The sequence below is a fragment of the Giraffa tippelskirchi genome, chromosome 1 (genome assembly GCF_054371585.1).
Source record: "Giraffa tippelskirchi isolate mGirTip1 chromosome 1, T2T-mGirTip1v1.2.pri, whole genome shotgun sequence".
In the NCBI taxonomy this organism is placed as follows: domain Eukaryota; kingdom Metazoa; phylum Chordata; class Mammalia; order Artiodactyla; family Giraffidae; genus Giraffa; species Giraffa tippelskirchi.
The window spans coordinates 177,176,358-177,235,633 of NC_137275.1; the positions used below are offsets into that span (position 1 = coordinate 177,176,358).

The 59,276-nt window shown below is 49.1% G+C and overlaps 5 protein-coding genes and 2 long non-coding RNA genes across 41 annotated transcripts; 2 read left to right on the forward strand and 5 right to left on the reverse strand.

The window, feature by feature from the left end:
• Positions 1 to 1,602: 1,602 nt before the first annotated feature.
• Positions 1,603 to 15,797, reverse strand: VCP (valosin containing protein). 6 transcript variants are annotated; one of them, XR_014058672.1, is made up of 17 exons: positions 15,522 to 15,797; positions 11,680 to 11,791; positions 11,322 to 11,494; positions 10,110 to 10,252; positions 9,415 to 9,545; positions 8,603 to 8,734; positions 7,480 to 7,582; positions 6,700 to 6,833; positions 6,486 to 6,621; positions 5,985 to 6,097; positions 5,413 to 5,577; positions 5,199 to 5,321; positions 4,739 to 4,951; positions 4,229 to 4,541; positions 3,802 to 3,957; positions 2,414 to 2,568; positions 1,603 to 2,262 (listed from the first exon to the last, which is right to left on the reverse strand). XR_014058672.1 is itself a non-coding variant. In XM_081506863.1 (17 exons), exons 1-17 carry the CDS (start codon positions 15,536 to 15,538, stop codon positions 2,157 to 2,159), a joined length of 2,421 nt encoding a protein of 806 aa, XP_081362989.1. In that variant the 5' UTR covers positions 15,539 to 15,797; the 3' UTR covers positions 1,603 to 2,156. The 6 variants fall into 6 exon arrangements, 4 of the variants coding, with proteins under 4 accessions (XP_081362989.1, XP_081363011.1, XP_081363022.1 ...); XR_014058671.1 differs by having other exon boundaries at positions 3,802 to 4,012; positions 4,187 to 4,541; XM_081506863.1 differs by having other exon boundaries at positions 4,233 to 4,541.
• A 1,390-nt stretch (positions 15,798 to 17,187) lies between these two features.
• Positions 17,188 to 22,862, reverse strand: FANCG (FA complementation group G). 8 transcript variants are annotated; one of them, XR_014058741.1, is made up of 14 exons: positions 22,290 to 22,862; positions 22,010 to 22,100; positions 21,501 to 21,632; positions 21,067 to 21,269; positions 20,441 to 20,576; positions 20,169 to 20,263; positions 19,889 to 20,035; positions 19,611 to 19,762; positions 19,202 to 19,268; positions 18,648 to 18,937; positions 18,453 to 18,499; positions 18,128 to 18,283; positions 17,547 to 17,638; positions 17,188 to 17,418 (listed from the first exon to the last, which is right to left on the reverse strand). XR_014058741.1 is itself a non-coding variant. In XM_081507097.1 (14 exons), the coding sequence occupies exons 1-14, from the start codon at positions 22,383 to 22,385 to the stop codon at positions 17,322 to 17,324; spliced, it is 1,833 nt and encodes a 610-aa protein (XP_081363223.1). In that variant the 5' UTR covers positions 22,386 to 22,862; the 3' UTR covers positions 17,188 to 17,321. The 8 variants fall into 8 exon arrangements, 3 of the variants coding, with proteins under 3 accessions (XP_081363223.1, XP_081363217.1, XP_081363231.1); XR_014058765.1 differs by having other exon boundaries at positions 17,547 to 17,670; positions 18,128 to 18,291; XR_014058733.1 differs by having other exon boundaries at positions 20,133 to 20,263.
• On the forward strand, positions 18,443 to 21,744 carry LOC145512881 (uncharacterized). The gene is made up of 2 exons (XR_014058893.1): positions 18,443 to 18,553; positions 18,782 to 21,744. It is a non-coding gene; the product is annotated as an uncharacterized LOC145512881 (long non-coding RNA).
• Positions 22,863 to 24,348: 1,486 nt separating the features above from the next.
• PIGO (phosphatidylinositol glycan anchor biosynthesis class O) lies at positions 24,349 to 34,566 on the reverse strand. 11 transcript variants are annotated; one of them, XM_081506857.1, is made up of 12 exons: positions 32,002 to 32,043; positions 30,480 to 30,991; positions 29,765 to 29,908; positions 29,468 to 29,591; positions 28,996 to 29,155; positions 28,473 to 28,652; positions 28,000 to 28,224; positions 26,700 to 26,751; positions 25,952 to 26,155; positions 25,528 to 25,742; positions 24,849 to 24,919; positions 24,349 to 24,695 (listed from the first exon to the last, which is right to left on the reverse strand). In XM_081506857.1, exons 2-12 carry the CDS (start codon positions 30,988 to 30,990, stop codon positions 24,482 to 24,484), a joined length of 2,100 nt encoding a protein of 699 aa, XP_081362983.1. In that variant the 5' UTR covers position 30,991; positions 32,002 to 32,043; the 3' UTR covers positions 24,349 to 24,481. The 11 variants fall into 11 exon arrangements, 10 of the variants coding, with proteins under 10 accessions (XP_081362983.1, XP_081362982.1, XP_081362984.1 ...); XM_081506856.1 differs by having other exon boundaries at positions 30,480 to 31,020; XM_081506858.1 differs by having other exon boundaries at positions 30,480 to 31,020; positions 31,494 to 32,023.
• Positions 34,567 to 35,053: 487 nt separating this feature from the next.
• STOML2 (stomatin like 2) lies at positions 35,054 to 38,255 on the reverse strand. Of its 3 annotated transcripts, XM_081507511.1 has the most exons (10): positions 38,182 to 38,255; positions 37,805 to 37,942; positions 37,237 to 37,336; positions 37,061 to 37,119; positions 36,874 to 36,975; positions 36,597 to 36,731; positions 36,303 to 36,447; positions 36,101 to 36,180; positions 35,744 to 35,872; positions 35,054 to 35,334 (listed from the first exon to the last, which is right to left on the reverse strand). In XM_081507511.1, exons 1-10 carry the CDS (start codon positions 38,224 to 38,226, stop codon positions 35,197 to 35,199), a joined length of 1,071 nt encoding a protein of 356 aa, XP_081363637.1. In that variant the 5' UTR covers positions 38,227 to 38,255; the 3' UTR covers positions 35,054 to 35,196. The 3 variants fall into 3 exon arrangements, with proteins under 3 accessions (XP_081363637.1, XP_081363660.1, XP_081363648.1); XM_081507534.1 differs by lacking the exon at positions 37,805 to 37,942; XM_081507522.1 differs by lacking the exon at positions 36,597 to 36,731.
• Positions 38,256 to 39,240: 985 nt separating this feature from the next.
• Positions 39,241 to 51,485, reverse strand: ATOSB (atos homolog B). Of its 11 annotated transcripts, none has more exons than XR_014058929.1 (10): positions 50,359 to 50,450; positions 43,209 to 43,352; positions 41,993 to 42,962; positions 41,794 to 41,852; positions 41,518 to 41,623; positions 41,236 to 41,394; positions 40,864 to 40,932; positions 40,605 to 40,780; positions 40,025 to 40,465; positions 39,241 to 39,875 (listed from the first exon to the last, which is right to left on the reverse strand). XR_014058929.1 is itself a non-coding variant. In XM_081507636.1 (10 exons), the coding sequence occupies exons 4-10, from the start codon at positions 42,884 to 42,886 to the stop codon at positions 40,312 to 40,314; spliced, it is 1,617 nt and encodes a 538-aa protein (XP_081363762.1). In that variant the 5' UTR covers positions 42,887 to 42,962; positions 43,209 to 43,352; positions 50,318 to 50,384; positions 50,833 to 51,485; the 3' UTR covers positions 39,241 to 40,311. The 11 variants fall into 11 exon arrangements, 6 of the variants coding, with proteins under 6 accessions (XP_081363762.1, XP_081363782.1, XP_081363821.1 ...); XR_014058928.1 differs by having other exon boundaries at positions 50,348 to 50,450; XR_014058927.1 differs by having other exon boundaries at positions 50,326 to 50,450.
• Positions 51,001 to 56,161, forward strand: LOC145512953 (uncharacterized). Its single transcript, XR_014058934.1, has 3 exons — positions 51,001 to 51,158; positions 51,456 to 51,910; positions 52,950 to 56,161. It is a non-coding gene; the product is annotated as an uncharacterized LOC145512953 (long non-coding RNA).
• Positions 56,162 to 59,276: the final 3,115 nt, after the last annotated feature.

A 59,276-nucleotide genomic window follows, 5' to 3' on the forward strand; every position in this document is an offset into this window, starting at 1 on the left:
ATTTATAGTTCCATCTTTGCTTTTGCCTCTGTGGTAAACTGTTGGTTCTCTATGATCTAATTTGATGCCATATTCTTGGTTAGAAACCCATCTTCTAATCATAGAACTTATCCCATGGGAAGATCTGCTGTAATAAGACTACATTCCAATTTCTTCCTGGGAACCTTGTGGGGAAAAAGAGGAACTGGCTTTACAGTTCACCTATTGGTTTAAGTATACACAATTCTGCAAGTGCATGTTGACAATAAACCATCCCTTACACTGCCTTCTACAGTTTACGAAGCACCGTCAATCATTTTATCAGACTAAGCAATCTTGAGGTCCCAGAAGAGCTAAGTGCCTTGTTTGATGCTACACTGCTATGAGCACACATGTCAGAAGCAAAACCAGGCCTCTCACAAGTCTGCTCTTGTTTTTTCCTGAACAGTCTATAGAGTTCCAACCATCTTCCTTATAGGTATACTTTGTGTTATAAGTGAATGCAAAGCAATCATTCTAACATAAATTTCTGTAACGTATTAATTAGTACCCTCTGCGTATTTTGTGGGATCTTGCCTTCTACTCTATTCCCACAGCTTAATGCAGAGGTACCAAATGTCTTTTCTCCAAAAGACCTTGCCTTTGGTCTGAGGTTAGGCTGCCACATGGATGAGATGGTGCAACAATATAAGAGTAAGAAGACTGAAAGCTGAGCCATCAGGATACCTAAATGGTGTGAAAACCAGAGGAGGAGCAAAGACAAGATCTGGTAGAGAAAAGTGTCACGGTTAACAGGGAGAGTCAATGCAAATCTTACAGAAGTGTAAGAATATCTATTTCATAGCACATGAGTTCAAGATGTCTCAATTTAATCAGCCTATGTAACTATCTTGAGTTCTTGCAGATTACCTACCTATAAAGGTCAAACTGGAGGCTGGTGTAAATACTAGAATGACTAGCTTGACTCAGCATATTATTTTCTCTGCATCATACTCCTCTTCAGTAAGGCATCACAATACCTATCCCAGAAACACTAAGTGATTACGCTGGTACATGTTGAACAAAGAGGACACACTATACCTGGACAAAACTATGCAAGCAATCATCTGAAACACTAGGAGCAGGGGAGGATGTTTAGTTTAGAAAAAAACACATCCAAAACTAGAATTTTATATTAGAAAAAAAGCTATGTTTTTATAATACAAATTACATAAAGGTGGACATAACTGTAAGTGATCCTCAACCAGAACATGAATATATGAAAAATTTTAGATGCATCAAGAGAACATCCATCGCCAAACAGACACTATACCCCAACCCAGCCTTGGTCAGGAAAACGGGACTCTACAGGCCTAGTCTCACCATCCCCATCAAATATAGGTAGAGGATGCCATATTCACCACTTCTGAAGTTCCATCAGGCTGTGCCCTGCCCTCCACTGCAGTCCTATCCAGTGAAACCGCAGACACTGGGCAAGGAAGCAGTACACCAATGTTTAATCAGGCAAGGAAGAGGGTGCAATCTTACTTCTAGTATTTCACATTTGGAAGAGTCCCTTGGCAGTGAGGAGCAGCCCAAGGCCCTTCCCAGGAAAGAAGCAGGCACAGGGGCCAGGACTCAGGCTCCATTTTGACCCAACGTTTATTGTCCTTTTACAACATGTCGTTTTTGGTTTAGAAACTGCTTGTGATTAGTTTTCCAACATTAACTCAGAAGCATGTAAAATAAAAATCAACCTACTCTCTATATATAAACACCCAGCAACTGTAGCCCTTCACCCTCCTGCCCAGGTTGGGTAGGGGGAAGGGAGGGCTTGGGCAGCATTGAGTGAAGTGCAGACACTTTGCTGTGGGGACTGGTGATAATGCCTTTGTTCACACCCACAGAAGTTCCCTGCACTGCCCTAAACTACAACAGAAATGGCGTAGGCCCCAGGCCCAATTCCTTGTTGGTAATTCACTCTCCACCTCCCAAATGAAAATCGCTTTTATTTTATCGCTTTTATATATTTTTTTGCAACAGTAACCCCCTGTCCAGAGTCTGAGTGTAGCTGAACTGTTCAGACTGAGGAGTGGAGCAGGCCGTGGGCGCACGCCTGGTCCCTCCTGGGCAAGCGCCCCCACCCTCAGGGAACAAGGTCCAGCCAGGCCAGCTCACTGCTCGCTGGCCACCACCACTTAGCCATACAGGTCATCATCATTATCTTCCGTGTACACACTGCCACCTGTGCCACCGCCACTGCCCTGACTGGGGCCAGCTCCACCCTGGTTTCCTGAAGGGAATCTGTATTAAGAGCAGAGGCAAAAAAGAGGGTTAGGATAGGGCTTGTGTAGGATTTTCACAATTACCCCTTCTACTGTCCTTAGGGCTCCCACTACCTTGGTTGTATAGTTCCCCAAGACAGCTTAAACATAGCCCACTGAAACCTAGTTACCTGAAGCTGCCAAAGCCCCGACTCTGCTGAAGGGTCTGAGCAAACATTTCATACTTCCGGATGTCATTATCACTGACAGAACGGCGGGCAAAGCGCATGGCTTCCTCAAAGTGATCTCGGCGGATCTCAGGCACTGGATCATCCTCTTCTACTTCCTGTAGGATGGGTAAACGCAGACCACCAGGGCTGGCTAAGGCTCTGCCTGGATTCCTTCCCTAGCCTTCCTGACCCCATTATTGCAGCAGCGGATTGGGCCTCTCCTATGCAAATTGAATATGCTGTCAGGCCAATATTCCTAAAACTGAGTCACTGCCTCGCTTAAAAACCTGCCAATGCATTCTGGAAATGGTAAAACTGTAGGGACAGATTTCATTACCAAGAGCTTATGGTGGGAATAAAAAGCTGAATAAAGTGACATGAGAGGGATTTCCCTGGCAGTCCAGGGGTTGACACTCTCGGCATCCAGTGCAGGGGGCATGGGTTTGATCTCTGATCAGGAAACTAAGATTCCGCACGCCACAGCCAAAGAAAGGGGAAAAAGTGGCAAAAGGCAAATTTTTGGGATAACAGAAATATGTCTATCTGTGGTAGTAGTTACAGAACTTAAAACATATTTGTTAAAAAGCAAATAGTATACTAAAAATAGTGAATTTTACAATATGTAAATTATACCTCATAAGCCTATATTTTCAAAAAGAAAATGTCAATGGCTCTCAGTACTTATCACAACTGGATTATACTTTACCCACGGGCCTCACTTCCAGTAACATATGACCTGTTTAATGTATCCAGGTTCTCCCAATTCCCGCAGTTCTATTCCTCAAGCAATTTACTTGGGTGACTTACTTCCTTTACCCAACCTCAATTCTCTTTATAGCCCAGGCTAACACTCTATCTCTTCTACTAAGAAGCCACTCAACTGCTGTGACTTTGGATCACTGTAGTTTGTAAGCTTTTATGATAGGGAGAGAAACATCACTAAAGGTAAAGAAAGCCAATTATTTATTTGCTCATTAAGTCAGTTTCCAACACTGTGCCACGATACAGTGGCAAACAAGTGAAACAACAAGAGTCCCTATCTTTATTGAGCTTATATAATATACACATACATATCAAATTCTGCATTTAATTCAGGGCTTCCATGGAACACCAGGAATAGGTCCATAGATCCTAGCTTCTCAGCCCTGCTCTATTTGTTTCTATGCTCATTTCTTCTCAGCCTTTGTAATTCCTGACTGAAGTGCTTATCTACTCAGCATTTTCTCTTCCATGGCATGCTAAACATCTCAGACAGATGAACTTTCCAAAACCTTACACTCTAGGGCACTGTGGAGATTGTCCCCTGGCTCCCCACGACGGGCACATCTGGGTTAAGGATGCAGACTCACCATGGCTGATGGGTTGGTCTGCCGCTCCCGTTCTCGCCTGATCTCACTCTCGATCGATTCACGAATGGCCAACTTGCAAGCACGTTGGCAAATCTCTGTCAAGTCAGCTCCAGAGAAGCCATTAGTCATCTTAGCCAAGAACTCTAAATCCACATCCTAAAAGAACGAACAGAGCTACCTTAGCTTTTAGCATCTCTTCCCCTGAGATACACTGATCTTTGAGCCACCCAAGCACTCCCAATTCCAGTTTGTTCCATCCTCTGCCACCAGTTTTATTCCTTATTCTAGATCATCTTAATACCCTCAAATCTTCCATCTTCCCTTTTCAACCATAACCCCAGGAATCCCCAATGGAACCTTGTCCAGGAACCAAGGAGCATTCCACACAGCCTGCAGATTCACAACCCTGCGACCCAAGACTGTGCACCTGCCTTGGCAACTGGGGACTTGCGCAGGTTGGCCTTGAGAATGGCAACACGGGACTTCTCATCAGGAAGAGGGATATAGATGAGCTGATCAAGGCGACCAGGTCGCAGGATGGCAGGATCAATGATGTCAGGTCGGTTGGTAGCGCCAATGATAAACACATTTTTCTTTGTGGACATGCCATCCATTTCTGTCAGGATCTGGTTGATGACTCGGTCGGCAGCCCCACCACCATCTCCAATATTGCCACCACGGGCCTTGGCAATCGAATCCAGCTCATCAAAGAACAGTACACAGGGGGCAGCTTGGCGTGCCTGTGAGAGGGACAGATGGACTCAAGCATTAGCACAACTGGGTCTCTCAGACCTGAGAAAAAATGGAAAATAAAGTGACCTTCACTGCCCTAACTGAGCTGCCAGAATGGGATAGTCTTAACTCTCCCAAAGAACAGCCTCTACCCCTAACTTGTTCCCAAGCAAGTGAATTGATAGCCCAGCCACTTGTAGCTCACCTTGTCGAAGATTTCCCTCACGTTGGCCTCAGACTCCCCAAACCACATGGTGAGCAGCTCAGGACCCTTGATGGAGATGAAGTTGGCCTGGCACTCATTAGCAATGGCTTTGGCCAGCAAGGTTTTCCCACAGCCAGGAGGACCATAGAACAGTACTCCCTTGGAGGGTGTCATGCCAAACTTGAGGAATTTGTCTGGGTGCTCCACAGGATACTAGGAGGAAAAAGAAAGAGGATTCATGTATATTTCCTCCAGTTTGAAAGAAACCCAGCCTAACAGAAGCATCCTTCCACACCATCTCATGGTGTAAGGAGACAGGTTTCTTGGTGCTTCCAACCTCAGAACAGCAGGTTCCTAAATCATGCTCATAATTTCTGCAACGAATGTGCCAAAACCCCAATACCACCAGCTAAATGACAATGTGCTGAGGCAGTGACCCACCCTGGACCAAGCACCCTACCTGGACCAGCTCCTGAAGCTCACGTTTGACATCCTCCAAGCCCCCAATGTCCTCCCAGGTCACCTGTGGCACCTCTACCACAGTTTCCCGCAGTGCTGATGGGTTGCTCTGGCTCAGGGCCCACTAAAAAGGGAAGAAAAATTGGGGATGAGACTTGCCAGGAAAGAGATCAAAAGTGCATGTGTGCATACCTGAAAGGGAGAGTGGCCCTTACTCGGAAGTCATCCATAGTAACTGCCAGGGAGTTCATGACCTCAGCATCGATGGTCTCGTCTTCTAGGTCAATGAGGTCCATCTTCTTGCGGATGGCTTGCAGAGCAGCCTCAGAGCACAGGGCAGCTAAGTCAGCTCCCACATGCCCATGAGTCTCATTGGCTACCTGCAGAGAGAAGATCCACTCACTCTCCCGTCTCTGAGACCTAGCTTAGATGTCTCTATTCTGCCTTAGACAACAGAACCCTGCCCTTTTCCACTGACTCCTATCTCTGGGTCCTCCATTTCCCTAAACACATACAAGCAGCCCTTTCATTAGCCGGACTATTCAAGCCTGCACTTGGGGCCTGGAAATAAAGCTGCCCCCAATATTCTAGTTCACCCTAATTCAGTGTAAACCAAGAAAAATGCCAACCCTAGTTTCCTGGATTCAATCTCAGATCAATTCCCTTTCTCTGCCCAGGAATTAAAATCAATCGCCTCACATCTGAAGCTTCTGTCCCTAGTTGGTTCCCTTCAACTGTCTGGAAACAAGACATCTGAACTTCTGGCCAGCCCTCATCAACATGCCACCTGTTCAAGGTCCACATCATCTGCCAGCTTCATGTTCTTGGTGTGGATCTGAAGAATTTCCAAGCGTCCTGTAGCATCAGGGATTCCAATATCCACCTCTCTGTCAAAGCGACCTGTGAGATGATGCACAGATAGGGATCATTTCTGGTGCACAGGGAAGAAGGGCCCAGGCCTAAGGCGTCCAACCATCCCACTGTGACTAGGAAATGTCTGGTGTTAGCACAGAAAGCCCCATATCTTGGGAAATCCCTCAGTCTCAGGCAAACCAGGATGGGTGGTTATCCTGCACATGACATGGAGTAAGAGAAAGAAAGGCTCTTACTCTTGCCTAACTGCAAAGGGCTTCAAGAAATCCTCAAAAAAAATAAATAAATAAAAAGAAATCCTCAGGATTAGGTGACTTGGATGAAAGACAGATATGGGATCAACAGGATTAAGCCCACTGGAGACACAATCTCCTCATGAGCAAAGACAGCAAAAAGAGTTATGTGGGGTCCTTACCAAATCGCCGTAGGGCTGGGTCAATGCTGTTGGGTCTGTTGGTTGCTGCCATAACAATGACATGTGCTCTCTGCTTTAGGCCATCCATGAGGGTCAACAACTGTGATACAATACGCCGCTCCACCTCCCCATGGGTCTGTCAGGACAGAATGTCTGGTCAGAAGTGAAGTCAGGACCTTTTAAAACCCTACTATCCCCTTGGTTAAGTTCCTACTTTCTCTCTTTTGGGAGCAATGGCATCCAACTCATCAATGAAAATGATAGCAGGAGCATTCTTCTCAGCCTCTTCAAAGGCTTTACGAAGGTTGCTCTCAGACTCACCGGCCAACTTGCTCATGATCTCAGGACCTGAAAGCAAATAGAATGCATGCAATGACAAAAATACATCCTTTCTCAATCTCAAAAAGTATTCAGTTATCTTGTCTGTCTAGTTCAGAGACAGGTCCTGGGTGAGAATGTGGTAACGTCTGCCTACTTTCTCACAGCCCCTACCAACAATTATCCCAGGGTAGCCACCAAGCCAGGATAAAAGGAAGTCAAGGGGCTCAATACACTTATCTCAGTTGAGCTGAAAGGTATGAAGATGGTGACAGCAGAAGCTGTGGGACCTCTGGCCAGAGCAGAAGCAGCACCGGTTGGACCCCTACTAGTGAAATATCATTCTCAAAGAGATAGTTGATCTCAGCCAGTCTTCCCCCAAACCCTCTCAAATAAGTAAGCATAGACATTTTGAGTTCTCATTCTAACTTACTCTTCTTTAATGTCTTCAGCCTGTTAATGCTCTCTTTCAAGGTGGGATAGATCAAGGGACACCAGAGTAGCATACCCTCCCCTTGCTGCTTATCTGTCTACAATGGACTTTAGAATACAAACACTGAAGTATACATGAGGTGATGTATACAAATTAGCACATCCATGAGTTCTGCTCTGAGACTGGGTCATGCTTAGCTCAGAGTGGAGTCTAGCCAAACACAAAGTGAACCAAGTCTCCTACCATTGATCAAAAAGAAGAAGGCGCCAGTCTCATTTGCCACAGCTCGAGCAATCAAGGTCTTTCCAGTCCCAGGAGGTCCATAGAGCAGGATTCCCCGAGGAGGCTGAGGACCAGTACAAAGGGTTGATTAGGTTCAGACTCTCATCTTCTCCCAACCACAGGTACCCTAAAATGGCCTGAGAAGCGCTCTATTTAAACAGGATGAGAATTAGAGCTCAACTCTGAATCAGCCCTCAAATAGCAGCTGCTAGGAAGACACTTCAGACCATACTCACTCCTCTTTGCAGCAAAGAAAATGCCAGAAAGCTGACAATACTTATAAATGCATAGGAGACAGAGAGCAGAGAAACCACATTAAGAAGCTCTTAGTGTGAGTGAGTCTGAAGATCCTGGATCTAGGAAAAGTAAGAGGGCATTAGGCCAAGGGAATGACTTTAGACAGGTAAGAGCCAAGGACTAGCTCAGCCATTTAAGAGTGTTGGCCAGAGGCTCACTCACTCTTACAATCACAACCCTCCAGGATTTATTATCATGTTGGAATGCCTTTCCCTACCAACAGCCACAAGTTTTCCTCTTGGAAGTTGTCTTTTCTCTGGCTTCATCCACTGGAAGGATATGGAAAAGTACCCCCCAAAAAGATAAATTTATTTACACAGTGTATACTAGGGAAAGGGGTAGATGGAAACTTCATCTTCAGGGTGTCCTGTGATACAGGAACAATTGGGATGTTGCATTTTAGACCAGCAGTTCTCAAATATCCTGAGTGAGGACTCAGGATCCTTCACACTGCAAATTTCCTTTACTGTGATTGGGCAACACTGTTCTAGACAAGTTGGCAAACTATGGTGAGACTTTAAATAATAGGGTCCATTAGGTAAGAATGGTCTTTACATTTTGAAGGGTTGTAATTAAGAAAAAAAATTCAACAGAGAACTTAACCAACCTACTCTGTTCTAGACTATTAGTAGCTTTAACGAATTTAGAGTGTTTTATAAACCTGAATATAGTACTTCCTCTCTAATCCAAGGCAGTGATGAAACACAGATATGAAAACAGGTCCTAGGATTAGACAGTGAGTAGTTGTTAATCACCACCCTAGGCTAACAGAGCCCAGAATGCTCACCTTCACACCAATGGCCTTAAAGAGGGCAGGATGTCTCAGGGGCAACTCCACCATCTCCTTTATCTGAGCTAACTGTTTCCTGCAGCCACCAATGTCATCATAGCCCACTTCATTCAAGGACTCTTCCTCATCCTGAAGATGGAAGAGAAAAATAAAAGGAGAAGGTAGAATGCTATGATCAGCAAAAGTTGAGTTTCTCTAAACCTGGTGTAGAGAAATCTGCTGTATGAGAAGACTTTCCTCTAAGGGGATTATGCCTCAAAGAACAATTCGAAAAACCCCAGGGCAAGAATTTCTTTATTTATATGGCCATGCTGTGCAGCTTGTGGGATCTTAGTTCCCCAACAGGAACCAAACCTGCACCGTCAGCAGTAAGACTGCAGAGTGCTAACAACTGGACTACCAGGGAATTTCTAATCTTTGCTTTTACTTTATATTCGTTTATTTATTCCATGGCAAAGATTTCTAGCATAGCCTTTCCTTATTACATTGTCCTTAGTCTTATTGCGGTGGGCTCCCCTAAAACCTGAAGCTAGAAACTGTGGGAAACGGGCATGGGTCTAGACGCCATCATTAGCATCGCTTCTTCAAAAATTATTCCAACCACTAGACCCATTAGGCTCAATCTAGATTTTAAAAATTATTGATATCAGATACTTCTAAAAAATACCTAGGTCCAGAAATGAATAGCTATGCTTTCCACCTCTGGGAAGTAGCTTAACCATCAAGCTTGAGGATTCTTTGGAACTACCACACTACTGCCCCGCTCAGCACTCACAAAGTAGGGTACCGGGATCAGGAAGAGAACTCACCTCTCGTTTGATAGGCTCCCCTTCACAGTGGATCACTGTGTCTGGAGCAACAATGCAATAAGGACTGGGATCTGTCTCCACTACTTTGAACTCTACGGCACGCATTCCACCCCGGACAAGGAAAATGTCCCCTGTGAGAGCAATCAGCAGAAGAGCAGTCAGAGGTATCTATCACCAGACCAAGCTAAGGATTGCCCATCAGAACCTGGGATCTACAATGCCAAGTTCACTAGGTATTGTCCTTTCTCCTTCCCATCCACATCTTATTAAGCATCAGGCAAAAAGAGAAAGCTAACTTGTGAAGAGTCTCTCTGCCCCTCAGTGAATAAAACCTGATGTGCCAGGAAGAAGCCCATAAGATTTTTGACTTCTGGGGTATAGATAACCCAAGCTTGCACAACAACCACCAATAGCAGAACTGTGCTAAGTATTAAATACACTGTGGACTGTGATACACCCCAAATGGCCCACCTCTTTCTTCAGAGATACAAGAGAAGATAGCTTACTGTACTGGAACAAGGAGTGGGAATGGGAAAAAGGGGAAGTGCAAGGAAGCAGGGAAGGAGAGAGTACACATGTGCAGAATGTGTATGTATGCATACATGTATGAGAATAGACAAAGATGGCCCAAGGTTTACTTTTGAGTATCCCTACAACAATATCCCTTGAGTTCAGTCCTTACAATTATCTCTCACCTTTCCGAATGGGTCGATAAGCTTCCAGGAAGTACGGCTTAAGGTAAACTTCGAAGAGATTGCCAGTGATGCCTTCCACCGTGTCATCAATGGGTAGTACATGGATGCGTTTGCCGTACTTCACATCAGGGCATGGCTGGATGCTGAGGATGACAAGCAGACTCCACATTACCAACCACACTGCAGCCCCAAGCACTGGATGTCCAAAAGGGCCTGGCACAGAGAGCTGATTGCGAGCGAAAGAGAAAAGGCAGGGATGGCTTTAGGTGAAGAGAGGCAAGAGGGTAGGGTGGGAATGAGGGCAAAGCAACAGCCAAGCAGAACAGGTCACACGCAGGGTAGGGGGATAGGGGGAGCCTCTGGAAGAAGCTGCTGGAACTGCCCACTCACAATCAGTGAGGCAAAAGAAAGACCCACACATCTGGAATCCCCACGAAAACACAGGAGGGAAGGTCTTCAATGAGACATATCCAAGGATGACCCATTCTGGTTACTTCTGGTAACCCAACATTACAAAAGGGGACCTTAGTCTGACAGGGTCAGACAAATACAAGTGAAAAAATCATCTCGGTCAGGTGGTCAGAGCACCTCGAGAAAGTGATTAAGCACTTCCAGGAAGAAGGCTCCATAAAGCCTAGAATCCCCTGAAAAGTATCAGAAGCCTGAGATGTTCCTGGCCAGGTGACAAGATGGTTGGGTAGCAGTGGCCAGTGATGACTTCAAGATGGAGAAACCTCTTGCCTAAGGTCTAAAATCACTCAGACTGGAACTGTCCTAGGCCTGGCTCAAACTATACCTCTCACCTCGATTAGCTTGGATCTTTATACAAACCTGCTAGGAGTCCACCTTCCATGCCCATACTCCCATCTCATTCTAGCCCAGACAAAAGCCATTAATGCAAGGCTATAAGCTTATTTGGCAGATACAACCCTCAAATGGCATCCTAAACCAAGGTCTATGGTGTGACTGACCCCTGGGAGAAAAAAATAAAGGTACCAAGAAAGTCAAGAAATGCCAACCTGTCCCAAGGGTCATGCAGAGGCAGATTCTGAAGTCCCAGAGGCAGACCCAAAACCTAAAGACAACCTAGAAACCTAAGTCTTCCCATGGCCTACAATATCTGCAATTGCCAAGGCCTTTGTGGGGGTACTGCCTGTAAAACAGGCAGTCTCTGGCCTCCCATCCCTGAGGGGCCAAGAACTCCACACACACCTGATAACATCCCCCAGGTGTACGCGAAGGTTATTCCGAACAACTCTATTCATTCGAATCTTCTCATCAGAACATGTGTCATCAGAAAGCACAATGCACACAGCTTCCCGCCTCTTCTTTCCTTTCAGCAACACTGTGTCACCTCGGAACAACTGCAGTTCATCCATCTTGGGCTGAGGAAAGAAGGTTAAGGCCTTTGGGTCACTGGGCCAGGGGATAAGCAGCAGCCCTGAAGGTTGGGATTCCCAGTAAACCCCATTCTATCTGTGGTCACTGCAAGAAAAATGAGAAAAGAAACCTGGGAAAAGCCCTCAGGTTAAGTGCAATAAGCAAAGATTGGACTGTGGACCCAACTTACCTGGGACAAGGATACCACACTGTTGTCCTCATTGATGGCTTCATCAACAATTAACCGATTGGGACGGTTTTTCTGTTTAAGAATGGCTGTTGATAAATCATCACCTTTTGAACTAGAAAGAGAAAAAGAAGTCACTTCCAAAACAAATTCCAGCAACGTCTTCACCAGTCTCTAAAACTCTCACTTAGGAAAGAAATAGTGCATTGACGAAGTTGTCCCCACATAGAGCGCAAATAAAGAGAAAGTCAGCTAAGATCAAGAATGCTTATCAAGTACATATTATAATTACTGTTTCAGCAACTCTTGGTATTCCGAGTACTGGTATTCTAGCTGTAAGGCCCCAGGTGATCTTGCCTAGGATCAGGAAACTAAGAAAACAAAATAAAAGTGGAGGCTGAGCAGTAATTAGAAAAATGGAAATAGTCTTAGACAGTATAGAATAGTGATTAAGAGAAGGAGCTCTGCAGTCAGACCTGTTGGGTCTGAATTCCAACCCTGCCACTTAGCTGTGATCTTAGGAAAGTGATTTAACCTCTCTGGAGGCTGATATAAAATGGGGACTACAGTAGCACTCATCTCAGAGGATTACTATCTTAAGTGAGATGTTGACTGTCTTAAGTGAGATATGAATGTCTGGCATATAGTATCTGACGTTTAGTAGGATTAGCATTGCAGAACATAGCACAAGCTCTTTCTTTGCTGACCTTCTTGCAGTAAGACAACCTCCCATGGGACTTGGAGAGACCCCCAAGCCCCACAGAGTAAGCCTGGAAACTATGAAGAAGAATCATTAGAATTACCCTTCCTATTGGCTAAACCTGCTGAGCACCAGAGCATTCTGTGTACCACAGGAATGCAAAGCATAAAGACCATCATATTTGAAAAGAGCGAACACAAAACACTATCAGATCTGGAATCTTCACCAGAAAGAAGCTCAAACTCAAATGGAGTTTCACAGTTATCTCTGCAAAGACACACAACTCCATGGAGTTGGTTCAAAAGGTTAAAACCAAGAAATGCTGAGATATGGGACAAATCCAAATCCCTCTTGTCTAAATCAAGGTTGCCTGAGTCTGAACTCAGTTTAAACTACCTAAATAAACTACCTAAACCACTTCCCAACACCAATTTCTATGCAGGCTCTCCCTTTGAAGTGGTCTTACCTTCTCTTAGAAAGGCTCAAGAAAACATGGGCATTAACCCAAATAAGGAGGCCAGACAATGGAAGACACCAAGGAATAAATAAAAAGAAACATTTCCCATGGATTATTTCTTCACTCAACAAATTAACAAGGGGTGTGTTTGTGTGTGTGTGAGCTTCCTGGCACTAGCGGTACAGAACCTGCCTGCCAATGCAGGAGACTCGGGTTTGATCTCTAGGTCAGGACGATCCCCTGGAGGAGGACATGGCCACCTACTCTTCAGTATTCTTGCCTGCAGAATTCCATGGACAGAGGAGTTTGGCAGGCTATGGTCCATAAGGTTGCAGCGAGTTGGACACGACTGAAGCAATTTAGCATGCACACATATATATGTTTTTCCTTGGTGGCTCAGATGGTAAAGAACCTGCCTGCAATGTGGGAGACCTGGGTTTGATCCCTGGGTTGGGAAGATCCGCTGGAAAAGGGACTGGCTGCCCACTCCAGTATTCTTGCCTGTAGAATTCCATAAATACACCAGGCACTGTTCTAGGATCTGGCAATTATCAGCCAACAAAAGACAAAACAGTATTCCTACTGGAAATATCTTCACAATTTGCAAGAAAAAAAGATGTGTGTACTCTAGAATAACAGCTAGGAAGTTAACAGGATTTTTTTACATCTTTTGGTCCTGATACATTCAAAAGTAATATTACACAAATCCCACTCATCTAAAAATGTTATAAGTTTTCTGTTGACCCTCTCACATAGCCTGGATCTTTATTCATTCCCTTTAAACTAATTTCCATGAGTGGAGTTTCCTTAGCTTAAATTTGCCTCCCCCAACCCAAAAGTCCCCTGGAGAAGGAAATGGCAACCCACTCCAGTATTCTTGCCTGGAGAATTCTATGGACAGAGGAACTTGGTGGGCTACAGTCCGTGGGGTCACAAAGACTCAGACATGACTGAGTGACTAACTTTTTAACCCAAAAGTGGTGATCACAATGCTGCAGAGGCATACTCTTCCAATGCTTATAAACATTCTGGAAAGCAACCATGGTCAATGTGAGAGGACAATTTAAATCCATCAACTCTCCCTCTCTCCCACGCATCAAAATATCCTTCAAGGGCTGCCCATCTTCCTGTCTAATGTATAGGACTAGGGCTAGAGAAAAATAAAATGTCAGATGCCTCCAGCCATCACTTTGTATTTTAACCCCAAAGCTGCATTCTAGGAAAATCTCCATTCTGTCTACGTTCCGGACTCTGGCACTGGAGAAGAGTGGGATGCTCTTAAAAGACCTTTAATTCCACATCTATCTACTGAGATCAAAGGAAGTAACCTCTACATGACAGAATTAAGTTTGATCCCGGGCCAACAGTCCTGGAGAACTGTTTTGGGGGACATCCTCATGGTCTACGGCATGATTCAGGCCCTTTTCAGAACCCCAACAGGCCACAGGAGACTTGGACAGAGTTCAGGCAAGAGTCATCAAGATGACCTAGAGATCAGAAACTGTCTTATGATGCCAGGTTCCAAGAATTCTGGACTTTTACTTTCAGTCTTGGAAACTAAAGACTAAGAGACTACTTTAATTATTAAGTAGTTCTTTTAAATAGGCACATGAGTAATACTTCATCTCAATTCAGAAACTTGAAAAAAAGGAACACGTCTCAAAAAAAAAAACACCTAAACTCTCAAGTGAGTAAAGTGATTTGCATAGAAGGGTTTCCACAGGATGGCAGTGTCTCCCCCTATACCCCCAGTATCTAAAGCTCTTGACTCCAAAATGGGCAGAAGTGGACAGGTTTTATCTGATGCTTTCGTGAGCAGAGGGCCCATAATTTCTCAACATAGCTGCTTAGGGATGGAATGTGTGAGTTTAAGGGAACTCTAACCTTCACACCACAAAGGCTGAAATCTAGAAAGGCCGACAAAAAAACGAACTGAGATTTGAATTTTAGCAAGAACCTAAAGAACCCCATTTCACAACATCAAGGAAAACCGACGAAAGCCTTCTCGTATGAACAACAGGCCTCAAGTATTAATATGAAGGCGGCCAGAACCGAACGGCTGGGCCCGCTCTCTCCTCAACAGCCTCTCACCACTCAGGTCTTCAACTACTGGACACGCCGATCCAGCTCTAGAAGGGCTTTCGTGCACTTCCCAGAGCTCCCAGGCCTTTCCCAGCTCCGGCCTCCGCCTCGGTCTCTAGGCTAAGGCCTTCACGTGGCTCCAAGTCCACGCCCACCGGGCCCAGTTAGGGCGTTGGGCCCGCCGCGGGGCCTGCGCTCTCCTGGGACCAAAGGCCCAAAGCGGATAGCAGATCAGATCGCAGGTGGGCGCCGCAAGGCCCCCGGGCTCTGCGCCGTCAGTGTGAGCCCGCAGAACTCACTAGGCCGGGACGGCCGTTCCAAAGGAGCCAATCAGGCCGGCCCGGGCCTGCATGACACAGCACGATCTGGCCCAGGCCCCGACCCAGGCCCAACGCAAGCCCCGCCTAGGGGGCGCGCGGGTGCGCAGCTGGGCCCGGTGGGGTACGCGGCTCCTCACTCGCCTCCTTCCTCTTCTTCCCTCTCCCTCGTTCCCTGTCCCCACCTCCAAGACGCGCCCACAGCCAGGCCCGGTCGGGCCTACCCAGCGCGGTGGGTCTCCCGGTGCGCGCACCCACAGGGGGCGGACGGGCGCGCGCACACACTCACTCAGCTCCAGAGGCCATGGCGCGCGCTTCTCCCAGCCGGCGGCTGTGGCGGACCGCGGGTAACGGCTCTGAGGGGTGGCAGGCGACCGATTGGGCCGGGACTCGGCTCTCCCGGAGCGGGGGCGAGTGGCGGCGACAAACCCGCAGGCCTTCCTCTCGTTTCCTCCCAGCGGCACTAGGGCGGTGGACGAGCGGGAGGGCGACGCTGGCGCCTGATCCGCGAGGGGGTAGCGGCAGCGACGACTCAAACGACGGCTGCAGACGCTTCGCTAAGACTGAGCGGAGAAGAGCCGAATCATCGGAAGGCGAGGTGCTCTCACCCCAGCCAATCAGCGCCTGCCCTGGCGACTCCCGCCCGCCTCTCCGTGCCTCTCCCCAGCAACCCGCCGACCGGAGCCAATCAGAAAATTCGTTTGTGGCCTGGCTCCCGCCTCAGGGGCGCAACACGCCTAGTAACGCCACGTCAATTGGCCGCAACGCTACGCTTCCTCGACGGATTGGGATTTCCGGCCAATCAACGAAAAGAATAGGGCCAGATCGACTGGCGAAAAGAGAGCCTTTATCCTGAGGAGGCAGACTCTCCCACTTGGCTCCAGTTCATTGGCTCCTGAGTTTACCCAGCTAGAAAAACCTGGCACAATGGATTGAACCCTTATATTAGTCTAGTCTAGTTGTATTGATAAACTACACACCCATCTTCTACCAAAACCTGAGTATCCACTCTAAGCCGTCTCCTTGCTCCTTCAGGACGCCGGCTCCAGCCACCTTTATTCTGGGCTCCGACTAGCACCCAGCTCTTAATCCACTCTACCCTATCGTCATTACACCCTTTGGTAATCCCATAGGCTTTACAGTTTCTCGGGGCTTGGAGATACATGCTTCCTTTCCACTGGTTATTAATATTCATGGCTAAAGGAGGGAGTGGACTCAAGTCCAGAAAGGAGTCAAAAGGCAGCTACAGAACACACAGCAGATTCAACAGAGCCCAAGGCAGCAAGAAAATTGTACACTGAGACTTGGAAGTCCTTGGGCCCAAAAATGCCAGGTTGTTGCTGTTAACTTGCTAAATCGTGTCCGACTCTGCAACCCCACAGACTGCAGTGCGCCAGTCTTTCCTGTCTTTCACTAGCTCCCCGAGTTTGCTCAAATTCATGTCCAAATCGCCAGGTAGCCCTACCTATATTCAATATGCAGCTTTGGGGGCCCGTTGACTGAATTCACCCTTCACCCACTATTGACACAGACACATTTGACTCAGACAGTGGAAATCCAAATTTGGGATTAGGGTGGGGGTGGGAAATCTGAGACTCAGAGGTCTGCTTGTTTCTCTCCTCTAAGAATTCCTGCTTTCAGGTAACAAGGATTAAAGGCACTGCTTCTTGAGTAAGGATTCCCTTAGCCCTTTCTCGAGGCTCATAAGGTAGATGATGTTCAGAGAGGGTATCATGGCCAACCAGCACTCAACTGAATCAGAAAGCTGTGAGCCTTCCCACTCAAGTATATGTAGTAGGCAGACAACAGATAGATATGAAATTTTACTCAACACATGAAAAGGGAAATAGGATAAAAGGTGCTATGAGCAAGTCAATGCCTTGTTGGTAGAAGCAGGGCTTCTCTGGAATCAGAATAGCAGTAACCAGACCAAATTTTGCAGGACTACCACCAACCTCTCCAATGCCAGATATATACTGGAATGGTCAGCTCTGGCCACATTTCCTAAGGATGGGATAGCAGAAAGCCCTCCCCACAGATGGCCCACTGAGGCCCCAGTTCTGGTTCTTTGAAACATGGCAGCTACAGGTCACAAGTCTCCAGATGTCTGAAATTCCTCACGAAGGGTTTCACGGTCAGGGGGACGGATCCAGCCCAAACAGGTTTCTAAGTACAGGGGGAGGGACCTGAAAGCAAAAAGGGTGATGTCTAAGGGAGGATAGGCAGAAGACTGAATAGCCATTCACTCCCTTAATTCACCACCACCCCCAATAGGCCTAAGGACTCTAGAAGTCAGCTGCCCCCTTAACCTCACCATGCAGTATTCTCCTGTGGCAACTCAGTTTGGGCCTCCAGCCTCCGCCAGAGAGCAGTGGCCTCATCCCTTCGATCCAGCCTCCTCAGAGTCTGAAGTAGGTGATAGGAAGCATCTTGATTACCTGTAGCCCCACCCCAGAGCACAGGGCCTTAAAACTTGACACAGACTTGACATCATTTTATAAAAGGGGAAACTAAGGCCTAAAGCAGAGATGTGTCTTGCCTACATGGAATCAGGGGTACATCACTGCCAACAATGCCTAACCCTGGGCACTCCCTGCCCAGGACAAAGGGCTCAGCTGACCCTGCATCTGCCCAACATACTCTCAGCACAGGAATGGTCTTTGTGTCTGAAGACATTAGGAAGTCTAGAGAACTCCTGGGAGGCCTTCACACATGCTTGTATGTCTTGCATATGTCTGCACAACTGTTATGTATCCCTACATATATACAGGCACAACCCCATTCACCCCTCCTATCAAGGAACATCACTCTTACACTAATCCCCAAGTACCTCCCCCATGGCCCTCTCTGTCCTTACACATCTGTGCATAGCTGATGGCCTGCATATGTACATACCTGGGCACATCTGCACACTGAGAAGGAAGTCCTGTAGGGCTTTGGTATCCTGGCCAAGGGCCACCCATTCCAGTCCACGACTAATCAGGGCAGCTGTCCGAAGCTGTTGTAGTGCCATATCTGACGTACACCCCTGCTCACAGCTGGAAGCAGGCCCTGGGGACCTCTCCAAAAATCAAGACATTTGTTTCCAACCAGACTGTCCCCAAAACCTCAATGCTGTATCTCTTATGTTTGGAGCCCCGTTCTCTTAAATCTCCTGGTAGGCTAGGACACATGGAAAGGAAACCACCACCACCACAGGGGAAAACTAAGTCTAGCTCACCTTGTTCTTTATCCTTAGGTGTGGCCTGGAAGAGCAGCTCAAGGCACCTGAAGTGGGACAGAGAGCAGGGGTAAAGAAGAGTCAACCTCAGAAACTCTGGGGTGAGTAGATTAAGGATAGAGCTCACCAACTCAGGTCCCAATTACAAAATTATCCCTCCACATTTCCCCTAGGGTCCAGGCTTCCTGGACTCACCTGCTATATTCACTAACTGCTTCCTTTCGGGCCCCCAGTTGCACCCAAGCTTGACCCTGAAGCAGATGGGTAGCAGAGACCCAGGGTGAGCAGTGTGGTGACTCTTTGGTTTTTCTTCTGGCATCTTCCCACAGCCGAGGCCTCTTGGGAAGCAGAAATGATGTGCGGCTAAGCAGCTCCTCACATACGGTCAAAGCATCCTGGGCTCGGCCAGCCTGGATCAACGCTGCTGCTGCCTCCAAAAACAACTCAGGCACACAGGGCCCTGGGGGGCAAGGTGGTGGGGAGAACTGGGGTGGGAAGAGAATGCAATGCAGTGTCTTGAGGAGACAGGAACCACTACCTCCAACACCGTCACCAGGTTCTAGTATCATGCAGGGACCATCCACTGCTTGCTGCCCTCGATCTCCCTCGCCCTGGGAACCTTCCTGGTCTGGTCTCCCAGATTGGACAGAAAGAAGAGCAAAGGAAAAGTCAGAAAAAAGCACTCCTGCTCTACTCCAAAGGAAACTCCAACTCTCCCACCCCACTACAGAGAAACATGGCATACCCACCTTTGGCTCTGAGCCATCCAGCAACAGGGCGAGCAGGTCCAGGTAATGTTCTGCAGCATCCACTGCCCTGAAGAGTCATAACCCACAAGCCTCACTTTAGGCCATAGCAGGGCCCTCCAAAAGCTCTTAGCTAAGGGCCCTGAGGTGTGGGACTCCAACATTGGCTCAATATGGATCTACACTATTTACAGACTGGATCTGGGAGAAGACTTTATAGAGTTTTCAAGATACAGGAGGTTAGTGACTGGGTAAAGAGTCCTCAGCTCAGGTCCAGCAGCAAGGCAGGAAGCTGAGAGTCCCACCCCTGACTTATTTATCCTCTCAACTTGCAAGAACAGAAGCAGAGTCACACCACAGGAGAGGCATCAGAAGTGGGAAGGGGAGCTCATGTGCGCAAGATGGACCTCACCTTCCTGTCTGTAGGCATCGGCTTGCTAGCAGGTACTTGGCCTGGCTCTGCGTGCCACAGTGAAGGGGTGAGGCTGGGTCAGGTCGTGGGAGTAATAACTCTACCTCAATGAGAAGCTGACGGGCTTCAGGGATACGAGTGATACTCAAAGCCTAACAAAAAGAAGAAAGTATCTATAATCTCCGGGAACTATACATCCTTCAACTTAAACCTTGACTAGTCACACCAACACAAGCATCTCAGCATTTCCCGCATCTTCGCCTGGCATAGTTCCTTACCTCAACCAGCAGCTCCAGACTCTCAATCTCTGCTGCTATGTTCCCCAGTTGTTGATATAGCCTGGAAGCCTCCAGAAGTGGGGGACCCCAGGTTGATCCCTCTTTTAGGGCTGCAACCAAGTACAGCAGAGCTCTCTGTGGACTGCCCTGGGCGGGGGTGAAAGGACACAAAGGACACAACCTCAGCTACCCTCACAAAGTAGAAAGCTGTGGTTTCCCCAGCTCATCCTAGGACGGTCTTTACCATCTTACGAAGACAGGTCCCCAGGGCTGTGTATACCTGGACCAACAGAGACCGTGGGCACAGACCTGAGGCCGCTTCATGCAGGCTGCTCAGTGCCTTGGGCAAGCTCCCTGTGATCAGCTCCTGGAGGCCTGTGGGCAAGCAGGGTGTGAGTTTAGAGAGGCCAACAGGGCAAGCGGGCCTGATGGGGAAGAAGAGCACAGAGAAGTTCCACCAAGCTGAATGGTACAGGACAGAAAAGACATGAGCCAAAAGACTTCTTAAGATAGGAAGTGGAGAGGAAGGGACAAGTCAGACTGCTAACTGGCCTTGACGATAGGCAAATGCTGTCAGAAGGACATCCCTCAAGCCCCGGGCATCCTGCAGGGTCAGCGGAGCATCTGACTCCTCAGCTGGGGGTCTCCAAGTTTTCAGAAGCAGCAGCACATCCTCAGAGGCCCTGCTCTGGGAAAGAAGGATAATGAGAGGTTCCAGGCTTGTAACCACCCCTTCTCTATCTCAGTCTGCCCTGACTGGACTTTAAACTCAAGGATCCTCTTGATTCTTGTTCCCTTATTTCTAAGAGATTAATAGCTATGGGGAAAGGATACAGGTAGGAAGAAAAATCTGGGGCAGTGATGATCTTAATGAGTCAGGATAAGTCCACGAGGACACAGAGCAGGGACCCTGTTTGGGTTACTGATGCAAAGACTGAAGCAAAGAAGTGACTTCAGCAAGGTCACGAGAGCCCTAATTCTACCCAAGATAATCAAGCTCCCAAGAAAATCCCTCCAATGAGGAACAAATCAGAGCAAGGTCATCTAAGAGTCCTGAGAAAACCAGACTCTTCTGAACACCATCCCAGCAGCCATTCCAGCACCTAGTGATGATACTGCAGCTAGGAAGGGTGGGAGGAGGAAAGAGACCCTTAGTTCCAGATCACTATCTGAATTACCTTGCTAATAGTCAGGGTCTGCAGCAGCAATGTCAGGTCCCCAAGACGGTTCGTGGTCAGCCAGAGGGCAGCCTGAAGGCCAGCAAGGTGGTGAAGGGCAGGGAGCAGCTCCGGCAGGAGGGAGGAAATACGGAGGGCGGAGTCCCACAGCCCCCTGAGCCCACGTTCCAGCCTGGCTTCCAGCTGCCCCTGCGTCTCCAGCACTGTAGAGTATACACACACATAGAGCTGAGGTGCAACCTCATCTCTGGCTTTCCTTCTCTGCAGGAGCCCAAAGGTCACAAAGGTGCTCCTGGTCTGAGGAACACATGGAGGATCAAAGAAAGGCATCTCTGTGGAGGTGACAGATTATGTTGCTCCTCCTATCCCCCCTGCAAGAACTTAAGCCCAAACTGAGGCTGGCAGGGGCACGGAAAGCAATCTCTGGCCCTCACCTCTCTCTAGGCCCTGCTGGATATCCTGTGCCAGGTCCTCAGTGAAACCCTGGGCCAGGTTTGCCCTCAGGGTAATAAAGTTGCAGATGACAGTCAGTTCCAAAGGGAGAACAGAAACAGTCGCAGGGAGCCCTAGAGCAACAAATGCTGATCTCACAGACCACTCTCAGGTGAAAGAGATCACCCCACCCCAACCAAAATTGCCTCAATAAAGAACCCACTCTGGTAGATTAAAGAACGGCCAGAATGTTTTCCAAATAGACCATCTTGGAAACCGCTTCTTCAAACGCTTCTGTGTATATATGTGTGCGCGTGTGTGCGCGTGTGTGTGTGTGTTTGTGTGTAAGGAAGAGAGAGATTCACCTATACAAAGATGATTCCATTCCAGTCCTGTCTGTGTCTTAAACAGGACCCCCTGAGTAATCGCCTCGATTCTAGACATGCAGAAGAGGAACTGGTGTCTGGCTGTGGAGGGCAGGAGTGACCATCTTGGGGAGGGTCCTACTTACCCCGCAGACTACAGAGGAGTCCCCTGAGCCCTTCCAATGCATCCTGAGCCAACTGCTGTCGCCTCAGAGGCAGACTTGAGTCCTGAGCAACCTGTCAAATGTGGGATGGGGTAATAGTTCTTTCCTTGCAGCTGTGGTAAGGGGTGTCATTCTCCAACCATTTCTGGTTCTTTAGGGGAAGTCAAGCTCAGGCCCTCCCCATTGGCCAGAGTAAATCCACTGCATACCCTTTTCCTGGTATCTGGGGGTTGCAAAGCAAGGGTCCCAGCAACCGCGTTACCTTGGCCTGTCGAACTAGCTGGTCATTCTTTTCCCTCCACAGGTCCAGGCAGCTGACGTGTGAGGCTGAAGAGCCCAGAGGAGTCTTGTGAGCCATGATGGCCAAGGCTGGGCCTAGACACCTGAAGGGGGCTGCTGAAGGGTAAGCCTGGCCCCTCTGAAGCCCCCAATGAGCAAGGAAGGAAGGGTTCGTGCACTTCTGCACCCGGCCAAGAATCCTTTGCTGTTCGCGGGGTTCCAGTCAGGACGGCCTACCCTTTCCGGGAGAAACGGACTCTCCCCTGCTTGGCGGGGATTCCACCTCCGCCTTTTCTACCCGCGCTTCTGGTTGGCCCGGTTGGCAAAATGCTAGGCGGCGGTTGGTTGTGTTCAAGGGTTACTTACTCCTCGCGGGAAACTGGAAGAAACAAGAAGGGGCCAGCCCAGAGAGGGAGGCAGAGACGGGCCAGAGGCCGGAGGCGTGTCTGAGCGGGGAGGTCGTAGGGCTCGCCGTTCCCGCTGTTCCATCGAGGTGACCAAAGCCTTGAGAAGTTGACCTCAACACCCGGAACCCGCGGCGAAGCCCTTCCCTCCCGGCCAAAGGCCCACATCGGCCGGGAACTTCCCCCGCCGCGGCGGCTGGCCCGCCCTATGCATGCTGGGAGTTGTAGTACCAGTGGGCGCCTCCAGGAAAAGTCCAGCCCCAGAAGTCTCTTCAAAAAGAACTTCCTGGTGGTCCAGTGGTTGAGATCCCCAATGCAGGGATCATGGTTCGATCCCTGATGGAGAAGGACCCCACATGCCTCGGGGCAACTAAGCCCAGGAGCCACAACTACTGATTCTGCAAGCTGCAACGAGAAGTCACCCAAGGAGAAGCCCGCCCACCACAAGTTAGAGTAGCCCCTGCTCCTGGCAACTAGAGAAATTTTAAGTGCAGCACCAAAGACCTAGCACAGCCATAAGTTAAATAAATAAATAAGAACTAGCTGGAGACGGAGACCCTTGGTAATCAGCTCACCCTATCCCCATGAAGCACCAACATGCTCACCAGTCTGTTCAACCACATGCAGTCTGACTAGCTGGCAGCACAGCCCCATGCTTGTGCACCCTGCACTGCTCAAATGTACCTGCCCAATCCTTTCAACAAATATAAGGAATAGAACTGGAGCTCCATATGCAAAGAAGAAACAAACTGCAACCCTTGCTATCTACAAAGTCAACTCAAAATGGATAAACTGGACTCTATTAAAATTAAAACCTCTTCTGCCACAAAGACACCATCAAAGATGTAAGTCAAACCATTATGCCGTACACCTTAAACAGTGATGTCAATTATATCTCAATAAAACTGGGGGGAAAAATTCAGAGGTGATTTCTCAATAGAAAAGAAATACAAGAAAATTCAAAGAAAAGTCACAAAGTGGGAGAAATTACTTGCAAATCATATACCTCATCTCTTCAAGTGGTCTCACCTCTTCCTATTCTGGGCACCCTCAAACCTCAAACCCCAGTCCTGACCCTTCTCCTCAGAAACCGCTTTCCCATTTTTTTGGTGGACATTTCCATGAGGATTTCATGCCAGCACTTCAACACAACATAGAGGGGCACTGGAGACATCTGAGGATCTTCAGATTCAAACAGTTTTGGCCCCAAGTCAGGAATAATCAATGGGACAAGGTGTGTTAGATGGGCAAGTAGGTTTGATCCAGAGAGGCCTCCACAGGAGAGAAGGGCAAAGAGTGTTCTGAAGTGAGAGTACACACCGAGGAGGAGACACAGCACTACTGGGGCTTTAGACAGTGAGTCTGTGCCCCATGATGCGGCTCTGTTATTGGCCAAAGGAAAAGAATTTAGTAAAATACATCCCATGGCAAAGGGAAATGGCAGGTGGAATAACAGTAGTGATTTGCAAAGAGTTGGGAGAAGTGAATTCAGACAACTCCAACCACTTCTCAAAGGTCTCAGATGCAGCCAGGTCTGAGTAAGACAGCTGATCCCATCTGTGCCTGGATAAGGGAGACAGAACTTCCTCATATCCCCTATAGGACAGTCAGGGCTTCCCCACACCTCAGACACATATATTTACATTATTATTTTATTCCACTTTGGAGACAGCCCCTCAGTCCCTCAGACGTATCCAATGCAGGAGTTAGGAATTAGGCTCCACTATGATCTTGAATTATAAAATAATGAAGTCCCAGATGCCAGTAGGTCCTAGCTGCATGGTGGTAAGAGGTGTGGCTGAGCCTCTCTTGCAGATGATCCAGCACCTACACAGACCAGGCTAGATTGTTCTCCAGCTTTCTGCTGGGTCAGAACTAACTGCCTGAACCAGGAGCTCACAGCACCATCTACTCGCATCACCAAAGCTATGCCTAGACAGAGTCCCACGCTGCTCACAATGAAGCCCATGGCCTCAAAAATGAACCTGCAAAGAAAGGTAGACAATCTCAAAGGACACAAACAGTATATCTAGAGTCTTTTCCCCACTGAGGCAAAAACCTTGTCCATTCTGGATGTTCATTGTTTGCTCCAAGGTTCACCCTCCCCACAGCAACATTTCTCAAGCAAATCCACTCACTTGGGGGCAAACACCTTCCAGACCAAAAGATGCCTGCGGAGGATGGAGGCTGCCAAGACACAGGCCAGAATCTGAGGGAAGAGAGGAGGAGTCAAGTTATTTGGGAAGGGGAGGAGGAAGTGGGTCAAGCAGAGAGCTGCTGTAGACCCCTGTGAAGAATGGAAGGGGAAGGAAAGCAGTACCTGTCCGTGGAAAGGACTCTGGGCTAACAGTTAGGAAACCTAATTTTTTTCTTGGCCCTACTATGACTTGCAGTGTGACCGTGGACAAGCACTGTTCATCTGTGTCTCTTAACACTCAGGCTCGGCCTCTCAGGGTGGAGGGAATGTCAGAGTCACACACTCTCCCTCTGAAGGAAAGGAAGATTAATTATCACAGCTTGGGAAAGAATCCTGACCATCACCTCAGCTTTTCCAGTCTGTCCACCAATGGAGTAATCCCCAAATGCAACCATCAAGTGCACATCTGGCCTGTATAGAGGAAACAATCTAAGACTAGGATGGAGACCCAGGTTCAAGTCTCAGTATTGCCATTTGAGGTCACTGGCCTTTGGGCAATCACTTCACTTATCTAAGCCTCAATCAAGGCTCTCTCCTAGGGTTTTGGCAAAGTGTGAAAGAAGGCGATGTCCACGCATGTGAAAAGATCACTAACTCCATGATCTGTCCCTTGCACCCACCTGAATACCAATGACAAAGAGGTACTTGAGGCCCAGCTGCAGCAGTGCTGCACTGAAGTGGTGAGGTGCATCCCAGAGCCGCATCTCCATCAGTGGCTCCTGCTCCTCCTCAGGCCTGACTCTGGTCTCAGCTTCACTCCCTGGGGACTGTCGCCTCTTCCGGGATCCTTGATTCTCACACAGAAAGGGCCAGAGCAGGAGCAACGGGCAACCTACTGCCTCAGAGAAAGGCAGGGCTAGAATCAACGCAAGACCCATGGACCAGGTCACCCTGCCCCCAAGTACTCTAGCTGGCTCAGCCTCCAATCAGCACAGGCCAAGGGGTGCCAAAGATCTAACAAAATGGTCTTTCCCTACTCAAATACAGGGACTTCCTTTCCTTCCACAAAGCCAGAATGGAAGCAAGGGAGGAATGAGGAGGTACCTGCAAAGAGAATATGGGAGGCAAAGGTGTTGGCTCCCACCAGGAAAGCAGACAGCCAGGTAAAGTCACGACTCTCTGAGACTCCCACGAAGGCTGCATGCCATTGGATAGCTGAAAAGACAGGCTGGTGGCCAGTGGTATAGAAGGTCTGTGTGGCCATGAGGGCCCATGCAGAGACTGCATGCCACGGCACAGTAAAAGGACCTGGGGGAACAGATATGCCTCTTTACAGTCATGTCCCACTCCCTACCCCACAGCCCACTGCCCCGAGATCACACACAACTACTACCTCAGTGCTAAGTCTCTGACACACACACATCCCCAACACCCTAACCTTCTAATAATCAACACTCTGTTATTCTAATTCCCTCCCTGGCACAAAGCCCCACTGCTCTAATCTGTGGTCAACTTCTTTCTCTCATATATACATAGTTCACTATCTCTCATCACTGGAAAATCAGGAAATGCACTAATGAGGATGCAGCATTTCTGTAAAAACTGAGTCTTAGAGTACTATGTGTCTATCTCCTCCATGAATCCTGCTGGCCCTGAAAGTCAATGGGAGGGTTCAGTTAGCTTGGCCATAGCAGATAAGAGAGAGGACATCAGGAAGACCCTCTTGACTGGGGGGTGTGAGACCCTGTGTCAAGGTGAAGATCCTGAGGAGAAACACCTCCCTAAAGATAAGAGGGGCCAAACTCACATCCCTACTGTCCGTGGATGAATCAGGGCTGAGACATGTATTTACCAGGGGTGGTGATGGGTATCCCGGCAGCAAGCAGATGCAGGAGAAGGAAGCTCTGCAGAAACATAAGCAGGAACACAAGGCTAATGCGCTCTGCATGCAATAGCAGAAGTGGGAAGGCCAAGAGGGTGAGGGCTGTGACCACAGCAGCTGAGTAGACGCTCCCCAACTGATAGGCAGCCACTGTCAGTGGACCCTGAGATTTGGTCCTCTCTAGTCGGCCCCGGAACTCCTCTTGTATGTGTCGGTAGATTTGAGGAACCACATAATCCAGGTCAGCCTGGGAAGTGGGGGGACCCGAGAAGGGAGTGAGGACAGTCCTGGTCCTGGGAGCACTGGTCGTGGCCTTCACCAGCACTGTCACAGGCCTCCAGAGCAGCAGCATGAGCCCTGAGGCGGCCAACCCTGCCACAGCCTGAGGCAGCACAACTGACGCCCCGGAGACCAGGGCCCGGAGACGTGGGGGGGCTTCATCTGCCCCTGACGCCAGCGCCCAGTAGGCAGCAGTGCCCAGCCCCATGAGGGGCAGCCCCCAGCGCACAAAGAGCACAGGGGGCTCAGGGCTCTTAAGATTACCATAGCAGCGAAGCCACAGCCGCACAGAGGCTAACAGGGCCACCAGCGCCCCAACACAAGCTCCATACCACAAATTCTTGGCTCGACCACCCACTGTGGATCGCAAGGGACTCAGCAAGGGAGAGGAGCTGCAAGCAGGTGTCTCTTCAGGGCAGCGATAAAAAAGTCCAGCTAGCCTTATACATAAAAGCAACCCAACTCCAAGTCCCACAGCATGCATGGCACTGTATTGTGGGGGGCCTGTTGGAGTCAAAAAGCCAACGCGAGGTATCGACAGTAGCTTAGGTGGCAGCAGCTTGCCCTCCCAGTGAAGTCGGGCAACCAGAAGCAAGATGAGTGAGATCAAAAGGAAGGGGGCAACCCTGGCCTCGGTTATAACATAGCTATCGGAGAAGAAACCAGCAAAGCGAATGAGCAGGAGTAACAGGACGGGCCCGGGCATGGGAAGGAGAGATGCCAGGGGCCTTTTCGATCCCCAGCCCACCCAAGCTTTCCACAGAAAAGGCAGGAGTGAGCCCACTGCAGCCACGGCCCCTAGAACCATGGAATCCAGCTTCAGCCCAGTAGACGCCAGGAGTCCAGCACATACCATGGCCCCACTCAGACCCCCGGCCATGGGTTTTAGGAGAGGGCTGAAATAGAAGGCTGGGGATGCTGCCCACTGGGATACCAGTAGACAAAGAAAGCAGGTAGCAGCCAAAAGAGCAGCACCCCCTGCCATGCGGACCAGAGAAAAACGAGCCCAAGACTCAATGCACATGGCCCGAACTCCCCGCAGGAACTGCTGCAGCTCAGGAATCACAGTCTGGAGCGCTGCCTCAGCCCCCTGGGGGCTCTGCAGAAGTCGCTGGTAGTCAGCGGAAGCCTTGGAGAAGAGCTTCTGCAATCGATGCAGCTCCTGAACTTGAAGGTCCTGAGCAGTGGCTGAGTAGGTGTGAAGAAATCGGGACACCTGGCAAAAAAGATCAGAGGCCAAGGGGAGAAGCTCAGAGACATAAATTGGCACACGGGCAAAGATAGGTATTACCAAAGAGGGTACCTGGAAATCAGGAACCCAAAGTCTCCCTAGGACAGAGGGAGAGGGAGGACATGGCTGTGGAATGTGTGATTAAGACTGAACAAGGGATAATCAAGTGGGTCATTATGCTTCTCCCATGCCCAACCTAACTCTGTCACCTGGAAGCCCAGCCCATTACTTACCTGCTGGGCATTGAGATGCAGAGCTGAGGCTTGGGCCAGAGCAGAGGAGTGAGGCTGGGAGTCTTTGATCTCTGAGAACACCTCAGCTATCACCTCCCCAATGTTTCCAAATGGGATGGGCAGGCCTAGCAGCAGGGCCAGCGTAGGCACAAGGTTGATTTGAGGAATTATCTCTGGCTCCTAGAGAACAAGGACAGGGGTCAACAGGTTCACCAAAGAGGTGAGGTCTGGGGACTTCCTGGTCCAGTGGTTAAGACTCTGTGATTCTACTGCAGGGAGCATAGGTTCGATCCTTGGTCGGTGAACTAAGATCCCTCATGCCATGCAGAGCAGCCAAAAAAAAAGAAAAGAGGTAAGGTCAGTGTTTGGGGTGGAAGACATAGGGACTTAGGCAAGAAACAAGAGTGGAGGATGCCCAGGGTCATGAATTTGGGGGATTAAAATGGAGGAATCCACAAGAATGCTATGATCATGATGTAAGTGGAATAGCAAGAAACCACACAAAGCACATCTCAGGACTTACCTCTGCAGGAGCACTGGGGAAGAGAGCTCTGGGACTATACAGAAAAAGTGCAACTGAGGTTTCCAGCTCACTCTCTCCTCCATGGTTCCCACTGATGGTCATCCCATGGTCTCCAGTCACCACCAGCAGTGTGTCATTCTTCAGACGCTTCACAAGTCCCCTGGGGGGATTAAGAAATGTGTCAGGAGGTAGGGAGAGATAAATATTTTTTCCAGGGGCCCATTCACCCGCAGCCATAACTTCCATTAGTGGGGCCTAGACATCTGGCAAAAAGACACCTCTTCTGTCACAACCCTACTGCCCAAAACCACACACTGAGTTACTCAAAATGGATGAGACCCCTAGTGTCAGAGAAAGGCCTAAAGACAGAATTCAACCAAGAAAGAGGCCCCAAATAAGGATTTTTTTTCTTTTGGGACCACATATCATCTCAGACACAAACCCACTGCCCCAGCCAAAATCCCACACTCACTGTATCATTTTATCCATTTGGGTAAGTTTCTTAGCCATTTCAGGGTGGTAAGGGTCATGCTTGTGGCCACAGTGATCCACACCCAGGAAGTGAGTAATCAGCACATCCCAATTGTCACTGTCCACTGTGAAGGAGAGAACCTGAGCACATGGGATTAAGGCTCACTCTTCAACCTCAGCCAGGCTCTGATGTTCCTATGTCCAGGGACACAGGCCCAGGCCACTGCACCCATGGTAGGTTCAGAGTTTGTAACTGACACAGCCCTCCCCACTGCCCAGACTTGGACCCCGTGCTCACTGGTTGGGTAGAGGTGTTTCATGATGCCATTGTCCACTGTCTCTAGGTCTCTGACATTGAAGGATGGGAAGAATAAAGCTTGGGAGAAAACTCCAGGGAAAAGATCATTCCAGGTTTCATCTCCCATGAAGACCACACGTCTTCCTGCAGGGACACAGAAGTCAGGGGAGGAGGAAGAGGAGAGGCCTTTTAAAGATCTATCAGAATTCCCAACCATGCACTCTGAGGCACAGCAGTTCATTCAACAACTCTTTATCCTTCAAGGGCTACCATTTTCTACCAGGAAGCTTTCCCTGACAACAATACTCCACCCAGAGCTCTTACTACTTGTTCCTATAAAATGCTCTGCTAGTCCTCAGACCCTGTCTCTCTTGGCTGCTTTGTTTTTCCTGCGTGCATCTAGCTTTTTCCCAGTCAATCAGTGGACAGGGCCTGGATCCTCTTTCTCCTCCACACTTTGTGAGGATACCAGACCCACAACTCTTCATCTCTCCCATGCCCTTCGACCAAGGCTCCCCAACAGCAAAATCAATACCCCGTGCAGATTAGAAACTCCAGGACACAGCCTGCACCTGTGTTCTCTGCATGTAGGGCTGTGGTCTCTTTCTCCTTTCTATACTAGCTAGTTAAACATGCAGCTGGGCACCCAAAGCTCTGGTTCTTTGACTTATAAAGAAATTTGCCAAGGTACTCCTGGCCTCCAAAGAGGACTAACCTGCACTGGAAAGCTGCTTAATGAGATTATCTTCCACTATGGCACTGCTGGCAAAATTACTGCCAGCATCAATAAAGGTAGGCAGTGAGCCGGTGGTTAAGGCCTTGAGGCGCTGCATGGTGGTGGTCGGGGGGTCAGCCTTGGCTTGGTAGAGCCTGGCATGGTGGGGCTGACTTTCCAGGAGCCTCTGCAAGAAGGCCATTTTACCCAGGAAAGGCAGGGAGACAGGAGGCTCCCCAGAAACAGGTGAACGCTGGGGCTGGGCAAAGTCAAATCGCAGAGCATCTATCACCACCAACACGAGCCGAGAGAATCGGGAAGCCATCCAGCAGGCCCCGGGTTCCCCTCGGCCCCCCCATGGCAGGGCTCCAGGGCCTGGGGGCTCTTGACAGCTGCTATGGTTGGTGAGCTCCCAACGGGTGAGCAGGAAGCCACTGGTGAAGAGAGCAATGCCGGCGTAGAAGAGGAAGCTCACCCAGGCCAGGAAAAGCAGCACTGAGATCTTCTGCATCCTGGTAGTGGCAGGAGAGGGAATTCATAACTGTGAGGCAAAGAACCAGTAGATATTCTAGTCTCTCAGTACAAAGCCCTGTTAGAATCACTTCCTCTTGGAAGCTCTCCTGAAGATAAACAGTCCCATAGCCAACCCAATGCAGTGTTCCTCTCCATCAGTTATATGAGAGTTTCTGAAAGTGAGGTGTGCAGACTACTGGCATCAATCTGGAGTGGCTGTTTCTAAAATGCTGACTTCCGGACTTCCTTGATGGTCCACTGCTTAAGAATCCACGTGCCAACACAGGGGACACAGGTGGAATCCCTGGTCGGGGGAGATTCCACATGCCCGTGCACCACAACTCCTGAGCCTGAACTCTAGAGCCCAGTGCTCCATACAAGAGAAGCCACAACAATGAGACCAGGCACTGCAAGGAAGAGCAGCCCCCGCTCACTCCAAGGAGAGAAAGCCCACGCACAGCAAGGAAGACCCAGGGCAGCCAAAAGTAAAAAAAACGTCACCCGAGATCCCCGGAATCCGGATCTTTGAGGGTGGAGCATAAGAATTTGTATATGTACTTCAGGAGATCCTAATGATGGAAATCCGGGGGGAAACTTATTCCAAGTGGTAGACTGCTTTCCGACAGCCCGCTTCTCCTCTCTGCTCGCCAATTTCAACACCCCTGGGGTGGCCAAGGCTCGCAGCCACAGGGGAATCCTGGCCAGGCTGACGGCGCCGCCTGGCGGGGACTTAGGAGTTGTACTCCGCTTCCGGACACCCAGGATAACCAGAAGCGCAACCTCCCCGGCTCAGCTGGGCAGAGGCGCGAGGTCTTAAGGCGGTTGATTGGGCCTCGCTGGGACCCAGACGTCCAGATGGCTTTGCCTCCTCCGATGGATGTCCGGCCTCCGGCTGGACACCCTGAACGGGTACTGGGCCCGCCAGACTGCGAGCTCTGTGAGTGGGGTAGGAGGGTCCCTAATTTCTGGGAAAAGCAAGAGTAAGGGGTTTGGGGAGCCCCTGGCTCACCTTGAATGGCGCCCGGAAGTGCAGCGGCGGCGCCTGCAGCCCGGCACCACAGAGGTGCGTGCGACGGATAGAGCGACCCGCAGGGGTCTTCGTCGCCATCTGCTGGCGCCTCCGAGGAAGTTCGGCAAGGAACGCAGGGCTGGCCTGAGGAGTTTAATGGGAGATTATAGTAACTTAGAATCGGGGGCAAGGCATTAAGCTAGAAGAGTTGAGGGAACCACTGTCCATTCTTAGTTAAGACTAAGATCTAGGCCTCTGAAGCCAAACTTAGCTTGAATCCTAGCTCTGCCACTCACTGTCATTATTGGACGTTACCTAGCCTGTAAAATAGGGATAATATTTATTTCCCCTTTTTTGCCAAGCTGACTCCAACTGATAGCTTTTATTATTCATCCTTCCCAAGTTTTTCACTGAATCTTACAACTCGGTAATAAAAAGACAATCAATTCAAAAATGAGCAAAGGATCTGAATAGACATTTCTCCAAAGAAGATACATGAATAACCAATCAACACATTAGAAGATGCTCAATATTATTCGCCATCAGCAAAATGTTGGAGATATCACTTCAAACCCAGGAGGACAGCTATAACAAGTATTGGTATGGGTGTGAAGAAAGTGAACCCTCATAAACTGCTGTTGGAATTGTAAAATGGTACATCAGCTTTTGCAAAGTTTGGCAGTTCTTCAAAAGGTTAAACAGTTACCATATAACCCAGCAATTCCACTCGTAGGTATATACCCAAGGGAAATGAAAAACATGTGGCCACACAAAAACTTGCACGTGAAGTTTCACAGTAGCCTTATCATAATAGTCAAAAAGTGAAAACAACCCAAATGGCCTTCACCGATGAATGGATGAACAAAATATGTTACATCTATACAATAGAATATTGTTGGCCAATTTAAAAAAAAGAGATAAAATACTACAAGTGGCTACATGCTGCTACATGAATGAACCTTAAAAACACGCTAAGTAGAAAAAGCCGATCACAAAATAGCACATGTTATTCCATTTATAAGAATACATAAACCTACTGACACAGAAAGTAAATTAGTGGTTGTCTAGGGCTGAGGGGAGAGAGGAATGACTACTAATAAGTACCAGGGTTTTGTGGCAGGGTGGGAATGGGAGAGCAGTGATGAAAATGTTCTAGATTGTGACAGTTGCACACTGTGTGAATATATTACAAATTATTGAATTTACACTTGAAGCAGGTGAATTGCAGTGTATGTGAATTATCTCAGAAAAACTACCATTTAAAACAAAACAGAAAACCTCTCCAGTGGTTTCTCATCTCAGAGTTGAGCCCAAATTATTTTAGTGGCCCTACCAATCTACATACCATCTCCCCACCTCCTTATCTGATTCATCTAGCTGCCCTTTATTTCCCGAACTCTGTTCCATCCATTGTAGCTCTTTAGCTCTCCCCAGTAAGGCAGCCGTTCTCTGCCTTAGGTGTGTCTGCAATCTCCTGTTAGCTTTACTCCCAGATGGCCAAGCGTGTCTTCCTCTCATCTCCATATCTAAGCTTAAATGCATCATCAGTGAGGCTTCCTGCAACACTCTACTTAATGTTACAGCCCCATCAAGTTCCCCATCTCCCTTCAATTTCCTCTGTAGCACACACAACTCATCAGCATCTTATTAACAATTTGTCCCTCCCAAATAGAATGTAAGTTCATTGAGAGTGGGAAATTTTATTACTGTATCCACTGTTCCTGGCATGTAGTTTGGATTCAATAAGTAGTTATTAAATGGATAAATAAATTCTAATTCAGCAATATGTTGAAATATCCCTCTGCCTTCATCCCCAAAGCCCCTTATCTCTGTTCACCATCTAGGACCACTGAGGCAGCCCTCTTACTGTCCTTCCAGCCTCCCATCTCTTTCAGATCCCCTGACCACATAGCAGCAGGACAGCTCTATCTAAAACACTGATTACCTTAGTCTTAAAATTCTTGATGGGAAGGGGAAAAAAAAACCTTTCATGGCCCCTCCCCCCCATCAGCCTCCCCTAGATAAAGTCCAAACTTTCAGGACCCTATCTCCTTGAGATTTGGCCTTTGCCACACAGTCACATCCCATAACACCCCACCCTTCAGCCACAATGAACTCTGAATGTTCCAGCTTCTCTGGAGCCATGGGTCTTTACATATCCTAGTCCCAAACCATCATCTGATGAATGCATCGATTTTTCCAGCCTGAGCCCAGTGGCAGGGTTAGTAACCTTGCTGCCCACAGTGACATGCTCCTCCCCACAGGACCCCTCATCCAGAACTTTCCTCCCCCTCAGCACACATCACTTTGTACCTGTCTGCTTCCTGTGAAAACGGGGATGACTGGGTTTGGGTTCTTTTGAAACCTATGTCTAACATTGAGCTTGGCACATGGTAGACGTGATTAAATGTTTTTGAATGAACGAGTGTCCTCAGTCCCTGAGGACCCGATGAGCATTCAGCAGCACTACTCTATCAGAGAAGTCCTCTTTCCCTTTAGTAAAACCCCAACACCTGCTCAAATTCACAGCCCCACACTTAGCAAGAGGTGGGACTACTCTCCCCAGCTGGCAGTTTGGTAGCTGCTGCTAAGTCGCTTCAGTCGTGTGCGACTCTGTGCGACCCCATAGACCGCAGCCCAACAGGCTCCACCGTCCCTGGGATTCTCCAGGCAAGAACACTGGAGTGGGTTACCATTTCCTTCTCCAATGCATTAAAGTGAAAAGTGAAAGTGAAGTCGCTCAGTCGTCTCCGACTCCTAGCGACCCCATGGACTGCAGCCTACCAGGCTCCTCCATCCATGGGATTTTCCAGGCAAGAGTACTGGAGTGGGGTGCCATGGCCTTCTCCGGCAGTTTGGTAGACATATGGCTTAATCCTTCCACTATATCCCACAGCTTCTCCTGAAGACAGGCAGGATGACTGAAATGAGGTTCATTCTTATTCACGGAGGAATCGGTTCCCAAGACCTGACAGGACTGGAGGTTGGCAGTGGTCATCCAAGGAAAACACTGGTGACTTTCCCAACTTCATTCCCCAAGCAAAGAGGACAGTTTCAGTTTGCCATTGGCCAGTTTATTACATGATTAAAGTTCAAATAAAAAAATAATAACCAAAATCTTGGCAGGGAGGCTAGAGCCAGAGTCTGCGGATGCTGCTTCCCTATCCCCCACCTCCCTCCCCAAGCCCAGCTCCATTAACTCAGCTTGACTCGATCAAGTTCCTCATCAAGACTTGCATCTGTGCTCCGGACATCTCTGCTGCTCCTGCTGGAGACTGAGTCCTGGGCTTCTGGTACGGGGGCTTTGGTGAGGGCCCCATACACACCCATGGCCTGAGGAGAGGGACAGAGAGACAAGCCATGAGGACACATGGCAGGAGGCATAGCCCAACACACCAATGGCTCAAAGGAAGAAGGGAGAGCTGGGGCCAGTAAACTTGTTTTTCCTTTCTCTCTCTTAAGCCTCAGTCTTAAAGTTTTGGAGTCCGTTCTAGGAATGTTACACACTCCCAGCACAGGGTCACCCTCAAAATGCTAATTCAGGTATCTGCAAAAAAAAAAGAAAAGGATGTCTCAAGGGGTTCCCTTCCATCAGGGCTGAGTGGAGTGTCTCATTCAGGGGACAAAGAGAGGTGTAGGTCTCGGGGCACTCTAAAAGCCTCTATGGTGAAAGTGATGATGGTGGTGGGACGGTCTTGGTCTCTGGCACTGGTGCTGTGCTGGGTCCTCAGGGCACTCTAACCTGAGCCACCATACTGGTGACATCGCCGGGGTTGGAGGGCAGCAGGATGGTGTTGGAGTCCTTGGCCAGTTTAGAGAATGCGCTGACGTACTGCTCGGCCACAGTCAGTGAAGCTGCTGCATCTCCGTTCTGTGGCCACAGGGAGGATAAAAATCAGAGATCACAGACTTGGAGAGGGAGGAGGGAAGAAAGTGGAGAGAAATCAGGATCCTAGAAAAAGGACACGCAAATCACAATACAAGAGATCAAGGAATGCGGCTCAGTGGAACAAAAAAGGCAGGAATTTCCCCCAGGGTAGAAGAGAGAACCCCCTCTATTACCAAATCCCGTCCCTACTCCCACCCAAGGGCCTCTCACGTGTTGTGTCAGAGCTGCGGCCAGGATGCGAATAGCTTCAGCTTTAGCCTTCGCCTTGGCCAGAACTGCACTGGCCTCTCCTGAAAGAAAAAAAAAGAGACAGAACTTGATCTATGAGGTCAGGGTACCCCAAAGCTTCTGTCCTTACCAACCTTCAAAGACCCACACCCTGTTCATCCCTCAGCCTCTACCCTCTGCTGACCTGCTGCCTGATTTATTTGTTCAGCCTTTTCTGCCTCAGAGGCCAGGATCTGTGCCTGTTTCTTTCCCTCTGCCACATTGATGGCTGACTCTCGAGTCCCCTCAGACTCTAGAACTGTGGCCCGTTTCCGCCGCTCTGCCTCCACCTAGAAGCCCCAAGCAACGAGAAACCAGAGTAAAAGGAAGACCTGACACCGATCTGCAGTTGGACCCATTTCAGTAGGGAAGAGGGTCCAGGTTTCCCATGCAACTGGAGCCTCCTGAAGTACTCTACCCCACTCCCCCTGATGTCCACCTGCATCTGCATGGACTCCTTCACCCGGGGTGGTACATGGATATCCTTGATCTCATAACGGAGGCAGCGGATGCCCCAGCAGTCGGCAGCCTGGTTGATGGCATCCACGATGCTAGCATTGAGGGACTCCCGCTCCTGGAAGATGAGAGGTGGAAGCTCCATGGCCTCAACTCACCTATCAGGAGGCTAGGCGAAGAAGGTCCCGAGACTGATCCCAGAAAGGACTGAGTGCCAGGTATGAGTCTTCAAACCCTAACTCTGGCTCAGATCCCCTTACCCGGAAGACTTTGTCCAGAGAGAGTTTGCCGAGCTCTGATCTCATGGTTGTCTGAGCTAGCTGGGTGACAGCATACTCAGGGTCCTCCACACCATAGCTTGCCTGAAAGGGGCATGGAGACTGTAAGTGCCTTGGGGCAGGATTTTAGGAAGGAGAGCAACTCAGGAGCTGCAAAGGTAGAAGATACCTTGTAGGGGTCCATGATGCGCAGGTAAAGGACTCCATCGATTTGCAGAGTTACATTGTCTGTAGGTGCAGGAGCAGGAGAGAAAGAAAGTCAGGCCCCTGGGTTCCAATGAACTCTTTCTCCTGCCACCATGGCCTAATGGCCTCAAAGAACCCGTGTCACCCTGCACCCCTCACCAAGTGTCACAGCAGACTGCTCAGGCACGTTGATGACAATTTCCTTGAGACTCTGCACATATCGGATCCGGTCTAATACAGGGATGAGGATATTCAAGCCCTGGGAAGAGGAGTCACAGGTCTTCAGAAGGACGTGGGACTGTAGGGTTGGAATCCAAGCTAGGCCTGGAGTGGGTAAGCAATCAATATAGATTCTGCCCAGAAAACAGAAGAGTTGGGATGACACTGATAGACAGGAAGGTAAGGGTAGAAATGTCAGGCTGGATCTCTGAATGGAAGGGAGTATCAAGGGAACAGGAGCCAGCAGAGCAGCCTTCTCCATGCAAACAGGTGGAACTGAGAGGGTGAACAGAAGAGATTCCCAACATGGGGCCTGTGGGATGCTAGGGCAATAGGAAAATGTGGTAAGATGGGTATGAAGGTCAACAGTCTGGGCCCTGACGGGTTTGACCACGGGTGTCAGAAGCCAAAGGCGAAAGCAGGCCCCACCAAAGTCTCACCCCATCCCCCCATGTCGTGAGGGAATTGGGATTCAGGCTGGCCCATGGTGGGCAGAAGAGGTTCTCACAGGTTCCAGGATCCGGTGGAATCGGCCCATTCGCTCCACCACCCAGGCCTCCTGCTGTGGCACAAACAGGACCACGGTGTTTCGGGGCAATCCAGAGGAGGCGCGGCGCGGAGCGCGGGCAGAAGCCTGGACGGAGCCCTGAAGGGAACAAGAGGATTTGCAGAGGCCCAGCCAGTCAGGCACCCCGCCCCTCTCGGCGCCCGTCCGGGAGTCAAGTCCCTAAACCACGATCCTAAAGGGTTCTCGGAGAGGGACTCATGTGAGTACCATAACCTCCGACCTCAGTTCTCTCCCCAAGCTTAAAATCTGGCCCATTCCCAGTGGAAGACCCAGGTGATCTCTGGCCTGATCCTTAGAAAAGGATGCGTCGCACTCACCTTCAGCAAAAGGGCCCCAGTCCCCCGCGCCGCGCGCGCCAGCATTTCCCACGGCCACAGGGTCCTCCGGAACCAACGAGACGCGTAGCAGAGCGGTCGCTCTAGACGTCCGGACCTGAGCCTTTCCTCCCGTATTTCCACTCCCCCGGATGTACTTCCGGTCTTCCTCTTTCCCCTCCCCCTCCCATACTCAGCCAATCAGCGTTACTTGGCAGAAGCTCCGGGTGAGACCCAGATCTTCCAGGGAGCGCCCAAGGCTGGAGGTTCTTGTTCTCTCTGAACAAGCCCAAGCTCCCCAACACAGTGACCAACTGGAGGCTATTTTCCACGTGTAGGTGGCCCAGAAAAGCCTCCCAGAGTTCTTTACCCCCACTGGAGACTCAGTTTACCCTTCTGAGCGTATAATCGCCCCATCTGTCACCATAGCGACCAGGAGATTGGCGCTGTCTCAGAGCCATGGTTGCCATAGTGACACTCGCTAGTAGTCCTGCTGTGTTGTACCCAGCCCTCCCACTGGGGACTGACCCCATTCCTGTTGCCATGGTAATTGGGCCCAACATTGCCCAGTGATTGGACTGAGATTTCTCCCTCCCCTCTTTTCCCAAGGCACCATAGCTTTTTCTACCTCTACCCCGTCAGGGTCTATTAGGCCAGGTTCCTTTACACACATAGTCCAGCACACAGCCCCAACATTCAGCGTTTTCTGGAGCATGTCACCCTGCACACATCTCTGATGCTCTGGCAAATAGATTAGGAGACTTGCATAGTCATCCTCATTTTACGTATCAGAGTGCTGAAACTCAGAGGGGCTAAAATCATCAATAGAACCTGTGTAAGAATCCAGACCTACATTCAAAGTTCAGCTTTTATGGCAGAACCTTCCCCATCATGCCACCCCATTATGTGCAAAGGGCGAGACCAGACCCTAAGAATCTTGGGGGTCTCCCCTAGACCTCCTGGCCTCACACCTTTTCCCTGAGAAACGGCAGAGTCCCAGCTCCAGTTAGGTCCTCCCATCCCCATTCCCATGCTGTCCCCAACAGAATAAATAAGGCTTAGTTCAAGTTTCCAAACAAATTTATTCTTTCTTTCTTTTCTTAAAAAAAAAAAAGTACCAGGTGCGATTTTTTTTCCTGGGTTTTTTTTTTCAAGTTTCAGCAATGCTTGTTCCCCTCAGCCCAGTCCCAGGCATCAGAGCTAAGGCTGGGTCAAAGTCTAGACTGGGGAATGGGGTAGTTGGTAACTACATGACTGAGTTTGAGGGGTGCCCCTCACCCCAACTGAGGTAGGTGGGTCAGAATCTGGCCAGGAGGGAGGAGGCACCCCAGTCCTTGGCCCTGACTCTGTACCCTGAACACCTTCCTCAGTCAGGACCCCAAAGCAAAGAGACACAGGCAGAAGAAGGAGAGGGACAACCGGAGTCTGGAGTCCTAGATGTGTGCGCAAGTGTATGCACACACTCTCTCTCTCACGTACATACCACATACACACACACACAAACATACACACACACAAGTTGGCTTTCAGGAGGGGTGAGGTCAGGGAAGTGAAAGGCATTGGGAAGGATAGGGGAAGCTGAGTCTTTGGCTGGTGACTCAGTTCTTCTGGGATAACTTCTCTGCTCTCAGCTGAGGGAGAACACTTTCCCACAGCCCCCACATCAGCCTCTTCAACTCCTGAGGTTGGAGCAATATCTGAGAGTGGGAAAGGAGGGGGGCAATGCCAATTATCAGGTTTGGGAGGTTACCAAGGCAATCCAATTTGAATAAATTATAAATTAAAAATAAATAAAATAATAAATGGCCCCTGCCCAGGACAGGGAGGCAATGCTGGCATGACTTGCCTGGGAACTTAGGACAACCTCGGGGTAGCTCCAGTCAGTTCCTCCCCACCGTCACAGCCAGCCTGGGAAATCCAAGGGAGGGGCCAGCACATGGAGGACCCAGAACAGGGCAGAGTGTGGTAAGGTCAGAAGCTTTAAACACCCAAATAGTCAATTTGGGCATGAGCATGGCGAGGGCTTTAATTCAAGCCTGAAGGGTCTCTCGCCACCTCTCCACGTGTTCACTCTGTTCAGGATGGAGCAGGATGGGCAGGTCCTTGGCCCACAGGGGTTCAGGGCATTGACAGTTAGGGCAAAGGTGAGTAACGTGGATTGTGAGGGGCCTCGGTCACAGCCTGCAGTTCGTAGGGGAGCCCTGTGTCCAGTTCCAGGCTCCGGCGGGAAAAAAGCAGGCGGATGTCGCCATGCAGGCTTAAGCGGCCTGAGCGGGAGCTCCGGAACCTGGGGGAGGACAGGGTGATCAAATTAAGACTCCATACTGATGAGAAGCGAGGGGAGATCCTATTCAGGGAGGACATACCTGGGTTGTGGAAAAGATACCTGGGCCTCCTGCCCAGCGGCCCCGGGGCCCTGTCCTCACCTGAGGTGCAATAAGTAGCAGAGGAGGCGGTGGGTGGGGCCAGCATTCCCCTCCTCACCCACAGGCACCAAAAAGAGGCGGTGGCGCAGGAAGGTCATGTGGGCAGCAGGCATGTCCGAAAAGTCAAAGGTCACGAGGAACATCTTCACCACAGTCTGGTTGGGGTTAAATAAGGTCTGGGGACAGGACAGGCAAGGTTAGTAGGGTCAAGGGGATGCTTTCCACTCCCCACTCCCACTCCCCCTCAGGGAAAACTCACCACTTGGATGGTGCCCACCTTGGGCACGCTGTAACCCTTCCTCCCCAGGGGACTCAGGTCCACGACGCCCTGGGAAGGACAAGGAGTTATCAGTCAAGTAGGGTGTGGGAGATCCCAGACCACTCATCCATCTCCACAATCTCTCATCCCGGGACTCGGCCCCTGCCCCACACAACAGTTCTCTCCCACTAGGCCCTGATTCTCTCTTAGGTAAGAACATCTCAAGAACCCCTCCAGAGCAGTTCAACTACTGCTCTCCACCTGAGTGCATTTTCCCAATGAAGTCTTTTGCATTGTCAATTAAAAAAAAAAAAAAAAAGATACCTCCTGCCTCTAACCCCTCATGCCCTTTGGGTTGAGGTCAGGTCATACCAGAAAGGGAGCCGGGGCATTTTGCTCAGAAACATCGAAGAAGGTGACAGTGACGGGCAGCGTGACATGCTGAGGGCAATAGGATCCACTAGCTCCGATCTCTGCTGTGAAGCCCTCAATGTGGCCGGACGGTGCAAAGCGTCCTCGCAGCAATGATTCCTGGGGTTAGGGTAAGAAAACACATTGTGAGAAAGATGCTGTCTGTTCTCCTTATCTATCCAAGCCACATACCACCATCCCTTCCTGCAAGACCCACCAATCAAGGAATCCAAGGGGAACTACCTCAAAATTGCCCAACAGGGTACGGCTGACAGTGGGGGTAGGAACAGGGGAGGCACTGGGAGGGCTCAGCAGGCCTGGTCCCTTCCGGAGGCTTCGAAGGGAGCTCCTGGTAGGGGAGAGGACACACGAGTGGGTTGGTTGGCTTGAGGTGTTCTGGGATGTTTGCTATTGTCCTTGGGCCCCACCTAAGGCCCCTTCCCTGAGGTCCCCTTGCCTGGGGTTGGAAAAAGAATTACAGACTTCTGCCCCATTTTCAGGGAGAAGCAGGGCACTTACAGCTTCAGGCGACGGGCACCTTTCAGCCTCCGCCCCATGGGACTACAGTCTGTTGGGTCCTATGGAGAGAAAAGATTAGGTAAGGAGACTGGATGGAAGCCAGGCTCATCACAAGCTCTCACAGGAATATACCCCGAGCCATTACCTTTCCCCACACAGATATCTGTGTAAGAGCAGACCACTTCCTCTCCTGGCTTACCAGCACAGGCTCCTTGGGCCCAGGCAGCAGGTGGCTCCAGAAGGGTGTGGCTTTGGCATCAGAACTGTTGGCAGCAGGAGGGTGGCCCAGGGTTCCCCGGCGCCTCCGAGGGGCTGGCCCCTCATCCTCAGAGCTGACATCCAGGGCTTCTCCAGCAGAAAGCAGCCTTCGCTTGGTGGGGCAGGGGCCTGGAGGTCCGGGGCCAGGGGGTGTGTGCTCGGGGCTGCACCCATTGGCAGTGCCAGGGGACTCCCTAGGCCAGGGGCTGCCCCCATTGCCCACCCCAGACACTAGGCTCTTACCCCCTATTTGTGCAAGACTGTGCAAATCAGTGTCAAGTGTGTGCAGCTGGCCTGGAGGGGCTGGCCCCAGGGACACCCCCAGCGACCCCTGTCCCCTTGGATCTGGGGAAGCCCAGTCTCTGGTGTGCAAAGTACTGCAGGAAGCATTTGATGGGGGCAAGGGGGAACTTCGGGCCCCCGAAGTCCAAGGTGAGGTGGAGCTACCTCCTTGTTCCACAACACAGAGGCCGTGATGGCAGAAATGTTGGCTGGCCACGCCCAGTTTCAGCCCCAGTCCCTCTGGGCCCAAGAGCCCCACAGCAGGTGGCTCTTCTGGGGGTAGTCCCTCTCTGGCCCCTAGTCCGGGGCCTCTCTTCAGCTCCCTGGGACCCTCAGTAGGTGGGGCTGGCCGTTTCAGGGCCCTAGGAGGCTCAGAGGCACCAGCTGGAGGGGAAAAGATGGATACCTGGTAGACCCCGGGGGATGTCGCCCCCCCTGCTGGGCTGTAGCCCATGAGCAGGCCACCCTGGAGGGCCCCCTGCCTGACTGCAGGCTGCGAAGGGCCAGCCTCTGGCTCTGAGGATGGAGACGTCTCCGCCTGCACGTGGCGCATGAAGCCCCTCCTTCGGTCAGGGGGGACCCCCCCCACAGCCTTTATGCTGGGCTTGGGCTGGGGGGCCTGGGGACATCTGTGCAAGAGAAGAGAAGGAAAGATAGTGAGAGGAATCTGTGAATCGTCTCCCTCCCAGATGAAATTCAGATCCTCCCCTGGACTGGAGAGGTGACCTTGTGAAGTTCCAGGGGGCTGAAGATATCCAAACACCCCAGATGGATTGATGGAATATAAAGGACACCCTCAAAACTGCTGAACAGGTGACCTGTTTCGCTCAGGTTTCCAACTGAATCTGCTCCCCCTTCCTCTCTCTGGCACTCACCCCGATGAGGAGGCCTTAAGCCTAGCTGTGTGTTCCCTCTTCCTGGCTGATGTCTTGTTCTCCTAGCTTGCGGTCTGGTCCATGCCTGCTGCACTGGCAAGGTGACTGCCACCATTCCGTGCAGCTCCTAGGCTCAGCTGGACCCTGAGGAGAGAAAAATGGAATAAGCCTGGCATAAGCCAGGATCTCTGGAGCCAGTGGGAAGCCCAGGACATCCTCCTCCAGTTTGTAGAGGACATACTCCTTCATAGTACCCCTGCAGAGACGGAAGCAGTAGTCTTGGGATCCAGGGCCCAGAGGGTAGAACTGGGTTATACAAGGAGTCACAGAGTGGCAGGTCTCAGCTCATTGTAATAGGATGTGACAAGTAAGTTGAGGGAGGAAAACTACTTGTCAGGGCCAATAGCTGGGGGACTCCTGCCTTGAATGAGATGGGGGATGACAAAACCCAAGATCCAAGAAACCATGACAACTGAAAGGTGGCCAAGGCAAGAATTCAACTCTCCTAGTCAAGGCCACCGAGTTGCACAACTCCTTCCCATCTACCTATCTCTAAAGGAACAAATGCCACTCCATAATTCTCAGGGCAGAGGTCTTACAAAAACACCCCCCCCCCATCAGTGCTCCTTGGAAGTACAAACCTCAGGCTAGCTCAGAGTGGGTCTTTCAGAATTAAACTCCCAATTGTCCCCAGCAGTCTGTCCCTTTAACAGGAAGCAACAAATCTAACCAAAAACAAGTCTAGAGGGGGCAGGGTGGGGAGGAAGCACTGCTAGAAGACACTCTCCAGGGCCTGCCCCTCCCCCAGGCTCTGCAAACTAGAGATAAGGCAGTGACAGCCAGACAGCTGGAGTGCCTCGCTACTCCTCCCCAACATATCCAACACCCCAAAACTCAAACCACTGCTTTTCTGCCAGGGTACAAGACAGTCTTCACTAACTCGTCCACCCTCAGGAGCCCATATTGGGTGAGGGGATGTCAAATCGAAGGCTGTCTTCCTTCACGGGAGAAAACACTGCACACAGGATCAAACTTATGCTGTGGTCAGCCTTTGCTGCCTGCTATCCACAAAACACTTTCCTTTTCAGGGGGAATGTCCCCTTATGCCTATCCAAGTCTTCCCCCTCCTCCTTGGCTAGGCCAAATGCCATCCTCTCCATAAAACTTCCTCTGGCCATCCTGGACCATAAATATCTGTCTCTTCTGAGACCTCACCTATGGCAGTGTCACTCTCCCGTAACCCTGCAACAGTTTTGCTTGCTCTTGTAGGTAAGACTGACCATAGGGTTCTTGAAGATAGGTTTTACTTGAATCCTCTGCCCAACTCCAGGCACGGGGGTAGGTACATAGCAGGGCTCAGAAAAGTAGAATGCAAGCCCCAGAGATCTGGGCAGCAGACAGTGCAGAAGAACTCCCAACATGAGAGAAGCAGGGAGATTAATTGTATGGAGAGAATCAGCAACAACAGAAATGGGGGCAGGAGGCAGGGAAAAAGGGAAGCTTTGCATCCAGGGACTGAAAAGCTTTCCTACACCAAGTTCCCATCACTGCACCCTACACTATCCTGTTTCACCAAGTCCTCATTAGCACTGGAAGCCCTAAGAAAATTCTGGTTCCCTGTGGTGGGTGGGGTGTCTGGAAAGGGCAGGATGCCAATGGCAGCATTGTCAGAGGGTACAACCTGTAGTCAACTCTTCCCTCCTTGCCTCTACCCATGCTGTACAGATTCAGGAAGGGCCTTTTCCTTAGCACTCTCACCCCAGGTCATCCCAGTTGACCTCTTCAGCCCTTGCCCTGGGGAAGCATCATGATGACATGATGCCCTACTTGACCCCAGCATGACTGGCATCTGTTCATTACCCCAGAGCCCTCTCAATTCTTGCCCTGTCAATGAAAAGCTCTAAGATTCACTTCCCTGCCACCCAGCCAGTCTGGCTCTAGTCCATGGCTTCAAGCTGACTCATGGGGCAGGACTTGGGGAGGAGGAGGGGCAGGATAGGCCAAATCTCACTCTGGGCAGGGGGTGGGCAGCAGTTGGCATCAAACAGCTGTGCCAGGCTGTGGCTGGCAAGGACTACAGCTCCCAACATGCCAAGGGAGCAAGGCCAGCAAAAACAACAAGTCCCAGAATACCATGGGGTCTGTACCTTCAGACACCTGCTAGGCCTGGGAGGTGGGACAGGTGGGTGTTGAGCTCCCAGGCTTAACCTCCCTTTCCCTTCAGTATTAAAGATATCCATTTCTACCCTGATCAAGGAAGGTGGCAAGAAGAATTCCTCTCCATGTGCATTTCACCTTCATCCAGTTCAGAAAGAACTGCTACCAGCTGCTCTACATTTTGTCCCCACAGGCGTCTACACAAACTAGGGAGGCCATTCCCAAGAACCACTACTGTGGGTAGGTAGGTTGCCCTCTGCTATCTCACCAACCCCTTGCCTCTGGCCTAGAGCCCTCCACCCTTCCTGGAGAGGAAGCAAATCTTAGCACCTCCGCCAAAATGAGCCCAGTAGACTCACCCCAACACCCGGGCTCTAGGACTCCTTGTACTGACCGATCCCCCACCTCCTGTTTAGCCTCCCAGGTCCTGCCTCACCTTTCTCCTCCTCACAACCTGGGACAGGCCCCATTCCCTACTGGAGCTTCGGAGATTTGCTATTTCCCCCTACCACAAACTCACCCCGTTCCCAAATTGGCTCCGCCGCGGCGCCGCTGCTCCGGGCCCTTCGGTCCAGTCCCGGTCCCTCCCCTCGAATGCCCGGTCCTCCCCGCCTCGGGCCCCCAACCTAGACAAAGGGTGGCTCAGGCTGAATCCTGCTCTGCTAGGTTCTTCTCTGTTCAGTTTCGTGTGCAACACTAGCGGGCCCTGGCGCCCGCAGCCCCCAAGGCGCTGCCGCGCCCCTCCCCGCGACTGTCCCTCCCCGTGGCCGCCCCGGCTCCGCGAAGCCGACTCCGCTGCCCCTCTGACTCACAGGCCATTTCCTACCAGCTGATGGGGCAGCCCGCCCCGCCAGCCCGCCCCGCCCAGCTCCCCTCACACCCCCGCTGCTGCCTTCGCGGCCGCCACGCCCCCCTCAAGCTACGCCCCCATCGCAGCGACCATGCTCATTGGCCTAAAGGAGGCCAGCCTCCACACGAACGCAATCGTGAGGCACGCCCCCTTCAAAAGATGCCTGTCCATTGGCCCACAAGGGGGCAGGCCTACCTTGGGTTGCCCCGCCCACCTCCTTAACCCCTCAACTGCCCGAGTCCAAAGCAGCTCTCAGCCCTGCATTTTAACCCTTTGAAAGACGTAGGCCTCCCACTTCTCACCGCGCCCTTCCTCTTCAGAGGAAGGTTAATAGGACGGCCTAGGGCGTTCATAGACAAAGTTCGACAATCCCCAAAGTCAGCTTGCTCTTCCAACACTAGATTACAAATATCCCCCCTCCCATCATCTCTCCGTGCCTTGCAAACCAGAGACCACAGGGCTGTTGAAGCTCAAGAAGCTTCCTTCATGCCAGGATAAAAGGGTCTTGAAGTGGGATCTCATCTCCTTCCATTGAGAAATGGTATTCTTCCTTCTTTTACTCTATATTGATGTTGTTTTGCCTACATTAGAGGGCTTCAAGGGCTCCTGAGATAGGGATACATTTTAATTCAGGAACCTAGACATCATTCTTTATGTCTTTAAACTTTCATTCTGAGGTCAGACTGCTTCAGTCTTTCTGCCAGTACTCTTTCTATTCATAAGCCCCTGTTCAAGGAGGCAGAGCCCCCAGGGAAAGTGGGATCGGAAGGCTTCTGCCCAGGGTAGGGGGAAATATGCCCAACTCTTGTGACAGAGCTCACCCCCATGACTCACAACTCCCTTGAAACTCCCCACCCTCCTCCTGAGTCACTGGGCCCCAAGCCCAGCTTTGACCCAACCAAATTAAGTGGCAGCAGAACCAGAATTCCTAATTCTTATTCTCTTATTACTGTAGCTCGCCAGGCTCCTCTGTCCATGGGATTCTCCAGCAAGAATACTGGAGTGGATTGCCATGCTCTCCTTCAGGGTATCTTCCTGACCCAGGGATCGAACCTGCATCTCTTGCATCTCTCCTGCATCGGCAGGAGGCTTCCTTACCACTAGCGCCACCTAGGAAGCCCTGTTCTTTAAATGACCAGGATGGAAACCTTTGCAAGGATTAGACACTAAAAGACACTTTTTAGAGGGGCTTATCTATGGGCAAGCTAAGAAAAGCAACAGTCCTGTCTACCTTTCCCTCTGCACTTATGAAGTCAGACTATTTGGAACTTAAGAGGTTGCTAAGACTGGGGTCTTCCACAGAAAAAAGAGGCAAACACCAGAGCCAAAAGAGGAAAGATCCAAACTGAGGCCCTGGAGAACTGGCATCAGGCAGGGCATGCTCCCTAGTTGTACCTTTGGAAGAGCAGAGTAAATTCTTTAGTAGTTCAGAAGCCAGCAAAGCCCCAAGGTCCTTGTTTCTACCTTGCCTGTAGTGCAGGCCCTAAGGGCCCCGAAGTTGTCACTGGACAGTAGAATGAGGCTCTCCTCCCCTACTTCCTCCCTGTGTCCTAGACTTAGGAAGGACAAACGAGTAACAGTTCCTCTAGCTTCCTTTCTTTTCACCTCAGACCAGGGGGAAAACCCTGAAAAAGAAGTTGCCATGGACTGACTTCCTTGCTGGTTCCCTAATGCTAAGGAACAGGATTTAGGGAATTTTCAACACCTTGAACAAAGTCGCAGAATACCAGTGTAAGAGCCTACCTACCCGGGAAGACAGGTAGACACACAACACTGTAGGAAAGAAATCCCTTGGTGACCACACCTTGTTCTATCTAACTGTCAAGACCATGGGCCCAGACCTTAGTCATCTGCAAAAGTCTGGGGGAAGGATCAAAGATGTTCTAGGCCTCATTGTGCCCTGGGAGATCAAGTAGCATTGTGCAATCAAGAGGCTTTATCTAACTACCCTAAATTCTTACTCTGCTTTATTTTTTTCATAGCAGTTATCACCAGCTGGCACTTCTCTTCCTCTTTCCCCCTCCCTCTCCTTTCTCTCCTCCTGCAGCCACACACACATTTCTTTCTCCCTGGGTTAAAATACAAGCTCCATGAGAGCTGCAACTCTGTTGTATTCATGCTAGTACTCTCAGAATCAGTATCAGTGCCTGGCACATAATAGGTGCTCAATAAATGTTGGCGCAAAGAAACATTGACCCTTGGGCTGAGTGAAGAGAAATCAGAAGACCTGGGTCCTAATGCCTGGTCTTTCACTGTGAGACCTGGAGAAAATATCAGTCTCTTCTTTCTTAATTTCCAAATCTGTAAAATGAGTTTGTATAAACAATGACCACTGAAGGTCTCTAGAACTCTGATCTTATATTGCTATCATCCTAATGGTTATTGTTCACTCTTACCCATTTTCAGAGGATGGGTCCAAGCACCTGGATGCCTCGCTGCTCCTACGGAAGCAGAAAGTCTATATACTGCAGCCCCTGCATAGCAAACCAATGCCCTTTCTTTTCATGCCCCACCCACTCAAACAAATGCCTCAGTCTTGAGGAAGCTGGAGTGAGTCCGCCCTAAGCCCGCCTCTCTGAGAGACAATCTGGGAAGCTGTGTTGCCATAGCAATCAGCTCCTCCTCAAAAGGCTTCAGCCTGCCCTTCTTTACCCCACCCTACCCCACGGCTTTGTCTGGCTTTGGCACCCCCTCCCTCCCCAGCCAGTCTCTCAGCCAGAGGAGACTGGCCTGGGGCCCCTTTCAGCAACACCGTCACTCTCATTCAGCCACTGTGTGGAAAGCAGGGCTTTCTCACCCTCTTGCAGCCTGCCCAGGGGCAAAAAGAACTCTGGCACTACATCAAGTCCCCTCAGGGAACCAGAGACTAGGCCCTAGTCTGGTTCAGATAGTCAGATTCCAAGCCAGGAGGGTGGGGAGCCATTCCCTGTCCCTCCCCCAGTGGAGACTGGAACCTCCCTTCCCTAGCCAACAATTGTGGCTTACCCCTCAAAGCATGCATCTCAGACTCTCAATACTTCTCACCATTTCCCTCTCCCACAGAAGCCCAGAATTTTTGAGGGAATTAGGGTTCCCTACCCAGGAGAAGGAAAAGTGTGCAGAAATCAGTTTGTGGCAAGTAGTAAAAATGTGTCTTGGGGGCTGCTGGGAGAGACCTTGGTAGTAGTGAGGGTGAGGTCTGGGCCTTGCTGCTGGTTACCTAGGTCTCTGGCCACTGAGTACAAAGTCTGGGGCAGGGCACAGCTCCTAGACAGGCAAGGACCAGGCCAGGCCCTGGGCGAGGAAGGAAGTGGGAAATGAGCACACCCAGAGCGTAAGGGCAGGGCAAAGTGGGGGAGGAGGGGAAAGACAGGGACCAAGGCAAGCTTCTAGGAGGAACAGGAACTACAGTGAGGGGTTACCCAGAACCTATGGGGGGAAGGGTCCCCAGGGACACCAGCTAAGGGAAAAATATCCCAGTCTTAGACAGACAGATCCAAAGCTGACTGAGACAGTCACACAAGCTCTAGTGGCAAGTGAGGCCTGCATCCTCTCTGAGTGCTCAGGCCTGAAGGTGGAGTTAGGAGCTGAGGAGCCAAGAACACTACAGACTGGCTTCTTCACCCCATTAATCCCATCACTCTCATTCCTGAGACACAGTACACAAACCTCTTCCTGGAGTCTCTACAAAGCCTCCAGACTTTCTCAAGGCACTAGGGGTTCTTCCCTCCTCAGCTGGGGCCTGCAACCCCTTCTCCTCACACAGTGCCCACAGCCCCATACCTTCTTCCTCCACACAGTCCCTCCCACACTCTGGACCACTAGCCCGTCTCTATCACACAACGCCCCCTCCACTTTCCCCTAAAGCGCCTTCATATCCCCTCCCCCTCAAGTATGCTCTCCAACCCTTCACTTCACCTCACCCCCTCACATTGTACTTCCCACCCTCACGCACTACCGCCCTTCCCCCACAAGGGGTACCGGAGAATGCATCTCTTAGCCCAAACATTGAGCCCCCCCCACCTCCTCCCTCAGCTATTTTACTCCACCCCCACCCCAGGATTTCTCCAGATCTTTTCCTTCCCTGACGTGATCCTCCCTCCTCATGTCTGCCCAAGCGCACCGCCGTACTTGTCCATTCTTCCACTCGCACCTGCCCCACACCTGTAGTTCCGTGAGTCCCGTTGCAACTGGGGAGGTAGTGGATTGGAGCAGTTACATAGCTGCCCTAGCTGCAGCCTCGGCCTGCAAACCTCGCCCCTTTGGTCCGAGCCCCGCCCCCGCAACGACAGGACCCACCCTCTCCGTTGTCCCACCTCCCACCTTCCCCTGGCTCGTCCCCTTTCCTAGTTTCTTTAATTCCTGGGGCTCCTCCCCTGTAATTCAGCTCCTGCCCTTTTCTGGCTCCGCCCCTTCTCGCTTTCTTGGCATCTCCCCATTAAACCTCTGCTTGTCTCTCTTCCCACCCCGGTCCCCGCCCCACCCTTGATCCCCGCCCCCTTCTGGTCTTTGCCTTTCACTAGGATCCGCCCCCTCGGATTCCAGGCTGGCAGAATCGGTGCCAGGCTCGCTTCCACTGCTAGCCCCCTCCCATCTCGGAGCCTCTCCTGCCCCCGTCCCTTCTCTGGCTGGCCTCACCCCGGCGCTGGCACTGCAGCCCGGAACCGCTGGTTTTGATTGGCGGCGGTGGCCCCAATGGATGGCGGAGGAGACAAAGTGATGGCTGCAGGTCGCCTGAAGGCCCACCCCGGCCACGTGCGGCTTCTGTGATGACAGGTCTAGAGGGGCGGGGCCTCAGCCCTCAGAGTGCGGCCTGGGCTGTCCGGATCCGGCCGGAGATGGGGAGCCAGAACCTGCGCCAAAGCGCTAGCTTGTGGCCGCCCGAACCTGGTTGGAGCCTTCCCAGGCTTTCGAGCTGGTGTGAGCGGCCTGCGGAACTTGAGCCTCTTAGTGAAGGCGTCTGGGTTAGCGCGCGTATTTGCCCTAATGGGGGAGATCTGTAGGGTTTGCAAAGTAGTGCAAAGAGCTTCAGAATTCTGTGAAAATGAGGGAATCTGGTTGGCGGGGGTCTCAAGTCTGTGAGGAAGAGCAGTTTCTGCAGCCTACGGTGCGCAGGAGACGGGCAGTAAGAGTTAGGTCTGTAGCTGTGGAGGTAGGTCAGCGAGAAGTCTGTAAATTTTATGAGCCAAAGTAGAGCCTTTGCTTTGTGTAAGTGTCGACTGAACTATGTGACTGTTACACATGTTCTGTAATTTAATTAGCGCTTGAGTCTTCAACTTCGCGAGAGCCCCAGGAGTTTCCAAGATACGTCCAGGTGAGGGCGACGCTTACGAGCTACCGGTAGATGGCAGCACAGGTCCCTTGCAGAGCTGAGTGGCTCTGAGCCCAGAGCCTAGTGAGCTTCCCGATGGAGCCGGAGGTATTGATGGCTGTGTGATGGACTGGACCTGGTAAAGTTCTCTCAAAGTCTCAGATTCTTTAGATCTCTGTGACTTTCTTTCTGTGAGTAGTTAACAAGCGGCTTTACTAAACACCAATGGTGCGCTAGGCAAAATGAAAAAAGAAAAAGAAAAAATTTTTCTGCCCTTACGGAACTGCTCAGATTGTCTTTCTAATACTTCTATAATGCTATAGAGGGTAAAATTGGAAGGGTTTTGTGTAGTGGAAAAAGCTCAAATTTGAAGTCATTTGGTTTGGTAAGGACTCTTTACTAGCTGTATTGGGCAAGTTACTTGACTACTAGCTAAATTTGGGTAAATTACTTTATTTTAAAAAATAAACTTTTAAAAAAGGTTTTTATTATCGGGATCACTTTTAAAGTCTTTATTCAATTTGTTATAATATTGTTTTTGTTTTATGTTTTTGATGTTTTGGTGGGAGGCATTGGAACCTTAGCTCCCCACCAGGGATCCAACCTACACCCCTTGCATTGAAAGGCTAACCGCAACCACTGGACCACCAGGAAAATCCCTAAAAATAAACTTTTAATTTTAGAATAATTTTAGATTTACAGAAAATTTGTGAAGATAGTACAGAAAGTTTCTGTGCACCCCACACTCAATTCTCCACTTTGTTCTCTAGAATTGTTTAATAACATCTTACATTAGTACGGTACATGTGCTACAATTAATTAACCAGTATTGATACAGTATATATATCAATACATGTAAATATGTATTTAGGATACATCCTAAAGGAGATCAGTCCTGGGTGTTCATTGGAAGGACTGATGTTGAAGCTGAAACTCCAATACTTTGGCCACCTGATGCTAAGAGCTGACTCGTGAAAAGAGCCTGATGCTGGGAAAGATTGAGGACAGGAGGAGAAGCGGACGACAGAGGATGAGATGGTTGGATGGCATCACCGACTCAATGGACATGAGTTTGGGTAAACTCTGGGAGTTGGTGATGGACAGGGAGGCCTGGCATGCTGCAGTCCATGGGGTTGCAAAGAATCAGACACAACTGAGCAACTGAACTGAACTGATACATTATCATTAAAGTCCATACTTTATTCTGATTTCCTTAGTTTCTACCTAATGTCCCATCCAGGATAGCACATTACGTTTAGTTTTCAAGTCTCCTTAAACTCCTCTTGGAGTTGATATTTTCTCAGATTTCCTTGTTCTTGATGACCTGGACAATTTTATAGAGTACTGATCAGATATTTCAGATATTTTGTAGAATGTCTTTCCACTGGAATTTGAAGTTTTTCTGATGAGGAATCTATTGTAAATCCATTTTCCCATTCTGTAGCTTGCCTGTTTATTCTCTTAGTGGAGTCTTTCAACGTGCAGAGGTTCTTTAACCTGTCCAGTTTACATCTTTTTGTTTATACTCAATGGTTTTTATGCCCTATTTAAAAAGTCTTTGTCTACTTGGAAATGAGCATATTATCTTAGGTTATTGTCTAGAAACTTTATTATTTTACCTTTTATTTAATCATCTGGAATAGATTTTGTATATAGTGTGAAGTAGATCTCAAGATTCATTTTTCCCTCATATGGTTATTCAGTTGAACCAGAAACTTTTATAAAAACTGTTATAGTAAAATTTCTAAAAAGTTAAGAGCAAGAGTCTTACAAGAAGATAGAATGAACATATGCCAAATATAAGCCAGTAAAGCATGTGTAATGAGCAATTGAGGAAATTAGGGATTATATTAGTCAGGTGTGTATATTAGTCCAGGTGTGTATATATGTAGAGATACAAATGGAGAGGTTTTATTATAAGGAGTTGGCTCACAGTACTGCGGAGGCTGACAAGTCCCAAGCTATCAAGCTAGAGAACCAGGATAGCTGATAGTGTAGTTCCAGTTCCAGCTCAAAGGCCTCAGAACCAAGAAAGCTGCCAATATAGTTACAGTCTGAAAGCCAGCAGCCTGAAGACCCAGGAAAAACTGATTTTTCAGTTTGGGTCCACTGGTAGGAAAAAAGACTAATGTCTCAGCTCAAAGGAAGTGAGTCAGAGAGAAATTCTCTTCTTCAGTCCTTTGGTCTATTCAGGTCTTCCACTGATTAGATGAGGACCCTCCCCCACCCCGCCACATTAGGGAGAGCAATCTGCTTTACTCAGTGAAAGTGAAAGTTGCTTAGTCCTGTCCGACTCTTTGGGACCCCATGGACTATATAGTCCATGGAATTCTCCAGGCCAGAATACTGGAGTGGGTAGCCTTTTCCTTTCTCCAGGGGATCTTCCCAACCCAGGGATTAAACCCAGGTCTCCCGCATTGCTGGCAGATTCTTGACCAGCTGAGCCACAAGGGAAGCCCTTCCTGAGTAAAGGAAGCTTTACTCAGTGTACCTATTCAAATGTTAATTTCATTCAGAACTGTCCTCATAGACATATCCAGAATAATGTGTGACCAAATATTTGGTACCCTGTGGCCCAGTTAAGTTGACACATAAAATTAACCATCCTGAGTGTTCACAGGCATTTGAAAAAAGAATGCTAGAATGAGATTTTAGGTAAGATATAAAAGTAGTTAATGTCTACAGGATAGTAACACCATAACGTTTTCTAATAATCAGAAATCCTTTGCATCATTACCAGACAAAAATCTATTTGTTAACATATGACTTCACAGAGTTAGTTAGCCTTTATTTTTGTTTGTTTATTTATTTGGGGGGTGATTTTTTTTTAATTTATTATTGGAGCTTTACAATGTTGTGCTTCTGCTGTACAACAAAGTAAATCAGCTGTATATATACATACATCTCCTTCCTTTTGAGCCTCCCTCCCACCCCGCCTCCCCTCCCGCCCCTCTAGGTCATCACAGAGCACCAAACTGAGCTCCCTGTGCTATATAACAGCTTCCCGCTAGCTACCTATTTTATACATGGTAGTACACAGAGTTAGCCTTTAATTAATAATAGATAATGAGTAAAGCAAAAGTTTGTTGCCTGGGTAATCTTTGGCTGCCCCTGCTGTCTTTTCTTTGCAGCATTTCCAAGTTATGGATGATTTTTATTAACAAAACAATCCTTTACCCCTTTTCTATGCAATGTCTGTTTTTCATAAAACACATGTTCATAATATATGATATGTTCCTGTCCCTCCTTGCACCATTGTCTCACTGTCTTAATTACTGTGTTGATATGTGGTGGTGCATGTCCTCCAACTTTAAGATCATAAGATTATATTGACTATTCTCGGCCCATTCCATTTCTATATAAATTTTAGGATCAGCTGGCCAGTTTTCATAGACATACATACACATGCCTATCTTCTAGGATTTTCATTAGGATTGCATTAAATGTACAGATAAAACAGGTTTTTTGTAGTTCTTTGTTGTTCCAAATAATGTCAACATTCCTTTATTTAGTAAGAGTTGTGAAACTTTACAAGAATCTTTTCACTTTAAGACCAACAGAAAAATAATAATTTGGTGACTCTAAGCACACTGATCTTTTAAAACAGAACAAGGAGATTTTATTTTGCCAAGTAGACTTTCTGGGTCAAGAAGTAGAATATACATTTTAAGGCATTCCAGTGGTTTTAAATTTTCACATGCTGCTAAGTCGCTTCAGTCGTGTCCGACTCTGTGCGACCCCAGAGACGGCAGCCCACCAGGCTCCCCCGTCCCTGGGATTCTCCAGGCAAGAATACTGGAGTGGGTTGCCATACTGAGTTTGAATAACAGAGTGATATTCAAGTAGAGAAGCCTCGTGGGTTATTAAACATATAGGTCTGAAGCTGAGGAGAGCAGTCTGAACTAAAGATAAAGATTTGGAACCTACTGACATATATAGATAGCTGTGGGCAAGGTTTAGAGTTTGAGGAGGAGGAAAAACAAAGGCCATACGTGGAGACTTGAGATGTGAGACTACTTCACATCTATATTACATAGTTTGAAGAAGAAAATTACTCAGAAATAGTAAATTAAGGAGGAAGGGGCCTCTAGATCTTATGTATGCGTGTGTGTTGGACATGCCGGCAGGTCTTGGTTTGTGCCAGAGAGCTCCTCATGTTGCTTATGACCACTGGGCAGGGCTTTGTCAGTCCTGAGTTCCTTCTCCCCACCACCTGCCCCTTCCAACTCCACTCGCCCCCACTCACTTACTCTCCCTGTCCCCACCATTACTAAAATCTTTGTGTGTTTTGGCCCTTGGAATTGGTAACTGTTCTCTTTTTGCCAGATGGGGTTGATTATCTCCAGATACCTGAGTTTTCCCATCTGTTCAGGTTCATAAAGATGCGAATTGAATTTCGACTTTCTTTTAGGACTTTCTCCTACCATACCCTGTGTGCTTTGAAGCATTCTGCCATGTAGATAGGCCTTCAGCACCTGACAGCCATTGCTTCTCCTTTTGTCCACACTGCTAGGCCCTGGGAGCCCTTGGCTCAAAAGACAGATGTTTTGGGAATTCTCTGGCAGTCCAGTGGTTAGGACTCTGTCCTTCCATTGCAGGAGGCCTGTTCGGGGACCTAAGATCCCTGCAGCTGTGCACGTGGAAAAAAAAAAAAAAGACAGATGTTTTGTATAGTGTATTTGCAGCTTGTTCCTTTAGCAACAGATTGTGTAAACTTTTGTCTATGCACAGGGCCTACTCAAATAGCCTTTCTGCTTTTATAGATAAAGTCTTAGTGATGAAACAAACTTTCCCTATTTCAGTGGAAACTGAGATGGTAGTTGGGGTTACGCTTTCCTTTGAGATTAAAAAATTGCATCTAGCCCTTTACTCCATATTCAGTGGGAAGTCTAGTGCCATCCTGGAGCCTTCTGTGAATTCCAGGAGTGGGGAGGACGTTGACTTCTCATGACCATTCTGGGCCTAGGGTCCCTGGCCCTTGCTGAATTTGTAATTCACTGGTGTTTCACCTCCCTCAGCTGATCTTTCTTTTGCTTTTTTCTAACCTAGACAGAATTCTTTTTCTCCCCCAAACCCCTTATAGGAAGCATTTGTGAATGGCAGGCTTTACTGAAGCTTTGGGGGTAATATAAGGGGTAGAAATATATCTATCTAAATAATTTTAAAATTGACTATTTGAACCTCCCAGTTCCTTAAATATTCTTAAAAGACCTTCAACCATCTAAGGATTTTTTTTGACCCTCTCTCATATTCCCATGCACATCTCTCTATTCACAATTAAGCCAAACCATTTTTCTATACCCATCTCTTCTGGGAGTTTATATTTGCATATCAAAAGCCTTATTGTTATAGAAGACGAAAACCTTAGGCCCTCTGACCCTAATCTTGAAGGAATGTGTTCTTTTTTGGTAATGAAAATACATTAATAGGTCATTGGAGCATTATTCACTGTTTTAAAGCAAGTTACATTAAGTTCTATGGTCCTCCTTTCTCAGAAGATAGGTCATATATTCTAATAACAAAAAAGAACATTTAATATTTACAAATTGTTGGAAGTCCTCTGTTTTGAGATAATGCCGATTTGATTTTTATCTTTCTGTTAAAGAATAGTTTCCCAAATGAAGTATGAGAATTGTAAGTGTATGTAACTAAGGAGACCACAGTTTTGCCTCAGGAGAGGCTGTAAAAGGCCTGACAACAGTTGACATCTGCTTTGCTGTCCTATCCCCCTGATTTGTAGTAGAGACCGCTAGTCTGCAGGGCCCAGGCTGCAAGCATACTCTTCTAGAGGTCATTTGCCTCCAGACCACAGAAAACATCAATTTAGGATTCAAAATGGTTTGGACAATTAACAAATCCTTTAGTGTTCCCTGGTACTTCCACTGCTCCCTGGTATTTCCACTGCGAAGAAATGTTTGATTATAGTAGCTTAAGAAATAAGTCCAAGAAAAGAAAATTGTATCCGTTCACTTTTTTAAAGTTATTTGGCTGCATTGGGTCTTAGTTGTGGCACTTGGGGTCTTCATTGTGGCAAATGGACTCTCTAGTTGTGGTGCATGGGCTTAGTTGCCTTGTGGCATGTGGGATCTTAGTTCCCTGACCAGGGATCAAACCTGCATCCCCCGAATTGCAAGGGGGATTCTTAACCACTGGACCCTCAGGGAAGTCCCTCTGGTTCCCTCTAATTGCCTTTTGGTGAGAACATTTGCTTGGAGAGTTGAGGACTTTGAAAGTATTAAGGATAAATCAAAATTATTTTCTCTGTTTATTAAGGGCAAAAGGACTGTTTACCCTCTCCCCAATTCTTAGAGTGTTTTCTTGGAGACATGGTAAATCTGAGTCCTTACTCTAACCTTGGGAATAAAGATAAATCTCTTTAGGGATTAAGTCTAGTCCCCAGTCTTGACAATATAGAGGTATCTCCTAGGTTGTGAACTAAATGACCTTCAGCTATTCAAACAAGGGTCTCTTTGGAGATGTACAGGAGATTATTAGGATGTGCAGCCTTTTGTCTCTTGAGGAGATATTGTTCTTTCTTCTGCTTTGCTGTATAAATTCATGAGATTTTATCCTAGTTTTGCAGTCATTTTCCGGCTATCTTATATCGCAGGAAAATGGAGAACAAGAGAATGGTCATGTTCCAGGTCTTGGGTGAGTTCTTGGGATTGGCCACCAAGTGAGGGTCCTTGACGTTGCTCAGGAAAGAATTTAGGAGTGAGCCATAGTAAAGTGAAAGTGGATTTATTTAGAGAGATACACATTCCATAGGCAGAATGTAGTCCTTTTCAGAAGGTGAGAGGGCCCAGGGCTGTGGGAGTGGTTAGTTTTTATGGGCCAGGTAATTTCATGAGCTAATAAGTGGGAGGATTAGACCAACTATTATTGCCTCATTTTCTTTATCAACAAAATAGGGATTAAAATAGTCATATCTTTATTGTCTGAAATCTCTATCTGTAGCCTGGATTGCTTTCTCAGGGTCAATTATGTACTACGTACTATCTAATGTAACTATCTGAAGGTTATCCCAGCACATCTCAAACTTAATATACATGTCCAAGGGACACATCTTTCTCCTCAAAACTACATTAACCATAGCATCATCTTTTTAGCCAATCTGACTTTACTTATTTAGTTTTTAAATTTATTTGGCTGCACCATTCAGTTTGTGGAATCTTAGTTCCCCAACCAGGGATTGAACCTGGGCCTTTGCAGTGAAAGCACGGAGTCCTACTACTGTACTGCCAGGGAATTCCCTAATCTGAGTTTAGAACTCTCTCCTTTGCCCTCTCATCCAGTTGTTGCCTATGAAAGAAAGGATCTTCTCTATTATATTCATAGTCATTGGGTGCCAAGTTCCATCACTTTTGGTTCCTTAACACTGATGGAAGGGTTAGGGGAATTGTCTCTTTCCTTCCCCCTCAGTTTTATATTTACTGCCCTAGTTTAGTTCCCCCTCATCTCCCATAGATCTTTCCTATCACTTATAAACTATTTAAGGATAAGAACTGTGATTACTATGTTACTTTTGTACTATCTCTCTATGCCTGACTTAAAAGGTGTTTAATAAATGTTTGTCAAATTGAGTTATTTATCTATTAATTATTTGATTTATTTATTTATGGGCACACCATGTGGCATGTGGGATTTTTTGTTGTAGCGCATCAACTAGTTGTGGCACATGGGCTCAGTAGTTGCAGCATGAAAGCTTCCAGAATGTGCAGGCTTCAATAGTTGTGGCACACGGGCTTAGCTGCTCTGCAGCATGTAGGAT

Coding starts and splice junctions, on each gene's coding strand:
- PIGO (XM_081506807.1), bottom strand. CDS start 30,990: ATGCAGAAGATCTCAGTGCTGCTTTTCCTGGCCTGGGTGAGCTTCCTC. Junction 29,156..29,467: donor CAAATGGATAAAATGATACA/GTGAGTGTGGGA, acceptor TAATCCCCCCAG/GGGACTTGTGAAGCGTCTGA. Junction 24,696..24,848: donor TGGAAGGTGTTTGCCCCCAA/GTGAGTGGATTT, acceptor CTTTCTTTGCAG/GTTCATTTTTGAGGCCATGG.
- FANCG (XM_081507091.1), bottom strand. CDS start 22,385: ATGGCTCACAAGACTCCTCTGGGCTCTTCAGCCTCACACGTCAGCTGC. Junction 21,270..21,500: donor CCAGCAGGGCCTAGAGAGAG/GTGAGGGCCAGA, acceptor TATACTCTACAG/TGCTGGAGACGCAGGGGCAG. Junction 20,577..21,066: donor AGACCCTGACTATTAGCAAG/GTAATTCAGATA, acceptor CTTCTTTCCCAG/AGCAGGGCCTCTGAGGATGT.
- VCP (XM_081506863.1), bottom strand. Junction 9,546..10,109: donor TTATCGACCCATTCGGAAAG/GTGAGAGATAAT, acceptor TTGCTCTCACAG/GGGACATTTTCCTTGTCCGG. Junction 2,263..2,413: donor CGGGGCTTTGGCAGCTTCAG/GTAACTAGGTTT, acceptor CTCTTAATACAG/ATTCCCTTCAGGAAACCAGG.
- STOML2 (XM_081507511.1), bottom strand. CDS start 38,226: ATGCTGGCGCGCGCGGCGCGGGGGACTGGGGCCCTTTTGCTGAAG. Junction 36,181..36,302: donor ACAAATAAATCAGGCAGCAG/GTCAGCAGAGGG, acceptor TTTTTCTTTCAG/GAGAGGCCAGTGCAGTTCTG. Junction 35,335..35,743: donor TCACCAGTATGGTGGCTCAG/GTTAGAGTGCCC, acceptor CCCTCTCCTCAG/GCCATGGGTGTGTATGGGGC.
- ATOSB (XM_081507636.1), bottom strand. CDS start 42,886: ATGCGCCACGTGCAGGCGGAGACGTCTCCATCCTCAGAGCCAGAGGCT. Junction 41,624..41,793: donor GGTGCCCGTCGCCTGAAGCT/GTAAGTGCCCTG, acceptor CTCCCCTACCAG/GAGCTCCCTTCGAAGCCTCC. Junction 41,395..41,517: donor CCCTGTTGGGCAATTTTGAG/GTAGTTCCCCTT, acceptor CCCTAACCCCAG/GAATCATTGCTGCGAGGACG.